We start from the raw sequence: 72,089 nt of genomic DNA on the forward strand, positions 1-72,089 counted from the left end.
GTCATTCTCCAGAGACCCGCTGCGATCTGCATTTATTAACTTAAAAAGCCGGCGGTACATGCGGCTCCACTGCGCTGCCGCCGCCTCCTGTATACAGATGTCACGATTCATAATCCCCGCCTCCGGGAGAGGGGAGCTCTGATTGGTGGAAAGCTATTCACCACTATTAGCCAATCAGAGCTCCTGTCTTCTGGTGGGGATTATGAATTGTGACAGGTCTATACAGGGGAGCGAGTGGAGCCGCTTCTACAGTACAGTATATAATTGTTATGTGTATTGTACCCCCCCCCCCCCTCCCCCCAGACTAATACTGACCCCTTCTATAGTGAGCGCTGGGACCGCTGTGTGATTGACAGGTCCCCAGCGCAAGTGTCCGGCCCCACTGACCTTTATATGTTATAAATCTTTATGATACACACTGCCCGTCCTCCTCTTCATTCTTCTGATACCGGAGACGCGCGGCTTCTGCTTTCACTATAGTCAGAGCGCCCCCTGCCGTTGTCTGGCCCCAGCCCCGTGCAGTGTGGAGGCCGGGAGGGGGCGCTCTGTCTATAGACTATGAAACAGAAGCCGCGCGACTCCGGTATGAGAAGAATGAAGAGGAGGACGGGCAGTGTGTGTCATAAAGATTTATAACATGTAAAGGTCAGTGGGGCCGGACACTTGCGCTGGGGACCTGTCAATCACACAGCGGTCCCAGCGCTCACTATAGAAGGGGTCAGTATTAGTCTGGGGGGGGGGGGGGGGGGGGGGTACAATACACATAACAATTATATACAGTACTGTAGAAGCGGCTCCACTCGCTCCCCTGTATAGACCTGTCACAATTCATAATCCCCACCAGAAGACAGGAGCTCTGATTGGTGTATAGTGGTGAATAGCTTTCCACCAATCAGAGCTCCCCTCTCCCGGTGGCGGGGATTATGAATCGTGACATCTGTATACAGGAGGAGGGGGGAGGGGAGTGCAGCGTTGCCGCTGGCTTTTTAAGTTAATAAATGCAGATCGCAGCGGGTCTCTGGAGAATGACCTGCTGCGATCTGTCCTTCAGCCCGAGGACTACAACTCCCATCATGGACAGAGTCTGTCCATGATGGGAGAAGTTGTCCTAACAGTCACAATACAGTTTCGCAGCTGGGGGATGTGTAAGAGCCATCCCTCAGCACTGCGGTACTACAACTACTCCCATCATGGGACACATAATTTCCCATGATGGGAGTAGTAGTCCAAGGGCAGACTGACGGATCTCAGGGGTCTCACTCTTGAGACCCCTTGCAACTTCTCCGCCCCTGCCCCCTAGTGATGACATCATTAGGGGGCGGAGCTTCACAGTCCAGGGCTGAAGCCAGGGTGGTAAGTATGGCTCTGTTCTCATTATGCGTTTTGCATAATGGGAACAGAGCCTTTTTGGCAGTGTGTTCCCAAACAGGGAGACTCCAGCTGTTGTTTACCTACAGCCTCCATGATGGGAGTTGTAGTTTAGCAACAATTGGAGGCTCCCTCTTTAGGAACACACTGCATTATGTGCGCTCTACCCAGGGGAGAGCGCCAAAAATGTCATTTCAGATAAGTGAATGCAGAGGACTACCTGAGATTCGGTGGAGTGTGACGATGACCAGCATTTTTTTAATGTCAATAAAAGGGTTAACGAGGGCTGTGGGGGAGTGTTTTTTTAAATCCATTTTTTATTTCATGTGTTGTGTTTTTTATAATTGAAATTTCAGGCTTAGTAGTGGAAGCCGTCTTGTAGACGGAATCTATTACTAAGCTGGGCTTAGCGTTAGCCCCGAAAACAGCTAGCGCTAACCCCCAATTATTACCCCGGTACTAACCGCCACAGGGGTGCCGGGAAGAGCCGTTACCAACAGGCCCGGAGCATCAAAAATAGCGCTCCTTGGCCTAGGCGGTAACAGGCTGGGGTTATTTAGGCTGGGGAGGGCCAGTAACAATGGTCCTCGCCCATCCTGGTAATGTCAGGCTGTTGCTGATTGGTTGGTGTCTGATTGACACTGAAAATATGGGGAAGCCTATGTGTTGTTTTTTTTTTGTAATAAAAAAAAGTGTGTGGTTCCCCATATTTTCAGTGTCAGTCAGATACCAACCAATCAGCAACAGCCTGACGTTACCAGGGTGGGCAAGGACCATTGTTACTGGCTCTCCCCAACCTAAATAACCCCAGCCAGGAGCACTATTTTTGACACTCCAGGCCTGTTGGTACTGGCTCTTCCCGGCAACCCTGTGGCGGTGGGTAACGGGGTAATAATTGGGGGTTAGCTCTAGCTGTTTTTGTGGCTAACGCTAAGCCCGGCATTGAAAGAAAAAATGTATTTAAAAAAAAAAAAACACTCCCCACACAGCCCTCATTAAACCTTTTATTGACATTAAAAAAAAGCTGGTCATCATCGCAATACACTGAATCTGACGTTGTCCTCCCCATTCACGTATCTGAAATGAGAAAAAAAAAGGTTAGGACATCATTTGCGATCTCACCTGGTGAGTGCGCCCATACTGCAGTGTGTAACAGGGAGCCTCCAACTGTTCTTGTCTGCCTACTGTATCCTGTATATACAGTCATCTATAGATGGCTGTATATACAGGAGAGCGCACAAAGATTTAACTCAGAGCTGCAGTGTGGGTTAACTCTTTCCTTGCTGGGCTCCTGTATAGTATACATGGATACACTATGCCCCCTGTATACTATACAGTGGGCGGAGGTAAGTAGTGATGCTCTGCACCCTGTATATGTATATGCTATACATCACTCCTTACCTCCTTACACTCCGTGAGGCGGGCGCTCTGCATCCGACCCCTGGAGTAGTACCTGCAGTGAAAAAAATGCACACAGGGTACAAAAATGTTTGTTTCCGCACACCAGCCAAAATGCAAGAAAAAACACAAGGGGAGAACTTGATGGACATATGTCTTTTTTCGACCGTACTAACTATGTAACTATGTAACTATGGAGAGATTAATCAAAACCTATGTAGAGGAAGAGCGGTGCAGTTGCCCATAGCAACCTATCAGATTGCTCCTTTCATTTTTGTAAAGAAGCAATCTGATTGGTTGCCATGGGCAACTGCACTACTCTTCCTCTGTACAGTTTTTGATAAATCTCCCCCAAGAAAAATTACCAAAATGCAGGAAAAGCTGGGACCGTTTTTCAGGCGTTTTTGCTGGTGGACAAAAAAAAAAACCTCAGTGGAATCCTGAAAAACAATAGAACAAAAGCCCAGCATCCAGGATACACCACTATTCCTGTGAGGTGTAGAACAGGTCTACAAATAGAACTTTGTGGAGATTTAGACCATTGCACGAAATTTATCATGGGGCTTGCACAAGTTTGATAAATTTGGAGAAATTGCTCCAAATTTAGACCAAACAAAATGATCTACAAAAAACGTCTACCAACAACAACATTGATACATCTCCCCCTATGTCCACTTTTCCTGTGAGGTGCAGCTCAAGTGACAAATAGAACTGAGTGGAGATTTAGAACTTTGCACAAAATGTATCATGTGACTTGCACAAGTATGATTAATTTGGTGCAATTACTCAAAATTTAGACCAACCAAAATGATCTACAAAAAACACCTACCAACACCAACACTGATACATGTCCCCCACAGTTAACAAACCTGTATCTCTCCAGCCGTGGCAAAACTACAATTCCCATTATGCTGTCTGGGAGTTAGGGAGCTACAAGTGTGGGGGATTACCTTAGAATGCCTGGCCTTCCATATATCTCTAGCAGGTGCTGCACCTCTGGGCTGGAGGCCTTCCATATATCTCTAGCAGGTGCTGCACCTCTGGGCTGGAGGCCTTCCATATATCTCTAGCAGGTGCTGCACCTCTGGGCTGGAGGCCTTCCATATATCTCTAGCAGGTGCTGCACCTCTGGGCTGGAGGCCTTCCATATATCTCTAGCAGGTGCTGTACCTCTGGGCTGGAGAACTTCCATATATCTCTAGCAGGTGCTGCACCCCTGGGCTGGAGGCCTTCCATATATCTCTAGCAGGTGCTGCACCCCTGGGCTGGAGGCCTTCCATATATCTCTAGCAGGTGCTGCACCCCTGGGCTGGAGGCCTTCCACATATCTCTAGCAGGTGCTGCACCCCTGGGCTGGAGGCCTTCCACATATCTCTAGCAGGTGCTGCACCCCTGGGCTGGAGGCCTTCCACAGATCTCTAGCAGGTGCTGCACCCCTGGGCTGGAGGCCTTCCACATATCTCTAGCAGGTGCTGCACCCCTGGGCTGGAGGCCTTCCACAGATCTCTAGCAGGTGCTGCACCCCTGGGCTGGAGGCCTTCCACAGATCTCTAGCAGGTGCTGCACCTCTGGGCTGGAGGCCTTCCATATATCTCTAGCAGGTGCTGTACCTCTGGGCTGGAGGCCTTCCATACATCTCTAGCAGGTGCTGTACCTCTGGGCTGGAGGCCTTCCATATATCCCTAGAAAATGCTGCACTTCTAGGTTGGAGGCCGTCCATATATCCCTAGCAGAGGCTACATTTCTGGGTTGGAGGCCTTCCACATATCTCTAGCAGGTGCTGCACCTCTGGGCTGGAGGCCTTCCATATATCCCTAGAAAATGCTGCACTTCTAGGTTGGAGGCCTTCCATATATCCCTAGCAGATGGTATACCTCTAGGGAGAGGCCTTCCATATATCCCTAGCAGAGGTTTCACTTCTGGGTTGGAGACCTACCACATATTCCTAGCAGATGCTGCACCTCTGGATTGGAGGCCTTCCATATATCCCTAGCAGAGGCTACATTTCTGGGTTGGAGGCCTTCCACATATCTCTAGCAGGTGCTGCACCTCTGGGCTGGAGGCCTTCCATATATCCCTAGAAAATGCTGCACTTCTAGGTTGGAGGCCTTCCATATATCCCTAGCAGATGCTACACTTCAGGGTTGGAGGCCTTCCATATATCCCTAGCAGATGGTATACCTCTAGGGAGAGGCCTTCCATATATCCCTAGCAGAGGCTTCACTTCTGGGTTGGAGTCCTTCCATATATCCCTAGCAGATGCTACACTTCAGGGTTGGAGGCCTTCCATATATCCCTAGCAGATGGTATACCTCTAGGGAGAGGCCTTCCACATATCCCTAGCAGAGGCTTCACTTCTGGGTTGGAGGCCTTCCATATATCCCTAGCAGATGGTATACCTCTAGGGAGAGGCCTTCCACATATCCCTAGCAGAGGCCTCACTTCTGGGTTGGAGACCTACAACATATTCTTAGCATGTGCTGCACCTCTGGGTTGGAGGCCTTCCATATATCCCTAGCAGCGGCTACATTTCTGGGTTGGAGGCCTTCCACATATCTTTCGCAGGTGCTGCACCTCTGGGCTGGAGGCCTTCCATATATCCCTAGAAAATGCTGCACTTCTAGGTTGGAGGCCTTCCATATATCCCAACAGATGCTACACTTCAGGGTTGGAGGCCTTCCATATATTCCTATCAGATGGTATACCTCTAGGGAGAGGCCTCCATATATCCCTAGCAGAGGCTTCACTTCTGGGCTGGAGGCCTTCCATATATCCCTAGCAGATGCTACACTTCAGGGTTGGAGGCCTTCCATATATCCCTAGCAGATGGTATACCTCTAGGGAGAGGCCTCCATATATCCCTAGCAGAGGCTGCACTTCTAGGTTAGAGGCCTTCCATATATCCCTAGCAGATGCTACACTTCAGGGTTTGAGGCCTTCCATATATCCCCTAGCAGATAGTATACCTCTAGGGAGAGGCCTTCCATATATCCCTAGCAGATGCTACACTTCAGGGTTGGTGGCCTTCCATATATCCTTAGCAGATGTTGCACCTATGGGTTGGACGCCTTCCATATATCCCTAGCAGATGCTACAATTCTAGGTGGAGGCCTTCCATATATCCCCTAGCAGATGCTACATTTCTAGGGAGAGGCCTTCCATATATCCCTAGCAGAGGCTTCACTTCTGGGTTGGAGACCTACAACATATTCCTAGCATGTGCTGCACCTCTGGGTTGGAGGCCTTCCATACATCCCTAGCAGAGGCTACATTTCTGGGTTGGTGGCCTTCCATATATCCTTAGCAGATGTTGCACCTATGGGTTGGACGCCTTCCATATATCCCTAGCAGATGCTACAATTCTAGGTGGAGGCCTTCCATATATCCCCTAGCAGTTGCTACAATTCTAGGTGGAGGTCTTCCATATATACCTAGCAGATGCTTCACCTCTGGGTTGAAGGCCTTTCATATATCCCTAGCAGATGCTACATTTCTAGGTGGAGGCCTTCCATATATACCTAGCAGATGCTACAATTCTAGGTGGAGGCCTTCCATATATCCCCTAGCAGATGCTACAATTCTAGGTGGAGGCCTTCCATATATCCCCTAGCAGTTGCTACAATTCTAGGTGGAGGCCTTCCATATATACCTAGCAGATGCTTCACCTCTGGGTTGAAGACCTTCCATATATCGATAGCAGATGCTACAATTCTAGGTGGAGGCCTTCCATATATCCATAGCAGATGCTACAATTCTAGGTGGAGGCCTTCCATATATCCCCTAGCAGTTGCTACAATTCTAGGTGGAGGCCTTCCATACATCCCCTAGCAGATGCTACAATTCTAGGTGGAGGCCTTCCATATATCCATAGCAGATGCTGCACTTCTAGGTGGAGGCCTTCCATATATCCCCTAGCAGTTGCTACAATTCTAGGTGGAGGCCTTCCATACATCCTCTAGCAGATGCTACAATTCTAGGTGGAGGTCTTCCATATATACCTAGCAGATGCTACAATTCTAGGTGGAGGCCTTCCATATATACCTAGCAGATGCTACAATTCTAGGTGGAGGCCTTCCATATATACCTAGCAGATGCTACAATTCTAGGTGGAGGCCTTCCATATATACCTAGCAGATGCTACAATTCTAGGTGGAGGCTTTCCATACATCCCCGAGCAGATGCTACAATTCTAGGTGGAGGCCTTCCATATATACCTAGCAGATGCTACAATTCTAGGTGGAGGCCTTCCATATATACCTAGCAGATGCTACAATTCTAGGTGGAGGCCTTCCACATATCTCTAGCAGATGCTACAATTCTAGGTGGAGGCCTTCCATATATACCTAGCAGATGCTACAATTCTAGGTGGAGGTCTTCCATACATCCCCGAGCAGATGCTACAATTCTAGGTGGAGGCCTTCCATATATACCTAGCAGATGCTACAATTCTAGGTGGAGGCCTTCCATATATACCTAGCAGATGCTATAATTCTAGGTGGAGGCCTTCCATACATCCCCGAGCAGATGCTACAATTCTAGGTGGAGGCCTTCCATATATACCTAGCAGATGCTACAATTCTAGGTGGAGGCCTTCCATATATACCTAGCAGATGCTACAATTCTAGGTGGAGGCCTTCCACATATCTCTAGCAGATGCTACAATTCTAGGTGGAGGCCTTCCATATATACCTAGCAGATGCTACAATTCTAGGTGGAGGCCTTCCATACATCCCCGAGCAGATGCTACAATTCTAGGTGGAGGCCTTCCATATATACCTAGCAGGTGCTACAATTCTAGGTGGAGGCCTTCCATATATCTCTAGCAGATGCTACAATTCTAGGTGGAGGCTTTCCATACATCCCCGAGCAGATGCTACAATTCTAGGTGGAGGCCTTCCATATATACCTAGCAGATGCTACAATTCTAGGTGGAGGCCTTCCATACATCCCCGAGCAGATGCTACAATTCTAGGTGGAGGCCTTCCATATATACCTAGCAGATGCTACAATTCTAGGTGGAGGCCTTCCATACATCCCCGAGCAGATGCTACAATTCTAGGTGGAGGCCTTCCATATATACCTAGCAGATGCTACAATTCTAGGTGGAGGCCTTCCATATATACCTAGCAGATGCTACAATTCTAGGTGGAGGCCTTCCACATATCTCTAGCAGATGCTACAATTCTAGGTGGAGGCCTTCCATATATACCTAGCAGATGCTACAATTCTAGGTGGAGGCCTTCCATATATACCTAGCAGATGCTACAATTCTAGGTGGAGGCCTTCCACATATCTCTAGCAGATGCTACAATTCTAGGTGGAGGCCTTCCATATATACCTAGCAGATGCTATAATTCTAGGTGGAGGCCTTCCATACATCCTCGGGCAGATGCTACAATTCTAGGTGGAGGCCTTCCATATATACCTAGCAGATGCTACAATTCTAGGTGGAGGCCTTCCATATATACCTAGCAGATGCTACAATTCTAGGTGGAGGCCTTCCATATATACCTAGCAGATGCTACAATTCTAGGTGGAGGCCTTCCACATATCTCTAGCAGATGCTACAATTCTAGGTGGAGGCCTTCCATATATACCTAGCAGATGCTACAATTCTAGGTGGAGGCCTTCCATACATCCCCGAGCAGATGCTACAATTCTAGGTGGAGGCCTTCCATATATACCTAGCAGATGCTACAATTCTAGGTGGAGGCCTTCCATATATCTCTAGCAGATGCTACAATTCTAGGTGGAGGCTTTCCATACATCCCCGAGCAGATGCTACAATTCTAGGTGGAGGCCTTCCATATATACCTAGCAGATGCTACAATTCTAGGTGGAGGCCTTCCATACATCCCCGAGCAGATGCTACAATTCTAGGTGGAGGCCTTCCATATATACCTAGCAGATGCTACAATTCTAGGTGGAGGCCTTCCATACATCCCCGAGCAGATGCTACAATTCTAGGTGGAGGCCTTCCATATATACCTAGCAGATGCTACAATTCTAGGTGGAGGCCTTCCATATATACCTAGCAGATGCTACAATTCTAGGTGGAGGCCTTCCACATATCTCTAGCAGATGCTATAATTCTAGGTGGAGGCCTTCCATATATACCTAGCAGATGCTACAATTCTAGGTGGAGGCCTTCCATATATACCTAGCAGATGCTACAATTCTAGGTGGAGGCCTTCCACATATCTCTAGCAGATGCTACAATTCTAGGTGGAGGCCTTCCATATATACCTAGCAGATGCTACAATTCTAGGTGGAGGCCTTCCATACATCCCCGAGCAGATGCTACAATTCTAGGTGGAGGCCTTCCATATATACCTAGCAGATGCTACAATTCTAGGTGGAGGCCTTCCATATATACCTAGCAGATGCTACAATTCTAGGTGGAGGCCTTCCACATATCTCTAGCAGATGCTACAATTCTAGGTGGAGGCCTTCCATATATACCTAGCAGATGCTACAATTCTAGGTGGAGGCCTTCCATACATCCCCGAGCAGATGCTACAATTCTAGGTGGAGGCCTTCCATATATACCTAGCAGATGCTACAATTCTAGGTGGAGGCCTTCCATATATACCTAGCAGATGCTATAATTCTAGGTGGAGGCCTTCCATACATCCCCGAGCAGATGCTACAATTCTAGGTGGAGGCCTTCCATATATACCTAGCAGATGCTACAATTCTAGGTGGAGGCCTTCCACATATCTCTAGCAGATGCTACAATTCTAGGTGGAGGCCTTCCATATATACCTAGCAGATGCTACAATTCTAGGTGGAGGCCTTCCATACATCCCCGAGCAGATGCTACAATTCTAGGTGGAGGCCTTCCATATATACCTAGCAGATGCTACAATTCTAGGTGGAGGCCTTCCATATATCTCTAGCAGATGCTACAATTCTAGGTGGAGGCTTTCCATACATCCCCGAGCAGATGCTACAATTCTAGGTGGAGGCCTTCCATATATACCTAGCAGATGCTACAATTCTAGGTGGAGGCCTTCCATACATCCCCGAGCAGATGCTACAATTCTAGGTGGAGGCCTTCCATATATACCTAGCAGATGCTACAATTCTAGGTGGAGGCCTTCCATACATCCCCGAGCAGATGCTACAATTCTAGGTGGAGGCCTTCCATATATACCTAGCAGATGCTACAATTCTAGGTGGAGGCCTTCCATATATACCTAGCAGATGCTACAATTCTAGGTGGAGGCCTTCCACATATCTCTAGCAGATGCTACAATTCTAGGTGGAGGCCTTCCATATATACCTAGCAGATGCTACAATTCTAGGTGGAGGCCTTCCATATATACCTAGCAGATGCTACAATTCTAGGTGGAGGCCTTCCACATATCTCTAGCAGATGCTACAATTCTAGGTGGAGGCCTTCCATATATACCTAGCAGATGCTACAATTCTAGGTGGAGGCCTTCCATACATCCCCGAGCAGATGCTACAATTCTAGGTGGAGGCCTTCCATACATCCCCGAGCAGATGCTACAATTCTAGGTGGAGGCCTTCCATATATACCTAGCAGATGCTACAATTCTAGGTGGAGGCCTTCCATACATCCCCGAGCAGATGCTACAATTCTAGGTGGAGGCCTTCCATATATACCTAGCAGATGCTACAATTCTAGGTGGAGGCCTTCCATATATACCTAGCAGATGCTACAATTCTAGGTGGAGGCCTTCCACATATCTCTAGCAGATGCTACAATTCTAGGTGGAGGCCTTCCATATATACCTAGCAGATGCTACAATTCTAGGTGGAGGCCTTCCATATATACCTAGCAGATGCTACAATTCTAGGTGGAGGCCTTCCACATATCTCTAGCAGATGCTACAATTCTAGGTGGAGGCCTTCCATATATACCTAGCAGATGCTACAATTCTAGGTGGAGGCCTTCCATACATCCCCGAGCAGATGCTACAATTCTAGGTGGAGGCCTTCCATATATACCTAGCAGATGCTACAATTCTAGGTGGAGGCCTTCCATATATCTCTAGCAGATGCTACAATTCTAGGTGGAGGCTTTCCATACATCCCCGTGCAGATGCTACAATTCTAGGTGGAGGCCTTCCATATATACCTAGCAGATGCTACAATTCTAGGTGGAGGCCTTCCACATATCTCTAGCAGATGCTACAATTCTAGGTGGAGGCCTTCCATATATACCTAGCAGATGCTACAATTCTAGGTGGAGGCCTTCCATACATCCCCGAGCAGATGCTACAATTCTAGGTGGAGGCCTTCCATATATACCTAGCAGATGCTACAATTCTAGGTGGAGGCCTTCCATATATACCTAGCAGATGCTATAATTCTAGGTGGAGGCCTTCCATACATCCCCGAGCAGATGCTACAATTCTAGGTGGAGGCCTTCCATATATACCTAGCAGATGCTACAATTCTAGGTGGAGGCCTTCCACATATCTCTAGCAGATGCTACAATTCTAGGTGGAGGCCTTCCATATATACCTAGCAGATGCTACAATTCTAGGTGGAGGCCTTCCATACATCCCCGAGCAGATGCTACAATTCTAGGTGGAGGCCTTCCATATATACCTAGCAGATGCTACAATTCTAGGTGGAGGCCTTCCATATATCTCTAGCAGATGCTACAATTCTAGGTGGAGGCTTTCCATACATCCCCGAGCAGATGCTACAATTCTAGGTGGAGGCCTTCCATATATACCTAGCAGATGCTACAATTCTAGGTGGAGGCCTTCCATACATCCCCGAGCAGATGCTACAATTCTAGGTGGAGGCCTTCCATATATACCTAGCAGATGCTACAATTCTAGGTGGAGGCCTTCCATATATACCTAGCAGATGCTACAATTCTAGGTGGAGGCCTTCCACATATCTCTAGCAGATGCTACAATTCTAGGTGGAGGCCTTCCATATATACCTAGCAGATGCTACAATTCTAGGTGGAGGCCTTCCATATATACCTAGCAGATGCTACAATTCTAGGTGGAGGCCTTCCACATATCTCTAGCAGATGCTACAATTCTAGGTGGAGGCCTTCCATATATACCTAGCAGATGCTACATTTCTAGGTGGAGGCCTTCCATACATCCCCGAGCAGATGCTACAATTCTAGGTGGAGGCCTTCCATATATACCTAGCAGATGCTACAATTCTAGGTGGAGGCCTTCCATATATCTCTAGCAGATGCTACAATTCTAGGTGGAGGCTTTCCATACATCCCCGAGCAGATGCTACAATTCTAGGTGGAGGCCTTCCATATATACCTAGCAGATGCTACAATTCTAGGTGGAGGCCTTCCATACATCCCCGAGCAGATGCTACAATTCTAGGTGGAGGCCTTCCATATATACCTAGCAGATGCTACAATTCTAGGTGGAGGCCTTCCATACATCCCCGAGCAGATGCTACAATTCTAGGTGGAGGCCTTCCATATATACCTAGCAGATGCTACAATTCTAGGTGAAGGCCTTCCATATATACCTAGCAGATGCTACAATTCTAGGTGGAGGCCTTCCACATATCTCTAGCAGATGCTACAATTCTAGGTGGAGGCCTTCCATATATACCTAGCAGATGCTACAATTCTAGGTGGAGGCCTTCCATATATACCTAGCAGATGCTACAATTCTAGGTGGAGGCCTTCCATATATACCTAGCAGATGCTACAATTCTAGGTGGAGGCCTTCCACATATCTCTAGCAGATGCTACAATTCTAGGTGGAGGCCTTCCATATATACCTAGCAGATGCTACAATTCTAGGTGGAGGCCTTCCATATATACCTAGCAGATGCTACAATTCTAAGTGGAGGCCTTCCATATATACCTAGCAGATGCTACAATTCTAGGTGGAGGCCTTCCATATATCCCCTAGCAGATGCTACAATTCTAGGTGGAGGCCTTCCATATATACCTAGCAGATGCTACAATTCTAGGTGGAGGCCTTCCATATATCCCCTAGCAGATGCTACAATTCTAGGTGGAGGCCTTCCATATATACCTAGCAGATGCTACAATTCTAGGTGGAGGCCTTCCATATATACCTAGCAGATGCTACAATTCTAGGTGGAGGCCTTCCATACATCCCCGAGCAGATGCTACAATTCTAGGTGGAGGCCTTCCATATATACCTAGCAGATGCTACACCTCTGGGTTGAAGGCCTTTCGTAAATCACTAGAATATGCTAAACTTTTGGGTTGGAGGCCTTCCACATATCCCTAGCGGATCCTACACCTCTGAGTTGGAGGCCTCCCACATATCCCTATCAGATCTTACACCAGAGGGGAGTGTTCTAATTCCCCCTTCTCACTTCCTAGCATTTTCCAGTAACAATCATGGCGGACGAGGCGCCCGTAGCCCGGATCTAGTGTGACGTCACGCCGTGAGCCAAGAAGGATAAGGCGGCGGTGAGGAACCAAGAAGGAGTCAGCTGACCGGCGTGTCCAGGCCCGTACACAATAAAACGAAGACGCCATTTTACTTTTTTTTTTTTCCCTTCAGGACGGGCCGAGGTGGGTGAGATGTATCGGGCGGGCAATGTTTTGGTGGGGTGGGGTGGGGTCGGGTGCACTATGGTGGGCTCCTGACATTACTGTGGGGTTCGCGCATTTTCTGTCTCTTCTATGGAGTTCATGTCCGCCTCATGGTGACAGCTCGGGTGAAGGAATTTACATCTTAGTATATTCCACACCCCCCCCCCATCTCCTCTACTTGGTCAAAACCAGCTGGGGACCGCTACTGTGGAGTGGACTGTTCCACTCCTCTCTGGGAGGGTGGGGTCTTTTAAAATGTTAGCTTCTTAAAGTAAAAGCTAAATACAAGTAATTCTTATCTGTCAAGTTCCTGCTTTATAGGGAGATAGAAGTGGCCACAACATGGCTGACACCTACTGGGTTGTCACTTAGCTTTCCAAGTGTATACAGCTGTGGTCTTCAAACTGTGGCCCTCCAGCTGTTGCAAAACTACAACTCCCAGCATGCTGAGATGTCTAATGGCTGTCTGGGCAAGCTGAGAGTTGAAGTTATGCCACAGCTGGGGGGGGGGGGGGGGTCCACAGTTTTGGAGACCATTGCCATAGAGGTCCCATGTTCTGTTTGGGACCATAGACAGTCCTTGTGCTATGTATAATCTTGACTGACTCCCTCCTTGGTGGGTTGTCACCCAACTTTCCTATAAAGCCTGCTGAGTGAGTGCTGCCTGTATGCCACGGTGCCCATGTATGTGGCGGCCTTTACAGGGCCCACAGGGCTGTTGTCAGTTTTCAGCCATGTTTTGTGGAACTTATTTACTACTACAGAGGCGGACATGTTGCTTCCCCCGCCCTTACAAAGCAAATGTAACATTAAAAAGACCATAGAGCAGTGTTTCCCAACCAGGGTGCCTCCAGCTGTTGCAAAACTACAACTCCCAGCATGCCCGGACAGCCAACGGCTGTCCGGGCATGCTGGGAGTTGTAGTTTTGCAACAGCTGGAGGCACCCTGGTTGGGAAACACTGCCTTAGAGCTTTGTATCTCACTGCTACAGCTTTTGACTCAAGGACTCGCGTATATATATATCGGCTATAGATGTTATGTAGCTATATCTGATCTCCTGTAAATTGGTTGTACATCAGATTCCACCAGAAATAAACAACAGCATCGATAAACTTGTGGAGTACAACTCTCATCATCTTGTACTCGTAAGTTTTGTCCGATGTTGCCAAAGACTGAACATGTTCTAACTTCCGGCAAAATAAAGCTCCTTGTCGAAAGTTTTGCAACAGGACTTCTGATTAGAGATGAGCGAACTTACAGTAAATTCGATTCGTCACGAACTGCTCGGCAGTTGATGACTGGTGCCAGAAAGTTAAAGATTTGTAAATTTACTTCTATTTAAAAAAAAAAAATTAATCCTTACAGTACTTATCAGCTGCTGTATGCTCAACAGGAAGTTTTTTTTTTTCTTCTTGAATTTATTTTCTGTCTGACCACAGTGCTCTCTGCTGACACCTCAGGAACTGTCCAGAGTAGAAACAAATCCCCATTGCAAACCTCTCCTGCTCTGGACAGTTTCTGGCATGGACAGAGGTGGCAGCAGAGAGCACTGTGGTCAGACAGAAAGGAAATTCAAAAAGAGAACAACTTCCTGTGGAGCATACAGCAGCTAAGTACTGGAAGGATTAAGATGTTTAGATAGAAGTGATTTACAAATCTGTTTAACTTTCTGGCATCAGTTGATTTATATTCTCCCAAACCCCCCCTTCCCCAATCGGCCGATATTCACGATTTTGGACGTTATCGGCAATTACATTGCCGATAATCCGATAATGCCCCCCACCACCCCGGCCAGAGACCGCCACCACCGCTGCCCCATTGCCTCCCCCATTCCCGGTTTTATAATTACCTGTTCCCGGGGTCCGTGCTACTTCTGGCTCCTGCGGTGTCCTGTGTTACACTGTGTGCTGCGCAATGACGAATGACGTCCTCAACGCGACGTCACCGTCAGTGTTTACAGTGACAGCGCAGGACGCCGCTGGAGCCAGAAGTAGCGCGGACCCCGGGAACAGGTAATTATAAAACCGGGAATGGGGGGGGGGGCAGCGTTAGTGGTTGGACTAAGGACCGGCAGGGGGAGAGAAGCGGGCGGCGGCGGTCTCTGGGCAGAGGATAGGGGGGTAGGACTCAGGACAGGCAGGGGGAGAGAAGCGGGCGGCGGTGGTCTCTGGGCAGAGGATAGGGGGGTAGGACTCAGGACAGGCAGGGGGAGAGAAGCGGGCGGCGGTGGTCTCTGGGCAGAGGATAGGGGGGTAGGACTCAGGACAGGCAGGGGGAGGGAAGCGGGCGGCGGTGGTCTCTGGGCAGAGGATAGGGGGGTAGGACTCAGGACAGGCAGGGGGAGAGAAGCGGGCGGCGGTGGTCTCTGGGCAGAGGATAGGGGGGTAGGACTCAGGACAGGCAGGGGGAGGGAAGCGGGCGGCGGTGGTCTCTGGGCAGAGGATAGGGGGGTAGGACTCAGGACAGGCAGGGGGAGAGAAGCGGGCGGCGGTGGTCTCTGGGCAGAGGATAGGGGGGTAGGACTCAGGACAGGCAGGGGGAGAGAAGCGGGCGGCGGTGGTCTCTGGGCAGAGGATAGGGGGGTAGGACTCAGGACAGGCAGGGGGAGAGAAGCGGGCGGCGGTGGTCTCTGGGCAGAGGATAGGGGGGTAGGACTCAGGACAGGCAGGGGGAGAGAAGCGGGCGGCGGTCTCTGGGCAGAGGATAGGGGGGTAGGACTCAGGACAGGCAGGGGGAGAGAAGCGGGCGGCGGTGGTCTCTGGGCAGAGGATAGGGGGGTAGGACTCAGGACAGGCAGGGGGAGGGAAGCGGGCGGCGGTGGTCTCTGGGCAGAGGATAGGGGGGTAGGACTCAGGACAGGCAGGGGGAGAGAAGCGGGCGGCGGTGGTCTCTGGGCAGAGGATAGGGGGGTAGGACTCAGGACAGGCAGGGGGAGAGAAGCGGGCGGCGGTCTCTGGGCAGAGGATAGGGGGGTAGAACTCAGGACAGGCAGGGGGAGAGAAGCGGGCGGCGGTCTCTGGCACCGCAAAAGCTGCTGCAGTTCATTGATTTAAAGCGCCCGCTGAAGCTGAAGTTATCGGCCTTAACCTCCACAGATTATCGGCATCGACCCAAAAAAAAAAATCGATATTGGTTGATCCCTAATCGATAGGTGTATGGGCAGCACATGGCTTGTGCTGATAAATGACCAAGGTGGAGATGGCACTGAAGTACCCGTGCCCTTGTGTAGTCAGTGTCTGTAGTCGGTCCTTATATCTTGAGAAACTCTTGTGCATTTTGTCCAGCGTTGACTGCGATGGGATAGGAAAAAGCAAAAGAAACGGACAAAGGATCTGTAAAAGTATACGTTTAGAAATAAGGAAAGGGTATGAAAAGGTATTACTCTGTACTCTGACCTAGAAGTGGAAAACTCAGGGGTTCTGTAAAGACCAGGGATGATTTTGTGCACGACGCTCAGAACCTACAAGGAATGTCTAATGTGATCTGGGCTTCTGAGGAGATTTGGTGGTGTCAGCATGAAACTCCAGTGGGGGGGGGGGGAATAAATAAAAAAATAATGTATATATTTCATTATTTATTTATTTTTTAAATATAACCCCTTTACTCAATAGTCTGTTTTGACCTTAACCCCTTAAGGACTCAGCATTTTAGTCTTTTGCACTTTCGTTTTTTCCACCTTACCTTGTAAAAATCACAACCCTTTCAATTTTGCACCTAAAAGTCCATATGATGGCTTTTTTTGCACCACCAATTCTACTTTTTAATGACATTAGTCAGTTTACCCACAAATCTACGGTGAAACGGAAAAATCATTGTGTGACAAAATGGAAGCAAAAATGCCATTTTGTATTTTGGGGGCTTCCGTTTCTACGCAGTACTTATTTCGGTAAAAATGGCACCTTATCTTCTGTAGGTCCATACAATTAAAATGATCCCCTACTTATATAGGTTTGATTTTGTCGTATTTCTGAAAAAAATCATAACTACATGCAGGAAAATTTATACGTTTAAAATTATCATCTTCTGACCCCCTAGAACTCTTATTTTTCCCACGTACATGGTGGTATGAGGGCTAATTTTTTGCACCATAATTTGAAGTTTTTAGCAGTACCATTTTAGCTTTGATCGCTGGTATAAGTGACCAAAAATACGCTATTTTGGACTTTGGAATTTGTGTGCGTACGCCATTGACCGTGCGGTTTAATTAATTATATATTTTTGTAGTTTGGACATTTATGCACGCGGCGATACCACATGTTTTTTTTAATATTTTTTATTTTATGGGCAAAGGTGGGTGTGATTCAAACTCTTATTAGGGAAGGGATTTTTTATTTTTTGCAATGTTATAGCCCCCATAATATGCAGTACATTGATTCAATACACTGATCACTGCCATTGCAATGGATTGATCAGTTTTATCGGAGCAATCAATCGCGATCGGACATGCAGGAGGCAGGTGAGGCACCCTCCTGTTGCATTCTAACTGATAGGGACATTGCGATTTTACCGCGATGCTCCCGATCAGCCCGACCTGAGCTGCCGGGAAGCTTTCACTTTAGATGCGGTGATCAACTTTGATCACCGCGTCTAAAGAGTTAATGCCGGACATGTGCCTGACTGGCGATGTCCGGCATTAGCCACCGGGTAATAGCAGCCGGGACCGTGCGGATATGATGCGAGCTCAGCTCCTGAGCTCTCTTCATAACTCTCCCGTGCCGTTTAGAAACGGTGTTTTACAGCATGGGGGTCATGACCAAGGCAAATTTTCTAAATCTGACATGCGTCCACATGCGTTTGGTAATAACTTTTGAACGCTTTCACTTATGAAAACGATTGAGATTTTTTATTGTAATTTAAATTAGTGGTTCATTTTCCAGTTAGTGTTTTTTGTAAAAAAAAAAAAAAAAAAAACATTTTAAAAAAAGTGGTGGCGCTGTGACAGTTCATTCTCATCTGGTACATGTACCTGACTTTGCGGGAAGGGGTTAAAGCATACCCATCAGATCCAATAAAAACTTTAATATATCACTCAGTACCTAATAGGGATCGACCGATTATCGGTATGGCCAATAATTATTTTGGGCATTATCGGTATTGGCAATTAACTTGCCGATAATGCCCCGCCTCCCCCATCCCCGGTTTTATAATTACCTGTTCCCGGGGCCCACGCTTCTTCTTGCTTCTGCTGCGTTCTGCGTTACGCTGTGTGCAGTGACGTGCGCGACGTGACATCACAGTCAGTACGCACAGTGACAGTTCAGGAGGACGCCACCGGAGTCAAATGTAGAGTGGACCCCAGGAACAGGTAATTATAAAACCGGGGATGGGGGAGGCAATGTGGCGGTGATAGGTCTCAGGACCCCCGGACAGGCAGGGGGAGAGAAGCAGGTGGCGGCGGTCTATGGCACCGCAAAAGCCACTGCAGTGCATTGATATAAAGCGCCCGCTTTAAATCAATGATCTGCAGCAGTGTCGCGGGGGGATAAATAGCCGATAACTTAAACCGATATTCCGTATGAACTAATCGTATGAAACCCTTTCGTCTTTACATAGTTGAATGTGCTGACAACAAAATCACACACAATTTATCAATGGAAATCAAATTGGATATGGAGTCACACTCAAAATCAAAGTGGAAAACCACACTACAGGCTGATCCAACTTTATGTAATGTCCTTAAAACAAGTCACAATGAGGCTCAGTAGTGTGTGTGGCCTCCACGTGCCCGTATGACATCCCTACAATGCCTGGGCATGATCCTGATGAGGTGGCGGATGGTCTCCTGAGGGATGTCCTCCCAGACCTGGACTAAAGCATCCGCCAACTCCTGGACAGTCTGTGGTGGATGGAGTGAGACATGATGTCCCAGATGTGATCAATCTGATTCGGGTCTGGGGAACGGGCGGCCAGTCCATAGTATCAATACCTTCCTCTTGCAGGAACTGCTGACACTCCAGCCACATGAGGTCTACCATTGTCTTGCATTAAGAGGAACCCAGGGCCAACCGCACCAGCATATGGTCTCACAAGGGGTCTAAGGATGTCATCTCAGTACCTAATGGCAGTCAGGCTACCTCTGGCAAGCACATGGTGGGCAGTGCAGCCCCCCAAAAGAAATGCCACCCCACACCATTACTGACCCACCCCCAAACCGGTGATGCTGGAGGATGTTGCAGGCAGCAGAACGTTCTCCACGGCGTCACGTCTGTCACGTGCTCAGTGTGAACCTCCTTTCATCTGTGAAGAGCACAGGGTGCCAGTGGCAAATTTGCCAATCTTGGTGTTCTCTGCCAAATGCCAAACGTCCTGCACGGTGTTGGGCTGTAAGCACAACCCCAACCTGTGGACGTCGGGCCCTCATACCACCCTCATGGAGACAGTTTTGAGTGGACACATGCACATTTGTGGCCTGCTGGAGGTCATTTTGCAGGGCTCTGGCAGTGCTCCTCCTTGCACAAAGGCAGAGGTAGTGGTCCTGCTGCTAGGTTGTTGCCCTCCTACGGCCTCCTCCACGTCTCCTGATGTACTGGCCTGTCTCCTGGTAGCGCCTCCATGCTCTGGACACTACGCTGACAGACACAGCAAACCTTCTTGCCACAGCTCTCATTGATGTGCCATCCTGGATGAGCTGCACTACCTGAGCCACTTGTGTGGGTTGTAGACTCCGTCTCATGCTACCACTAGAGTGAAAGCACCTCCAGCATTCAAAAGTGACCAAAACATCAGCCAGGAAGCACAGGAACTGAGAAGTGGTCTATGGTCACCACCTGCAGAGCCACTCCTTTATTGGGGGAGTGTCTTCCTTATTGCCTATAATTTCCACCTGTTTGTTCCATTTGCACAACAGCATGTGAAATTGATTGTCAATCAGTGTTTCTTCCTGAGAGGACAGTGGGATTTCACAGAAGTGTCATTGACTTGGAGTTACATTGTGTTGTTTAAGTGTCCCCTTTATTTTTGTGAGCAGTATATATTGAACAACAACTTTATGCTAACAACCATTTGTGTGTATGGAAGTCAACAAGGAATGTGAAGTATGAAGCATCGAAGACCTGGCTGGTTCTGTAGCTGCGGGATGGTCATGTGATCGCTGGGGCAGAAGCAGTGAGGGGGCGCATTCACACTATAGAATTTCTGAGCAGAACTTTGCTTGGAAATTCAGGCACAGCAGCCTCCCATTGTTTTCAGTGGGATTCAGCTGCACCATGCACACTGCTGAATTTCCGCTGCAGACAGCTCCACCATGGAAATGCAAATAGCAGACTTTGCCGAAAGCATGAGCAAGTTCATTGTGTTCGTGCATCCGCTCAGATATCGTCAATAGTGATGAAGCATGTCCCAATGGTCCCAGCACCGGCTGACTGACAGCGCAGCTGTGCACAGAATGTTCGCCCAGAACTTCTCCGGTCGGACATTCAGTAGTGTGAATGCTGGCTAAGAGACCTGATTTTGGAAATTGCATATGCTTACAAATGGACCAAATGTATCCCTTTTGGACTACGTTCGGCCTATTAAACACAATGGGGAAATGTTATTATACCTGTCCAGAGGTAAAGTTGCTGTTTCCCATAGCAACCAATCAGATCGCTTCTTTCACTTTTAACGAGGCCTCTGTAAAATGAGTTACTATGGGCAACTTTTCCTCTGGACAGGTTTTGGATAAATCTCCCCCCAATGGATCTAGTGTGGGTACACTGCAGTACATGCCGGAATACAGTTCACTACACCACAATAGTGATGATTTAGGTGTAAACATACTCGTAATTTTCTAGCACTGCATCCCATCACCCACCTGCTTCTATCAGCTTCCTGTGTTTACTTTGTAGAACTACCAATATAGCATCTTTTAAGCTTAAAGGGGTACTCCACCCCTAGACATCTTATCCCCTATCCAAAGGGCCTCCGCGATCCCAATGCTGCACCCGGCGTTCCTTTAGTGTCGGGTACACGCCCCCCACCCATAGACTTGCATGGCCATGACATCACAAGTGAGACAGGACAGTGGCGTCACGAGCCTCCGCCCCCACATCGCCAGTCATCCAGCACGGAGCGAAGTTTACACTCTGCACCGGATGTCTGGGGTGCCTGCGATCAGACATCTTATCCCCTATCCCAACAGCCCGACACATTTCAAACAGATGCTTTATCAGAGCTTTGTAAAGCCCTGATGAAGCATCTGTGCAAAACCTGTCAGAATACTAACAGAATTTCCATAGTGTTAACGCTTATCAGTTCAGGTAGATTTACTTATGTATGACCTTCTATCAGCCATAGTAGTGCAGTGTTTCCCCAACCATTGTACCGCCAGCGGTTGTAAAACTACAACTCCCAGCATGCCCGGACAGCTTTAATTTTTTTTTTGTCACATTTTATTCCCAAAAAATTAATAAAAAATTATCTAAAAGTTTTATATATGCAAATGTGGTATTGATAAAAAGAACAGATGATAGCGCAAAAAATGAGCCCACATACCGCCCTATATACGGAAAAAATGAGTTATATGTGGTCAAAATAGGGCGATTTTTAGATTACTGATTTTGTAAAAAAAAGTTTTAGATTTTAAGCGGTACAAAAAATTAAGTTTTTTTTAACTGTAATCGTATTGACCTACAGAATAAAGAACAGATGTCATTTTTACTGTATATTGTACATTGTGAAAACATAACCCTCCAAAATGTGCAAAATTGTGGTTTTCATTTCATTTCTTTTGGCTTCGCCGTACATTTTATGGTAAAGTGAGAGGTTTCGTTACAAATAACAATTGGTTACGCAAAAAACAAGCCCTTATATGGGTCTGTAGATGGAAATATAAAAGTTATGGATTTTAGAAGGCGAGGAGGAAAAAAATAAAACGCAAAAATAAAATTAGCCTGGTCCTTTAAGGTTAAAATGGGCTTGGTCCTTAAGGGGTTAAAGTGTGTGGGGGGGGGGGGGGGGGGGGGGGGGGAGGGGAAATTTTCAAATCAACTGGTGGCAGAAAGTTAAATGGAAGTAATTCACAAATCTGTTTAATAATCTTAAAGGGGTACTCCGCCCCTAGACATCCCCTATCCAAAGGAGGGGATCAGATGTTAGATCGCCGGGGTCCCGCTACTGGGAACCCCGGGGATCGCCGCTGCGGCACCCCGCTATCATTACTGCACAGAGCGAGATCGCTCTGCACGTAATGACGTGCAATACAGGGGCCGGAGCATCGTTACGTCATGGCTCCACCCCTCGTGACATCACGGCCCGTCCCCGTCAATACAAGTCTATGTGAGGGGGCGTGGCTGTCGTCACGCCCCCTGCCATAGACTTGCATTAAGGGGATGGGCCGTGATGTCATGAGGGGTGGAGCCATGTCGTCACACTGCTCCGGCCCCTGTATCGCCCGTCATTACGCACAGAGCGAACTCGCTCTGCGCAGTAATCATGGCGGGGTGCTGCAGCAGCGATCCCTGGGGTCCCCAGCAGCGGGACCGCGGCGATCTAACATCTTATCCCCTATCCTTTGGATAGGGGATAAGATGCCAGGGGTGGAGTACCCCTTCAATCCTTCCAGTACTTATCAGCTGCTATATGCTCCACAGGAAGTTGTGTAGTTCTTTCCAGTCTGACCACAGTGCTCTCTGCTGACACCTCTGTTTTTATAGGAACTGTCCAGAGCAGGAGAGGTTTGCTATGGGGATTTGCTCCTGCTCTGGACAGTTCCTGACATGGACAGAGGTGGCAGCAGAGAGCACTGTGGTCAGACTGGAAAGAACTACACAACTTCCTTTAAGCAGTACTTCACTTCCCCTCTGGCGCTGTAGAGGAATTGAATGCTTGCTTCCTTCACAGATGGCTGGGGATTGTCTGGACTCTCTTAGCGGTATTGGAGTGTCCAGTCTTGCTACCTTCTTTTTGTGAAGAACATGGAGACTATATTGATGTCAGAATGTTGGCATTTATGTCCCTGATGCTCACTTAGGTCATGCACTCACATTGGGGCGGGGGCAGGTTATACCGTACACAGGCCCGTAATGCCTCTGAAGCCCCATTGTAGTGTATGTTATAGACTCTCCGCAGGGAGGAGAATGAGCTGTTTGTTCTCGGGCTGAGGCTTCTGGTGTGAGAGATCAAATGTCCAGAGGCTGAGCGAGCGCCTGTCCCTACAGGAAGCTGAGCGCTTGCTCATACTGGGAAGCTGTTTATATTTAACTCGCCGCCCCATTCCTCACAATCCTGTCACCCTGCTCCAACAACGCTCGAGAAGACATCTGCTCTGGACTTTATACTGGTAATTTCCAAAACATTATAGATTCTGGGGGGGCTCATGGCTGTGGGGGCCTAGACGGGCTACAAGGGCAAAGCCGTCAACTTGGTTTCCACAAGGAAGCTGCTTGTTTTTCGGTCTCAAACCTGTTTTTTTTGTTGTCGTGTGACAGTAACTTTAGATGGTGTTTTTTTTTCTTTTCTGCGGTGTTAATGCCTTAACTGGAAGTGCAGTGTTAGGGCTCGGTGGGGGGCGCTTCTGTTTTCTGTTCTTGCTTTTACAGAAGTGTTTGTGATGCAAGTATGAAGTTCTTATATGGCCCGTGCTCCATACAGCAAAACCTTGTAAACTAGGGGTTTATGGTTTTTGAGGGGGGTGGGTGGGTTGTTTTTATTATCAAATCTAAAAAGGGTTAGACAAGGGTATGGTGTATTAAAATCTCATACGTTGTCTCTGTTGGGTTAAGCCTGCACTCTTTCCCTCCCCTAATGTCCATAAATATACCGTATTTTTCGTCGTATAAGACGCACCCAATTTATAGGTGCAAAATCTAAAAAAAATAAAGATTTTGAACCCAATAGTGGTCTTCAATCTGCGGACCTCCAGATGTTGCAAAACTACAACTCCCAGCGTGCCCGGACAGCCGTTGGCTGTCCGGGCATGCTGGGAGTTGTAGTTTTGCAACATCTGGAGGTCCGCAGATTGAAGACCACTGCATAGGAGGTAATACTCACGTGTCCCCGCCGCTCCGGACCCGTCACTGCTGCCCTGGATGTCGCTCAATCGCTGTGGCCGTGTCCCCGTCGCTCCGGAACGTCTCTGCTGCCGGCCGGGTATCCTCACTCTCCGTCGCCGTCGTTACGTACGCGACGACGTGATGACGAGGAAGGAGAGCGCCGCCCATACAGGGGATCCCTGAACGGAGAAGACACCGAGGAGGCAGGTAAGGTCCCTCCTGGTGTCCTGTAAGCACTAACCCGGCTATTCAGTCGGGCTGTTCGGGACCGCCGTGGTGAAATTTGATCGCCACGTCTGAAGGGTTAATACAGGGCATCACCGCGATTGGTGATGTCCTGTATTAGCCACGGGTCCCGGCCGTTGATGGCCGCAGGGACCGCCACGATAGGGGTGTATTCGCCGTATAAGACACACCGACTTTTTCCCCCCAGTTCTGGGGAAGAAAAAGTGCGTCTTATACGGCGAAAAATACTGTAGTCAGTAACAGCTGGACACTTGGGGTGTTTTGTTTTTTCCCCATTATAATTATAGGGTTAACCTAGCTGTCCACTTTGAGGGTGCAGACAAATTGTATGGTGCCCCCGTTGACAGATATTATTGCTGCCTATTTTATTTTTTTTCTTGGTGACCTTAATGACCATAGCGCCGTCTCCACTAGAATGTGGATAATACACATTCAGTCAGGTTGTTGTCAGACACCTTGCACCACTTATCTCCAGCAATCAAAACAGGGTTAGACCAGTTGGTTGTTTACTTATTAGTATACTCAAATGTTATTGGCTTATTAGTATACTCCTATATTTTTCTTTTTAGCTTATTATATTACCTAGTGTATTTTACTTATTTTTGATAGAGCCCACAGACAGATATTGGCAGATTATGCTAACTTGATTTAATTAATGCTGGAAGGTCCTAAGTGGCCAAGGGGACACTTAACTTTTACTCACTTCTTGGACTCTTAGGAGCTTTTTGGGGGTCCGATCATGCGATGTCCGCCATTATCAATACAGATCACTGCATCTGCGGCAGTGCGGTACTTTGGATGATCGGATCGCCTGCAACGCTGCCGCGGGGATCCATTCATCCAGCATGGCAGCCGGAGGTCCCCTCACCTGTCTCCGGCTGTCTCCCGGGGTCTGAGATCGAGCAGAGCAGAAGATCACCGATAATACTGATCAGTGCTATGTCCTATGCATAGCACTGAACAGTATTAGCAATCAACTGATTGCTATATTAAAGTGTTAAAAAAAAAAAGAGAAATCCCCCTCCCCCAATAAAAAATAAAACGTCCATTTTTCCCATTCTCCCCCCCCCCCCCCCCCCAAAAAAAAGCATAAAAAAAATGTATACACATTTGGTATCGCCATGTGCGCAAGTCTGAACTGTTAAAATATATTGTTAATAATCCCGTTCAGTGAATGGCGTAAATGTAAGAAAGCTGCTTTTTTGTCACATTTTATTCCCAAAAAAATTATAAATTTTATAAAAAGTAAAACCTAAGTAAAAGTGGTACTGATAAAAACTACAAATCATGGCACAAAAAATAAGCCCTCATATTGCCCCATATATGGAAAAATTTGAAAGTTTTCGAATGATCAAAATAGGGCAATTTCAAACATACTATTTTTGTTAAAATGGTTTGATATTTTATATATAATTTTTTTATTTTTTTGGCGATACAATTATAGAAAAGCATATAACCATGGGTATAATTTTAATCGTATTGACCCACAGAATAAAGAAAACATGTAATTTTTACCGAAAAGTGTACAGAGTGAAAATAAAACCTTCCAAAATTTGCTAAATTACGGTTTTTCTTTACAATTTTTCCACAAATATTTGGTTGCACCGTAAATTTTATGGTAAAATAAGTGATGTCATTACAAAGTACAATTGGTGACTCAAAAAACAAGCCCTCATATGGGTCTGTGGATGGAAATATAAGAGTTATGATTTTTAGAAGGTGAGGAGGAAAACGAAAATGCATAAATAAAATTGGTCTGGTCCTTAAGGAGTTAAATAGTTGAAAAGAGAGATACAGATGTGTAACTGTTGGATGTTGGCAAAAAGAATGATCTCTTGGCTGTCAGCACAGGCCTAAGGATTCTGATGTATGCTGCCTGGCAGGGTCACATGGGGCGCATCTGCAGCGTTTTTGAGATTGTGGATGCGCCGACAGCAGTCAAAGGGATTGCAGGGTGAGCCCTTTGCCAGGGGTACACTCTGGTAGGGATCGACCGATATGGTTTTTTAGGGCCAATACCGCTAATCGGTGGAGGTTAGGGCCGATAGCCGATATCTTATACCGATATTCCGGTAAAGTTATCTGCTATTTATCCCCCCTCGACACCGCTGCAGGTCATTGATTTAAAGCGGGCACTTTAAATCAATGCACTGCAGTGGCTTTTGCGGGGCCATAGGCCGCCACCACCACCCGCTTCTCTCCCCCTACCTGTCAGGGTGGTCCGGGCCATCCATCCTTCATTCCGGGTGGAGGGTTAACCGGTCCGGCCTGTCGTTCTCCGGGGGTCCTCTTCTCCACTCCGGGCAGGCTCCGGCCTAGTAGCGCAGCATAGACGCTGCTGCGCAGTGACGCCCGTGCGCAGCGACGCACCTGACGTCACGGCGTAGCGGTGTCTATGCAGCGTACTAGGCCGGAGCCTGCCCGGAGTGGAGAATAGGACCCCCGGAGAAGGACAGCCCGTACCGGTGCACCCTCCACCCGGAATGGCGCCGGACACTACAGGAAGGATGGATGGCCCGGACCTCCCCCATTACGGGTAAGTTTATTTTTTATTGACTCGGAGGGTGGGGGAGGGGCCCGACCGGTATAGCGGTATGGGCAAAAATCCATACCGGTATGCCGCCCACCACTACGCTGGGGGGTGCAACGTGGTGGGTCGGGGGGCGGGCGCGGTGTGACGGGTCGGGGGGGGGGGGGCGTTCGCGTGCGGGGGGCGGGGCATTATCGGCAAGGTAATTGCCGATAATGGCCAAAATCGTGATTGTCGGCCGATAATATCGGCCATACCGATAATCGGTCGATCCCTACACTCTGGTTCTGCGGATGCGCAGACTGCAGTCACAGAGGGACTGTAGAGTGAGCCCCCGGCCATCCGCAGCGTCTCATACCCTGCGGATGCACCTCGTATAACCCTAAAGCAAAGTTAATGAAAATCTTTCCCAATGGACCCTTTAGGGGCAGTGGTTTAGAGGTAGTCATACACATAAGATGCTATCTTAGCCTAACGCTATCCTCTGCTGACTCCTGTGGAGTTTTAGTTATCCGAGAACAAAAAGATTTGGATAGTCAAAATTTAACTTCCTTCATCCTTCTCTTCTCCGATCCTGAAAATCGAGAGTCCCCCATGTATTAGATGGTTGGCTGGTCCCACTTAAATTGGTGGATTCCAACACAACTAATGGATATTAGGGATCTGAAAGTTCATTCCTGGACAGGTCTACCTTCCTCATCTATTTAATGACACTTTTTTATTTTTTCCCATCCTACTTTTTGAGCCAAATTAACTTCTAGAGTTTGTTTACTCTGAAGTATTTATAAAATGTATTACCTGGTTGGCAAGGAGTGTGCGATAGGGATGACTGGCAAGTGACATTTAACCCCTTCTATCTAAGCCTACTGTATATACAAGAAAAGGTATGCAAGTTCTGTTCACACTATGGCATTTCTGTGAGGATTCCACTAATGCGACGTTCATACTGTAAAAGTTTCATAGCAGATTTTGTGACCAAAATTGCATACTGTGGTATATGTTGGTGCTACATAAGCAAGGAAAGGAGTTAGACTTTTATGACTGAGCTTTGTAAGCTATATTGTAATCCATGCTGCACAATACTCGTCATGACACTTTCCTCAGTGTATACTGATCCTGCATTTTGCTCTGCGGATCAGCACATGACCAGGTGAGCGGAGCAGATAGGGGGTGATGCAATGTGTTCTGTACGGAGCAACCTGAAACTGACACGGCCTTGTCAGGATCTGTCCTAGATAAAATGGCCTAGGTCGGCTAAGTTTAGAACTTGGATGGTGGCACGTATGTTTCAAGAATATATTTGTAAGCGTATTAATAATTTGAGATGCTTTTCAGTATATGAAGGCGCTTTCTAACTGGCTACTGATCCCTTCCACACTTTCCTCTATGGCAGGCCTGCAAAACTTGGCAGTAGATGGGGATGGGGGGGGGGGGGGGGCGGAGGGGTGGCACATTTTAAAAACTGGCTGCACTTCTTGGGGGACGCACATAGGTTTTAGGTAGGGTATTCCCATCTCAGCTCGTTTAGTTCACACTGTAGGGCACCTTGAGATAAGGTGGTACCAGTACTACACACTCTGCAGATCAGTGATTACAGTGCGGGTTTTTAAATCTGACTCACAGGTGACGTCATCTTTGACTTGTCCACTTTTCCTGTCTTTTCCATCTGGCCCAGAACGCGATAAAGTTTTCTTACAGCAAAGACCCTTCTCTGCCTGAAAAAACACTTTTTCACATATACTTCCCATATATTGGGCCCCAAATGGTAATGCCTTGTAATTAGCCCCGGTTTCCAAAAATGTTTACCCTACATTCTAGCCCCCACAGTCTGTGACCCCTGTTATTCCTCCTTCTGGGTCCCTACAACTAGTATTGCACGTTCTGTACCCAAACTGTTTATACTGCCTCCTTCCATGCCCTGATAATTATCCCCCCCCCCCCCCTATTGAAAATGTCTGTGTGTTCCCACTTCATTAATAGTGGCCAAAAAAACCTTACTGCTCCCCTCATGGGATGGACTGCTTGATGATCTACTGATGCAGCCTGTGCCAAGCAGACATCACTAGCTGCCTCACCTATTTGTAGGCTTAGGAGCCTGCAGCCTTGACAGGGCGAGACACTGGTTTTCGGTTCTGTGGTAGATTTGACTGTCTGCATCCTAAAGACTCAGACACAGTTGAAGTGGCGTTCACATGTGCCCAAGATCCTGGTTTTAATCACGGCACTGATCATTAGACGCATTGTCCCAGGCTCGCTCTATGTTGATGCTGCCACTGGTATTGGGTTGTTACGTCTATGAATAGCTAGTCAGAAAATGTGGGAATATCGTGATGAATTTCCCCCCTGCTGCATGTATTCCCTATTGGGGGAGAGGCCTTTATTTTATTATAAATAAATGTGCAGGCATCACCTCCCTTTTATAGCACGTTCTCCTGCTATGCTCTAAATGTTGGGAGGCAGATTGGACCCAATGTTCTGAGTGTCTGTGGGGTCCCAGTAGTCTGGTTTACACCAACAAACACAAACCACACTATTATAGCATCTTTTGCCATAAATGTTTATTGGGGACGGTTTTCTCTAATGCAAGTGTATACCCAAGGGTCCAGTTTGCAGTGTTCTTACCACATTGATTCCCCTAGAGATCACAAAGTGGCAGGAAGGCTTGGAAAAAGACAAAGCATCTCAGTGGTCATCCAGTACTGATGCAATTTTTATTTTTTTTCATATGGATAGACCAAGGTAGGTATGTAACGTGACAGCATATGATCAGCCAGTGACAGCATATGATCAGCCATTGGTGTCTCCCTCGTCAGTCATTAGTGTCCGCCCATTTTTAAACACAAAATAGACCAATTTTCACTTGCCTCTGCCTCCACGCTGATATACTGTCTAGCCTCATGTAGTCGGCGCTTTGTGCCACAGCCATTCAGTAGCCTGGCAGTGACTCTCCATACTTGGGAAGTCTGATGCCCATGTAACGAGTGCTGAATGCAGGCAGAACGTGGAATCGCCACAGGGACATGGGAGCAAAGTAAAAGATGGACAGCCCTATTGGAAAGGTCTGACAAAATCCTAGGCGCCATGTCAACCTGGGGCCTGGGATTTGTCCAGCCCTTACATAACCCATTCTAGTATCAAGAATGTGGCACATGACAAGCAGCTCTGCCACCTATGTATTTGTAAATCATTGAAGATTATCTGCATGATATTAGTAGGGAATGTTTTTTTAAATTATTATTTTTTTTGTCTTTTAGGCACAAAAATGGATCCCAAGCCATCAAGGTTGCCCCGGCGGATAACTGTTCAGCCTTCCCCTTCCTCTCCCATAAGTGCTCAGTTGCTGAGAAGCAGCAGATTAGGCGGCCATAGCGAAACCTATCGTGTGAGGGACAGTTCGCTGAGACATGAATCTGTCTTTGAGGTAAACCTACAAACCAATTTTCCTACTTCACTCTGGGGATAATGGTCACCATTGCAGAATCGGACTCCCTAGACGGGCGGTCTGATAACCATGGCTTGGCAAGGGAATCCAGGGACATTGTTAACTTTATTAGGAATTCTTCAGACTCCTACCCTGGTGATGCCACCAGACAGATGACATTGCATTGCTACTAGGCTATAATATTGTGTTGCTCATCTACTATTTATGGTAGTGCTCTAGTTGCGGTTGCCATGCTGATAGGATCTGGGGTTTCTCTCTTAGAGTTACTGTCATTTGAAAAGAACGAAAAAAAATTTAAACTTTTTGACATGTCAAAAGTTTAGATTGCCTTTGTCTCCATCCTAGGACTTATAAGCCAGTGAAGTGCTCAGCAGCACTCTTCACTTACCAGCCACTCTGTCCAATGGTTTCCCTGCATAGCCTTCCACCCAGGGTGCCTCCAGCTGTTGCAAAACTACAACTCAAAGAATCACAATGCCCAGGCAACCAATGACCCTTTATAGATGCCTGCACCCAGTTCACTTTTGCATTATTTTCTTTTGCTTTTTTTTCCTGTTAGTGTAGATCAGGGTTTCCCAACCAGGGTGCTCCCAGTTTTTGCAAAACTACAACTCCCAGCATGCCCAGGAAACCACAATTCCCTGCACAGCTGGTGAATGGGCTGCACCGTGCAGGTAAAAGGTTTAAGCACTGAGTCAGTGCTGGATTGGTGGACGGTGCGACTCAAACATCAGCCAGTGTGCCTCCAGCTGTTGCAAAACTACAACTCCCAGCATGCCCGGACAGCCTTTGGCTGTCCGGGCATGCTGGCAGTTGTAGTTTTGCAACAGCTCGAGGCACTCTGGTTGGGAAACAGTTAAAATCACATTTGATTGACAGCTGGAGAGTGAAGCCGCACAATGCTGCACATTTTACTCTAGAAGTAGGGATTGCAGCAAATATATTTTATTTATTTTTTATTTATTTTTTAATTTTATTAAATTTTTTTTTTTTACATTTTTTTATATAAATAACAGTGACTCTCTAGTCTGAAAATAAAATGTCTGACTTGTCAGAGACCGGTCGGTAGGTTTGGTTAGTAATGGTCAATCCAGTGATCAAAACTAACATTATTATTATTATTTTTTTTTATCCATTTATTTGGCATCCGGACAAATATTCGCTCTCTCGTTGGCTTGGTGAAAGTTTAAGTATCTCCTGTTCTGTTGACCTTTTACACCTGGGGCCAGAATACACACACAGGATTGGTTTCTCTTTTTATTGTGTTCTTGGAACAAACAGGTCAGGTAATTGAAACTGCGACTCTTTCGACTTGGATGCAGTAATACAGCCCTAAGTTTTATGGCGCTCCCAAAAGGATGAATTGGTCTCTCCATCAGTGTGGAAAGTTTGTAAAAAGCCGAGCGCTGTACTGAAAGAAACCAATTCATGTCTCATAGTCAATATCAGGATTGGCCATCGTGTCTGTGACTGACAAGGTAAGGCTTATGGAAACCGGTTTTATTCATCCTCTTGACATTGCTGACTTTTCTCTACAAATCTTTTTTGTATGAGAATGTTTAGATTTGCAGTGTATGTTGGGCACAACCACCCCCTTCTCATCCAAAAACCTTTTGGGGGTGGTTTGTCAAAAAATGTAAAAAAAAAAAAAAAAATTATAACATTATAATAAATTATAAAATGTGTAATTAAAAAAAAAAAAAAGCTGCAAATCATAAAATGTTGCAGTATCTTGTAATACCTTTATTGGACTAACAGCATTTTGGAGAGAAGCTTTCGGGATTCCTCCCTTTATCAAGTCCAAAGCAAATCTAAGCTCACAAGTAGAAGACACAGGTTACATCTCACAAATATGCAGGGGTTAAATGGGCACTGTCACCAACTTTATTTTTTGATATGTTGTAGTACTTATGTACTACAACATCTCTAATATACTTTTATTATTTTTTTTTTTTTCATTAAAAAGGTTTAATTTACATTTAAAAACCGGCCGCTGAAAAAGGACTGATTTTGGAGTGGCAATCAGTCCTTTTTCAGTTAGGCTGCACGCCCGCTGCCGGACTCTGCCGTAACTGCAAGTGAACGGGCTAGCAAAAAAAAATAGGATGGTGGGAGCTACCCTTTAAGACAATAGATGTGGAGAATTCACACTAAGATGGGCCATAAATTGTCCTGTTATGGGAACATAGACTAAATAGATAAGAATGAGAAAAAGGGGGGAGGGAGGAGGGAGCAGGGGAGAGACTGGTAATTAGCAGGACAAAGTGAGATGTAAAAGAGAACACTGTGCAGGTTATAAGAAATTTTGATAATGAGATAAGAAGCTCAAATCCACATTAAGTCCCCTTTTTTTCGAGTCAAAAAAACAGTATCATTTTGGCTTCAAATGTCTTTCTTGTGTGTTTTTAAGTTCCCTCTCAGTATCTTGATTGTAAGGTCATGTATGGAGGGGCCTGTTTGGGTAAAATGGTGTCCAGCTGGGGTGCAGTAGTCATTACATCTCACTATGTCCTGCTAATTCCCAGTCTCTCCCCTGCTCCCCCCTCCCTCCCCCCTTTTTCTCATTCTTATCTATTTAGTCTATGTTCCTATAGCAGGACAATTTATGGCCCATCTTAGTGTAAATTCGCCACATCTATTGTGTTATTTCCTGCATATTTGTGAGATGGAACCTGTGTCTTCTACTTGTGAGCTTAGATTTGCTTTGGACTTAATAAAGGGAGGAATCCAGAAAGCTTCTCTACAAAATTCTGTTAGTCCAATAAAAAAAAAAAGGTATTAAAAGATACTGCAACATTTTATGATTTTCATCTGCATCACTAGACTAATACGGCTACTCAAATTTATATAAATTTTATTTTATTCTGCATAAAAGCTTATGCTCTGAATAGTTTCACAAGTTTTCTTCTAATGCTGCATGTAGATACAGGAGCAGAGTGTCATGCTTCTCATTCCTCTGACAAGGGGAACATTTATTTTTGTCAGCTCTGAACGGCAGAACCTAGCATGCTATGAATAGTCCTATAGATCATGTCAGTAGTTTATTTTTTTCATATTTTGCACAAAAAAAAAACTAAATTTGACAGATCTTGCCATCTTTATCCCTCCTAATCCTTTCCTTTTACATCAGGTTTTTTGTAAATATGCAAAGGCTGATAGGTTTTATTTTTTTATTAATATTTTTTTTGTTTCTGTTTCTCGGATAATATGTAACTTGTCTCTCTTGTTTTAGGATTCCAGCTCATTGCGGACTTCAAGCAGAGACTGGACATCAATTAGAGACAGGGATAGCCTGGAGCATTCCTGGAAGACTCCTTCATCCTCATCTTCATCTACTTACCAGCGCTGCTCAGGAACGTACGACCTCCCTCTATCTGGTGGTTACAGGAGCCGAATTGTAAGTTTACAGTGACTTGCGTGTTTCTAAGGGTATGTTCTGATGCTGATTAAGTCAGTGGGCAGCAAAATCTGCAGCAGCTCATCTGAGGGAAAAATACGAATGTAGAACGTTCCCTAAAGTTATACATTTTATCCCGAATATGTGATTGTACGTCACAAATCATGCATTGTTTAGGATATGTCCTAGTTCTGCTTTTCAAAATGTGTATAAGATCAAGGTTCCCCAAAGAGATGTTCTCCAGCTGTTGCAAGAATACAACTCCCATCATGACAGGATGACATTTGGCTGAAGGGGCTTTCCAGTGGTCTCCAAACTGTGGCCCTCCAAGGGTTTCAAATCTGGTGTTTCAGGCCACTGCTTTAGGCTTTGTTGTAAATTTTTAAATTCCACACAAATTCTGCCAATTGACTTCAATGGTATGCTGCTGTCCCATTCACACAGCAACATTTCTGCAACTCCACAAAGACCTGTGTCTTTTTTTATTTTGTGTAATTCTGTGGCAGAATCCCATTGAGGTTAATGGGGCTCTGAATTTTAGCAGAATTGTGTTTTGAGAACAAGGGAATTTCGCTGAGTAAACATAACCTTCAATTGACATCGTTACATGGTGGTTTAGCGCTAATCTAGCTGGTGCTTGTATAGTTACTGAAATGTTACTTCAAGTCAGTCAAAATATTTACAAAGGTTTTAACAATGTTCTGGAAATACAATTAAAGTATTATAAAATCCGTTTAGGGCATAGAGTTAGGCATAGTGTAACACATACAATTATACATTACCATACCAATCGTATTACACCAGCAGAAGAAAATTGTCTGTAATTCTTAATACTAACAATTAAAACCTAATATAGGACATATTGTACTTTTTTGGATTTAATGTTTAAATGCAAGGCTTCCAGCAAGTCAAACAGCAACATTCTTGCTATTAGGCTCTGCATTTTTACAGCGCCCGGGTACGTCAGAGGGTTCACCAATGTGTACCTCCAAAATGTGCCTTCGCCTTTACACTTCCAGGGTTAAAAATAAAAACACATGCTGCATGGGATGGTTTATTATTATTAATATTAATATTATTATTATTATTATTATTATTATTATTTAACCTCTTAAGGACGCAGGGCGTATCCATATGCCCGTGGGAATTCCGGTCCCCACCGCTAGCCGGTTGGGGACCGGAGCCGGATGCCTGCTGAAATCTTTCAGCAGGCATCCCGGCATATCGCCCAGGGAGGTCATTATGCCCCCCCATGTCGGCGATCGCCGCAGATCGCTGGACAATTCAGTCCAGCGATCTGCGGCGATTCCGGGTCAATCGGGTCTCCAGTGACCCGGTGACCCGGAATTACTGGCTGTTCGGGGCCGTCTCTGACGGCCCCGAACAGCCAGAGCCTGCAGGGGTGAGGCGGCACTGGTGCCACCTCACGATCGCCCTGATTCGTCGGCCGGATTACCGGCCGACCAATCAGGGCGCCTGCTGCGGGTGTCACTCCCGCACCCGCTCCGCCCCTCTTCCGGAGGGCGTGAGCGGGTGCGGGAAGACGACCCCGGGTGCTGGGGACCCCGATCCCCGGCGTTAATGTTGGGATCGGGGCCCCAGGAGCGACGGCGGCGGCGTGGGACAGCCTGCGATGGAGCAGCAGCAGGAGGTGAGTTACAGCCTCCTGCTGTTGCTTAGCAACAGCTCCCAGCATGCAAAAGGGCATGCTGGGAGCTGTAGTTATGCAACAGCAGGAGGCAGACCACCACAACTCCCAGCATTCCCTTATGGGCATGCTGGGACTTATGATTTTGCAACAGCTGGAGGCACATTTTTTCTATGGAAAAGTGTACCTTCAGCTGTTGTATAACTACAACTCCCAGCTTGCACAAACAGCTAAAGTGCATGCTGGGAGTTGTAGTGGTGCATCTGCTGGTTGCATAACTACAACTCCCAGCATGCCCGTTGGCTGTCGGTGACTGCAGAGTTGTAGTTTTGCAACAGCTGAAGGCACACTGGTTGTGAAACTTAGTTTTTTTTTTACCTAACTCATTGTTTCACGACCGGTGTGCCTCCAGCTGTTGCAAACTACAACTCCCAGCAGTCACCTTACACGATGCACCGTACATGCTGGGAGTTGTAGTTTTGCAACAGCTGGAGGCACACTGGTTTTGAAACACTGAGTAAGGTCACAAACTCCGTGATACATAACCAGTGTGCCTACAGCTGTTGCAAAACTAAAACTCTCAGCATGTACAGTCTCTCAGCGCATGCTGGGAGTTGTAGTTTTGCAACAGCTGGATGTCCCCCCCCCCCCAATGTGAATGTACAGGGTACACTCACATGGGCGGAGGATTACAGTAGGTATCGGGCTGCAAGTTTGAGCTGCAGCAAATTTTCTGCAACAGCTCAAACTGCCAGCGAGAAACTACTGTGAACCCCCGCCCGTGTGACTGTACCCTAAAAACACTACACTACACTAACACAAAAAATAAAATAAAAAGTAAAAAACACCTCTATACAGCCCCCCTCCCCAATAAAAATGAAAAACGTCTGGTACGCCACGGTTTCCAAAACGGAGCCTCCAGCTGTTGCAAAACAACAACTCCCAGTATTGTCGGACAGCCGTTGACTGTCCAGGAATGCTGGGAGTTTTGCAACAGCTGGAGGCACCCTGTTAGGGGTATTCTACGCCAGTGATTCCCAATGTCCACCCCTATGCAATCCCTAATTTAGGCCTCAAATGCGCATGGCGCTCTCACTTTGGAGCCCTGTCGTATTTCAAGGCAACAGTTAAGGGTCACATATGGGGTATCGCCGTACTCGGGAGAAATTGGGCTTCAAATTTTGGGGGGTATTTTCTGCTTTAACCCTTTGTATAAATGTAAATTTTTTGGGAAACCAAGCATTTTAGGTAAATTTTTTTATTTTTTTTTACATATGCAAAAGTCGTGAAACACCTGTAGGGTATTAAGGTTCACTTTACCCCTTGTTACGTTCCCCGAGGGGTCTGGTTTCCAAAATGGTATGCCATGTGGGTTTTTTTTGCTGTCCTGGCACCATAGGGGCTTCCTAAATGCGGCATGCCCCCAGAGCAAAATTTCCTTCAAAAAAGCCAAAATGTGACTCCTTCTCTTCTGAGACCTGTAGTGCGCCAGCAGAGCACTTTTCACCCCCATATGGGGTGTTTTCTGAATCGGGAGAAATTGGGCTTCAAATTTTGGGGGGTATTTTCTGCTATTACCCTTTTTAAAAATGTAAAACTTTAGAGAAACCAAGCATTTTAGGTAAAAAAAATATATATTTTTTTTACATATGCAAAAGTCGTGAATCACCTGTGGGGTATTAAGGTTCACATTACCCCTTGTTACGTTCCCCGAGGGGTCTAGTTTCCAAAATGGTATGCCATGTGTTTTTTTTTTTTTTTGCTGTTCTGGCACCATAGGGGCTTCCTAAAGGTGACATGCCCCCCAAAAACCATTTGTCGCTCCTTCCCTTCTGAGTCCTCTACTGCGCCCGCCGAACAATTAACATAGACATATGAGGTATGTCCTTACTCGAGAGAAATTGGGTTTCAAATACAAGTAAAAATTTTCTCCTTTTTATCCCTTGCAAAAATTCTAAAATTGGGTCTACAAGAACATGCGAGTGTAAAAAATGAAGATTGTGAATTTTCTCCTTCACTTTGCTGCTATTCCTGTGAAACCCGTAAAGGGTTAAAACGCTTACTGAATGTAATTTTGAATACTTTCGGGGGTGCAGTTTTTATAATGGGGTAACTTATGGGGTATTTCTAATATGAAGACCCTTCAAATCCACTTCAAACCTGAACTGGTCCCTGAAAAAAAGCGAGTTTCAAAATTTTGTGAAAAATTGGAAAATTGCTGCGGAACTTTGAAGCCCTCTGGTGTCTTCCAAAAGTAAAAACTCATCAATTTTATGATGCAAATATAAAGTAGACCTATTGTATATGTGAATAAAAAAATCAATTATTTTGAATATCCATTTCCCTTACAAGCAGAGAGCTTCAAAGTTAGAAAAATGCAAAATTTTCAAATTTTTCATCAAGTTTTGGGATTTTTCACCAAGAAAGGGTGCAAGTTACCAAAAAATTTTACCATTACGTTAAAGTAGAATATGTCACGAAAAAACAATCTCGCAATCAGAATGATAACTAAAAGCATTCCAGAGTTATTAATGTTTAAAGTGACAGTGGTCAGATTTGCAAAAAATGGCCGAGTCCTTAAGGTGAAAAAGGGCTCAGTCCTTAAGGGGTTAATTTATATTATTATTTTATTTTTATTTAATTATTTATATTATTATTATAATATTTTTATTTAATTATATTATTATAATTATTATTATAATATTATTTTTATTTTACTTTTATTCTGCTCTATAGACTAGAGCAGAGGTATGTGGTGGTCCATCCTGTAGTTCAGTGGTCTCAAAACTGTGGACCTTCAGGTATTGGAGAACTACAACTCCCAGCATGCCCAGACAGCTGGGGGTCCACTTTAGAGATCCCTGCTGTAGTTATACGAGAACGACCTGATCGGAGGCCAAAATGATGACCTTTTTGCCTCAGTCAGCTTATAATGCAGTTTTCAAACTTGGCCAAATCTGCACTATAGTTTTGATGTGGAAAGAGCCCAAGGCTGTGTTCACACATAGGGGGGGGAGATTTATGAAAACCTGTGCAGAATAAAAGTTGAACAGTTTCCCATAGCAGCCAGATTGCTGCTTTCATTTTTGAAGACTTCTGAAAAGTGAGTGATCTTGTTGCTATGGGCAACTGGTCGTCGCTTACTCTGCACAGGTTTTAATAAAGATCTCCCATAGTGTGTTGGTCAGGAATGGAACCAACTAGAACTAAGCGGTCTTCAAACTGGACCTCCAACTGTTGCAAGACTACAACTCCCAGGATGCCCGGGCAACAGCTGAAGGTCCGTAGTTTTCCCCCTTCTCCTCCAGCACCCAGTTTTGCCTACACATGCTGACTAAAGTAGTACATGTGAACCTAGTTTAACCTATTGCAGGGGTAGCCTCTCCAGCTAGTAGTGAAAAGACAAAGTAGAGGAGCAAAGACCATGCTCAATGGGGGAGATTTATCAAAACCTGCGTAGAGGAAGAGCGGTGCAGTTGCCCATACCAACCAATAAGATCGCTGCTTTCATTTTTCAGTGTGATAGATATGTGTGTGTGTGCGCGCGTGCGCGCAGAAGTCTTCAAACTGTGGCCCTCCAGATGTTGCAGCTTTGACAGCGGCAATCTAAAGGGTTAATAGCCAGCCGCGGCAATCGCGGCCTGTGAAAAATGAAAGAAGCAATCTGGTTGCTATGGGTTACTATGCACTGCTCATTCTCTGCACAGGCTTTCATAGATCTCCCCAAAATGTACCACCAATACCACTAAGTCTAGGTTCACCTGCAGTGGAGATTAAGGGGTACTTATTGGATCATTTTGTCAAAATGACAGAACTTGCTGGTCAGCTAGTACATTAGGGTTTCCCAACCAGTGTGCCTCCAGCTGTTGCAAAATTACAACTTCCAGCATGACCGGACAGCCTTCGGCTTTCCGGTCATGCTGGGAGTTGTAGTTTTGCAACAGCTGGAGGCTCACTGGTTGGGAATCGCTGCATTAGTAGTTGCAGTCCGCACTAGACTGGAAAGAGCATTGCTGTCATTTGTTTGACCAATTAGTGGTCGGCACAGGTCTTCACATCCTATGTCTAGACTTTAAGACGTCAGACGTCGTGTGATGTCGGTGAACAAGGTGTTCACGTAGATTTCACAAAACCAATCTGCCTTCCTCCATGTAAAATGGTCGTCTTGCATATTTTCTAATTCCGACTGAAATGACTAATGTACCTGACCTGTTGTTCAGTCCACAGCGTCCACATCTTCTTCTCAGCCTTCTTGGTATGATCCATTGGAGAGGTCTCAAAGCACTTACTCAGGATTGCATAGTCAGCAGCAAGACTGGGATTCTAAGAGACCAAAGCTGTCTTATTCTGGACGTACCCCTCTGTCTGGTGTAAGAACTACCAGTTCAAGCTACACTTCAAGTCCAGGTAGTATACCGAAATAACTAGTGCAAATTCTATTGTGTTCTTTATTTTATTTTTTGTTTGTTTTGACTTTATTTTTTTTACCTGTCCCTTTAATTTAAAACAACTTCTCTCTGATTCCTACATTTTTGTAAGTCTTAATTTACCAAAAATGACTAATTTCCCCAGGGGCGAGAAAAGCCCTAAATTCCTGGCCACTAGGTGTATCACTACTTTGCAGTCTGCAGTCCACTGCTTGTTAGATGAGTTTCTTTTCAAGTAAGGCTGAGTTCACATCTGTGTCGGAATCCATTCGCTACAAAAAAAACATGTGTAGGCCCTTTGCAGTGGACACCTATGGGGCTCATTGTCTGTGAATGGGGTTAATCTGGTGTTGTGTTTGCGGCATTTCAGCAAAGTATAAATTTTTCTCCAACTAGGTCCCTCTATTTTAACAGATTCTGTGGACAGCTCCCTGAATAGAGCTCTGATGCAGATGTGAAGCCCTAAGGCTGTTTCCACGTGTGTGGGTTTATTTTTTTTGTTTTACACCCCAAAAAAATTCCAGCTTTTCCTGCATTTTGGCAGATTTTCTGGCGTTTTTTCAAGTGTGTGGAAACAGCCAATTTTGTACCCTGCGGCAGTTTTCTCACGGTCTTCAGGGTACCACTTGTCCGGTCCACAGAGTGTAAGGAGATGAGGAGTGATGTACAGCATCACTACTCACCTCCCCCGGCCGTATAGTATACAGAGGTGCATAGTGTACCAGTGAATACTATACTGACAGGACTCCCTGCTCCAAAGCCCCTTTTAGGCAGTGTACAGAATATACAGCTATCTGTATAGATAGCTGTATAGAGAAGACTAGGTCCAATTACCTCCCTCACTCCCTGTCCTTGCTGGGTCCATGTAGCTCCGCCCCTAATGATATCAACAGACGAAAGGCAGAGTGGTAAGTATGAGGCTCTGTTCACATTGTACGTTATAATGTGAACAGACCCTTCTGCCAGGGTCTTCTCAGACAGGTAGACTACAGATTTTGCTAAACTACAACTCCCAGCATGCCCAGACAGCCAAAGGCTGGTTTTGCAACAATTGGAGGCCCTTTGCGAAGACATTGCATTATGAGCACTCTCCCCAGCAGAGCACCAAAAATGTCTTAGCCTGAAAATTCTAATTTAGGAAAAAATAAAAGGGGTTTAGTAATGGATTCCGTCAATATGACAGCTTCCACTACTAAGTCAGGGCTTAGAATTGGCCCCAAAAAACAGCTAGTGCACAGGGGAGCCAGTACCAACAGGCCCACAGCGTCAAATGGTGTGCCTAGGCGGTAACATGCTGACGTTATATAGGCTGTGGAGGGCCAGTAACAATGGTCCTTGCCCCCACCCTGGTAACATCAGGCTGTTACTGCTTAGTTGGTATCTGGCTGAGAATGAAAATATGGGGAACCCTATGCAGGATTTATTTATTTTTTTATGAAAAAATTGCATAGGACTCCCCATATTTTTATTCTCGGATACCAACCAAGCAGCAATAGCCTGACGTTACCAGGGTGGGCAAGGACCATTGTTACTGGCCCTCCACAGCCTAAATAACGCCAGCCTGTTACCAAGGCCCAGGAGCGCCATATTTGACGCTCCTGGCCTGTTGGTACCGGCTCTTCCCGGTACCCCTGTGGCAGTGGGTACCGGGGTAATAATTAGGGGTTAGTGCTAGGTGTTTTTGCTAGCCTCATACTTACCACTCTGGCTCCTGTCTGTAGCTCTGCCCCTAATTACATCATTAGGGGGAGGAGCTACACAGACCCATTGGTTAAAGGAGCTAGGGAGGTAAGGGATCTCTTCTCCTGTATAACCCAAAGGTTTAACATACACTGTCAAACAGTGTAAGTTAATGCTTTTCTTGCTGGGCTAGCGCATAGCGCACAGCTCGGCAAAGGGTTAAGTGAGCCAGCAATGTGTATACTGTGTAAACATTGCAGGCTCACGAAGTTCTTGCTGGGCAGTAGATATGATATATATATTGCTCAGCATCAGCTGTTCTCCCGGCTCTGTAGCCGCAGCACAGCTGTAGTCCCGATCTGTGCAGGGACATTTTTCCAGCGCATGTATGGCTGCAGAGGAAAGTAGGGATGCTATGGATTAAAAACGCCAGTCTCTGCATTGCTGCGATTTGGAAAAACTGCCAGATTGCAGCAAAACGCCAGGGTCGGGGGAGAACGCCAAACCCCAAAAAAATGCAAAGTGGGTTTGGCATTTTGTGTTTCCCCATTGAATCCCTGCTAACATCTGGCTGGTTGCGACAGTTTTTTATTTATTTGCCAAAACGCCCAAAAAAACAAAGTAGAAACTTAGCCTAAGAGACAACAAGACAGAACAAAGGGAGTGGTGGCTTAGCTATTGCTGTGTGCTGGAGTGAGGCGGGGGGCAGTGTATGTGCAGTCTGAGAGTCTGGCTTCACATTATTACTCCGAAGGCAAATAAAGGCTTCCCTCTCACAGTTCTGTGCTTAGTGTAACCCTTTTCTTGCTTTGCTTCTGTGGTTTCATTTCTGCCCACAACACCTTGCAAAGTCAATGTCATTACTCCCCCCCCCCCCCCCCCCCCCCCACCACCAAATGCCCTCTATAGAACTGTGTAAACCATCTCCCAGCACAGTGACACTGTTCAGTCGTGTGCACTTTTACAAGCACTATGCCCTAGCAAAGCAATGAGGAGTTTGTGTCTTGCTGTTATTGACCAGTGAAGTAAGGTAAAGGAAGTCCATGGTTTTTTTTTTTTTTTTTAGTATTGGCAAACTGCTCTGTTGCTGTCCCCTGAAACTGAGTGAATGTGAAATAGTTGTGCACCATGTATTTCATTGCATAGAAGAAATATGATGGGTTACTATAGCACATTCCAATTGCACAAGGGGGAAGGTGGGGACAGATTAAGGTGGGGTTTCCTAACCAGTGTGCCTCCAGCTGTTGCAGAACTACAACTTCCAGCATGCCATCAGCTGTCCAGGCATGCTGGGGGTTGTAGTTTTGAAACAGCTGAATGCAAACTGGCTGGGAAACAGTGTCAGGGGTGTATATCCAACATTTACTGTTCTCTAAGATAATGACCATGAAATCCTTGGCTGCTGCTGTACTCTTATGACTCTTCATTGTGTTCATGTAGCGTTTTCCGTTTTCTCTTTTATCTAAGAAGTTTGGGGGAAAAAATAAAAGCTACTAAAGCAAAGCTGGCTGACAGACTTATGAGAACAGGAGAACTACGCCTTTTTAAGTTGGCTCATCTCCTTGGTATTGTCTGGTACTGTAATTGCGATGTACTCAGAAAGTGTGTCATGTATGTGTGATGTATAGTTTTTAATGGGCAGCATCCTTAAGGGTTAATTCTCATTTTCAGACACGTCAAGCAGGTACGTGCGCTTTCCTAGGACAACTTCTGTGATGTTTAATTCTGATCTAACAAGTGAGAGAGAAAGGAGAACAGACGCTACTACTCATGGGCTGATGGATTACAGAGACAGAAATGGCGATTCAACACCTTCATGTAAGTGCTTTGATGGTTTGAAGGCAAACACACATGCAGGATCCTGGGCAGGTTTGATGCGCAGGATTTGTAACTGCAGATTAGAAGTTGCGCTCAGTCATGTAGTTTTTATTGAAATCTGCAGCTGAAAATCCTGCGCATCAAATCCGGCACATCAAATGTGTATGTGTGAACGTACCCTTAGGCTAGTGCCATAGTGAAACAAAGTGAACTTTAGCAGAGTAAATCTTCTGAATTTAGATGTCTTTTTTTTACATGTGAATACATAAGTAAAATCTGTTTTTAGAAGTCCACCCCCAGGGCTCGCAAGCATTTTACCCATTGTCTAGGAAAAATATTTTAAAACCCAAAAGCTTTTTACTTCAATGAGGAAGGAAAGAGGAATTATTATCACCATATACATAACCATTATACTGTTACTGACCAAATCCTGTATACTGATAACCCCCCCCCCCCCCCCCCCCCCCAAAGTACAAGGCACATATCGTAGTGACCCAGCCTCTACACAAGTGTTGCAGACCTTATAAGTCATTACAGTGCAGTTACATCTATTGACTCATAGGAGCAACATCTTGGAGTTGTTCTTTCTTTTCTGGATTGCACAGATTGTCGTCTTTTTCCAATCATGAGTTGTCTCCAGAAAATAAGCCAGAGAACAAACATATTATGCTTCTTCCCCCCCCCCCCACCCCCCAATGGCAGCCCTGTATGATTAGAGGGAATCATGCCCTCGACTTCTGTTAAAGGAAAACTGTCATCCTGTTCGCCCACACTAAACCCAATACACTTGGTTATAGTGTGGGTGAACAGATCGATAATGGGTTAAATACATACCTGCACTCCAGAGATCTGTCCCTCTGAAGATCGGCATCCATCTTATCTTCAGTGAATTGCGTGCTGGAGGAGGGCCCGCCGGCTCATTGTGAATATTCAGCCAACTGCGCGCTCACATGACCCTCTACAATGAATATTCATATTGAGCTGGCGGGCCCATCTCCAGTGTGCAATTCACTAAAGATGGATGCCGATCTTCGGAGGGACAGATCTCTGGAGTGCAGGTATTTATTTAACCCATTATCGATCTGTTCACCCACACTATAACCCAGTGTATTGGGATTAGTGTGGGTGAACAGATGACTGTTTTCCTTCAATGTGGTCATGCGATTGATTTTAAAATTGGATAATTGTTCAGTAAAAAGTAAAGAAACCATTTTCTTCTGTTTTAATGTAGATCTTCAGGATAGAGTTTCTTCTTATGCACAAGGCGCAAGACCAAAAGAGAACTCTCTAAGCACAGTACGACTTAACACGTCTATCAACCGCCAGATGCCTTCTCAGAGTTCCTCATTGCTAAGAGATTCCAGCAGAAGTTCAAGATCCGTGACGCCCAGAGACCTACGATCTCCACAGAGAGACAGTTCACTGGACTTCCGCCATACACCTAGTAGAAATGAAGGAACAGCAAAGACTACATCAGGACGAGTATCACCTGCTCCTCAAAGGTCTACAAGTGAACAGAACACAGAAGGCAGACGTACAACAAGGCACTTGCTTTCCCGCCTTGCTTCTAGTATGTCTTCCACCTTCTTCTCTAGGCGATCTAGCCAGGATTCCCTGAGTGGAAGATCAGCAGAGGCAGAAGAAGCACAGTCAAGTTTACATAATGCTTCTCCTCAGCCAGTAACTACTACACCTGCCAATACGGACCCGCCAGAAGCCAGGCCTTCAGAACAATCTCAGGGATTTGCATTTCTTAGACGGCGGCGATGGGGCTTGTCATCAGTGTCTCCAAATCAAAGCTCTGATTCCGATGCTGAAAGCTACAGGTCAGAAGATTCAGAGTCCAGGACTTCAGGCTCATGGCTGCCTTCATCTATAAGGAATCGCTGCACTCCTCTCTTTTCCAGGAGAAGACGGGAAACAGTTAGAGCATCCTCTACCTCTGATTCTAGCCTATTTAGAAGGGCATCTCAAGAAGATTTTTCATTAGATGATGTGCACCCAGTCCAAGGAGCGGGCGCCACCACTGACAGCCCTTCGCTGCTGTCATCGGACTCTCTGAGTGGCTCGTCACAGGCGGCATCTCTAGCAGAATCCCTTTTCAGTAGGAGAAATTCAGGAATATCAGGCATGCTTCCAAACTCTTTTTTACATTTCTCTGTGCCCGCCGCACTTGGGAATTCCTTATCAGACAATGTCATGATAACCGTAGACATTGTTCCCTCAGGTAGGACAAGTGATGGACAAGAAAGTGAAAAGTCTGAGAACTCCAGGGATCCTGAGAAGCTTAAGAAAATTCAAGAAAGGTGAGTGTGAAATGGTGGCTGACCACCGTAGCACGAGCGCACACAGCATTTGGGAACTAAATATTCCGAATGCAGCCGGCACACTGGCCAGGGGAGTACCCCTTTTAAATTAACCCAGCCAACAGGCTTCCTCCTTCTGGTTCTCCCTGAAGTCCTACTTGCAGACTCTCCTGCAGCAGCCTGGCAGAGGTCAGAAAATGCAAGTGGGACTTCAGCTCAGCACAGTATATGGAGTGTATAGAGCCATATATTTCAGCTCCCTTTCCCTTTTGAGAGGAGGGAAGAAGTGAACTGGCAGGATTTTAAAAAAAGTGTATCAAGCTCCTGACAGGTACTCTTTACAATAAATGTGTATGGGAAGTATTATACAGACAGACTGCTAACAAATGCAGGCACTTATCCCAGTGTTTCCCACCCAGGGTGACTCCAGCTGTTGTAGTTTTGCAACAGCTGGAGGCACCCTGGTTGGGAAATGCAGGCTTAGCTAGTAGATCGGCGCTTATTTTATGGAGGCTATTACATGGCTCAACTATGGTGCGGACAGAAACACACAAACGTTGGCTGGATTGTTTGTGGCTTATTACCTTCCTCGTTGTCAGCTGGAATTTGGTTGCTATAAGCAAAAACAATCCATTATGGTTTAAGGCAGATTTCATAAATTTGGGCCAATGAATTTAATGAACCAATGTAGTCAGCTGACAACACCACTATGGAGTCCTGTAAAATGTATATGCTTGTAAAATGGGGCAACCTAAGTTATAAGTTAAGAAAAGGTGCAGATGCTCCAGCTCCCAAAAAGAAATATTATTTAAAAGTCCAAAATTTAATTAATCCATATTTAAAAATAGGGAACAACAAAAATCCACGTGAGGTTAAAAACAAAGCTGAAACGCGTTTGGTCCATAGCAACCAATCTGATTGCTTCTTTCATTTTTAACAAGGCTACTGCAAAATGAAAGTGATCTGGTTGGTTCCTATGGGTGACTTTTCCTTTGCACAGGTTTTGATGAATCCATAAATTCAAATGCTTTAATACTTCTGGTTCTTGCCACGATTTTTCAGTTCTCCTGTGCCCCATGTCTAAAAGCAACATAGAATAATGAATATATATATATATATATGTCCTCATTGTCTCCTTTCAAGAGTCAACTGATGCCCAGAAACCCCTTAAATGCTGCAAAATGTGACCATGGCATCTAAGGGTTAGACTACAAGGAACACAGGTTTTTCTACTCCTGTTAGTAAGATCAGGAGCCCTGCTGTCATGGAACAGACAAGTTCTTGCACTGACACCTAGGTGTTCATTTTGGGGTCAAACAGTCCTTTAGGGTTCATTGAGTATTTCTCATGTAAAAATCTATTTCCCCAAACTATGATCTCCCTTTAGGAGATCTAGCATCTAATTTTAGTGTCTTATTGAATGATCAGCTGCCTGACATAAGCAATTACCTGTAGTCTGCACTTGTTGACCGATCTCTGCTCATTCACGCAGTGGAATCCAGTGGAAAAATTCCACAGTGAATTTCTGCGGCAGAATTTTCCAAATTCTAGACTCTGCTGAAAGAATGAACATGTTAAACGTTTTCAACAGGATCCACTCGGATATGCATTGCCGACAATGTGGACACTGCATGTCTGGTCCTAGTGCTGACTTTGTTTCTGCCTCTCACAGAATAACTTTTCTGTCTGAATGGGCCCTTAACATTGTATCACTCACGTGGTCCTTCACTTAAAGGGGTATACTGCCCCTAGACCTGCCTCTGGGACCACTGAACTCTGTGCAGTACCCAGTATTCGTTTAGAACGGTGGGGTCATGACATTACTGCCATGCCCCCCAATGAAAGTGTATGGGAGGGGCGTGGTGGCTGTCATGCTTCCTCCCATAGACTTGCATTGAGTGGATGTGGCGCAACATCACAAGGAGTGTGGGTGTGATGTCACGACTCCAGTCACCCGCTCTAAGAGTTCAGAGTACCCCTTTAAATCATTGTTTACTGCACATGCCCTGTTTAACACGGAGATTTGTGGCTGACTAATGGTTTTTGGACCATGTGATCCTACTGATGAGACATGTTTACATAAGGGGTGAGAAGTAGGGATCGACCAATTATCGGTTTGGCCAATATTCACGATTTTAGACTTGATCGGTATCGGCAATTACCTTCCGGATAATCTGATATTGCACCTCCCTGGCCAGAGACTGCGGCCACTGCTGCCCCATTGCCTCCCCCATCCCCGGTTTTATAATTGCCTGTGCCCGGGGTCTGCTTCTTCTGGCTCCTGCGGTGTCCTGTGTTGCGCTCTGCGCAATGACGAGTGACGTCCTCAATGCGACGTCAGTCAGTGCGCACAGTGACAGCTCAGGACGCCGCAGGAGCCAGAAGTAGCGCGGACCCCGACAACTGGTCACTATAAAACCGGGGATGGGGGGGCAATGGCAGTGGTTGGACTAAGGACCGGCAGGGGGAGAGAAGCGGGCGGCAGCAGTCTCTGGGCAGAGGATAGGTGGGGCCAGCGGCGGTGGTAGGACTCAGGAGGACCCCAGGACCGGCAGGGGGAGAGAAGCGGTCAGTGGTCTCTGGCACAGCAAAAGCTGCTGCAGTTCATTGATTTAAAGTGCCCGCTTTAAATAAATGATCTTCAGTGGTGTCGCCGGGGGGGGGGGGGGGGGGGGGAATAAATAGCTGATAGCTTATAGCGATATTCAGGTATAAGTTATCGGCCTTAACCTCCACAGAGTATCGGTATTGGTCGATCCCTAGTGAGAAGGCTGAGTGCCAGTGGTCTCACTGCCATCTTATTCTGTACATTTAGGTGGCTCAGCACAAGAGTAAGCAATGTTAACCTTCTCTTAACCTTCTGTTTTTTAGCCTTCTTCTGGAGGACTCTGAAGAGGAGGAGGGAGACTTGTGTAGAATTTGCCAGACTGGTGTCACTACCCCAACCAATCCCTTCATTGAGCCATGTAAATGTTCTGGAAGTCTGCAGTATGTTCACCAGGACTGTATGAAGAAATGGCTTCATGCTAAAATCAAGTCTGGTGAGTCCTCTTAGATTATGTAAACATGGGTAACTTTGTGGCTGATGTACACGATTCCTCAGTAGTTGGTAAGATGTTACTAACCATACAAGAACAGACAACCCTGCCCCTTTTACCCCTCTCAATCTGATTGGCAGCCAATCCCATGAAGGCACTGTTCATCCAGGTTGTGGCGCAGCTCCATTGGCCCCGCTACAGTCCGGATGCACAGTGCCTGCACAGGATTTCGGCAGGGCTTGGGAGTCTGCCCTAGATTGGGGGGGGGGGGGGGGATAGAGAGGCGATGCAGCCCATGGCACTGCACTTCCTTTTTGGGGGGGAGACAAAACCTGTCAAGCGATCTGATTGGTTGCGATGTGCAACTCAGCAACTTTTCCTCTGCTTTCATTTTTGAAAAGACCCCTGAAAAATGAAAGCAGCAATCAGATTGGTTGTTATGGGCAACTCTGCAACTTTTGATCTTCCCCGAAATGTTGGTTCCAGGGCGACCATTGTAAGTTGAAAAGATATGTAACTTGAGGGATCACCATAGGTCTTTGTATTTTAAATGCAAATGAAGGAATGGAGTCTCCTGCTTTGTGGTTAGACTGCCAGGGACCTTAAGGGTGGGTTCACACTACGTTGGTTTTGACATGGTATACTGCGGCTTTGGGTCCGGTCAGAAAACCGGATACGGGGCAAAAAGTGAGCCGACTAGAGTCACAATCTGACGGTTGGCTCATTCAAATGAAGTAGATCGGGGCCGGGATATGGGAGCGCCGGGTCCCCCCCAGCCGGATCCGGTCCCTGTATGTCAAAACTTAGTGTGAACCCAGTCTTAGAGAAAAGACTAACATTTTTATGGCAATACTGCATATTTAAAAAAAAGATCAATGTGCTTTTCAGTCTATTCGACGTTGGTGTAATGATCCCATCTCTACAGGTACATATGTTGTAAAACTATAATCCCTGGCATACTGGGAGTTGTAGTTTTACAACATCTGGAGGTCCATTTTGGAGACCACTTTAGTATTTGTTATACAGGCTGATTGACTTGATTTCCAGCAACCATACAAGGGGAGGACATTCCTTATCTTCCACACGTGGAGCACGTTGCGATGGCTTTGTGTGATGACAGAATTTATGGGATGTTGCATTTGTTCTGTTCTAGAAGTACAGATGATCCTAAACTTTGGTTGAAGTTTGTATAACTTCTGTATTTTAGGCTCCAGTCTAGAAACAATAACTACATGTGAATTATGTAAAGAGAAGCTGGATTTGGACCTGGAAGACTTTGACTTACAAGAACTTTATCGGGCACATGCAAACGAGAGGGTGAGTAATAGTTCAGCATAATGCAGTGTCTCCCAACCAGAGTGCCATGACAAAGGCATGCTGGGACTTGTAGTTTGTAACAGCTGGAGGCACCCTAGTTAGGAAACACTGAATAACTCTCTATACCAGGACAGGAGTATGAAGGCCAGCAGCAGCCTGTTACTTCTAGATCACAATACAGTGATGCCTGTCATTACAGTACAGCAGTATGTAAGTCTTTTATAAATAGAATCCACTAAGGAAATGTGAACAAAGTAGTGCATATTCCACCAGTTAATGATGGACCTCATATTAGGTAAATTGCGGCCATTGGACCTTATTTTCCCTCATTTTGATGGAATAATAGGGCCACATGACAGGACTTTATTCGAGACAAATGTGCCAAGGCTGGCGTCTGAGCCTCTCGACTGCCTTAGACAGTGTTCAGACAAGGCAGATGTGTAGTGCAGAGCTGCAGCAGTTCACAGTACAATGCACGTGAATAAGGTTTTAAAAACGCAATCTTCATGTGGGGGAATCAAGTGGAAATTGAAGCATGCGCAGATTTTCGGCTTTGCAGTCTTGTATAACCCCTTAAGGGCTCGTTCACACTGCCGAATCTCCGCTCGCTGAATTCAGCGAGCGGAGATTCCGCCTGGCCGAATATTTCGGCGCTAGGCCCGTGGGGCACTGAGCCGCCCCCATTGATGGTCCGCTCGCGGATTCCGCACAAAGAATAAACATGTTCTTTCTTTGCGCGGAACACTTTCAGCGGCGGAAATGTCCACTGCTGAAATTCCTTAGTGTGAACATACCCTAAGGCCTAAGCCCATTTGGGCTCTAAGGACTTAATTTTTGCATATTTTTGTTTTCACTTTTCTTTTTTTTTTAAACAAACTTTGTATGTTTTTAGGTCTCCCTATTATGACTCCTATAGCTTTCTAATATATCGTTAAACTGCACGGTCAATGGCGTATGCGTAAAAAAAGAGAATTTCAAAAGTCCAAAATAGCGTATTTTTTTGTCACTTTTTATACTATAAAAAATGAATAAAAAGCGATCAGTCTGATCAAAGCAAAAATGGTACAGTAAAAACTTCAGATCCCGGTGCAAAAATATTAGCCCTCATACCACCCCTTATACAGAAAAATAAGTTATAGGGGTCAGAAGATGACTATTTTAAACGTATAAATTTTCCTGCATGTAGTTATGGATTTTTTTTTTTTTAGAAGTATGACAAAATTAAACCTATATAAGTAGGGTATCGTTTTAACCGTATGGACCTACAGAATAAAGAGAAGGTGGAATTTTTACCGGAAAATGCACTGCGTAGAAACGGAAGCCCCCAAAAGTTACAAAATGTCATTTTTATTCCTCAGTTTTGGCGCACAATGATTTTTTTATTTTTCAGTTTCGCCGGGAATTTTTGCGTAAAGTGACTAATGTCTCAGCGAAGTAGAATTGGTGGCGCAAAAAATAAGCCATAATATGGATTTTTAGGTGCAAAATTTAAAGCGTTAGGATTTTTAGAAGGTGATGAGGAAAAAATGAAAATGCAAAAAACTGAAAATACCCTGCGTCATTAAGGGGTTAACTTACAGGAAATGTATCCTCAGAAAATTACCTATTTAAATGAGGTTTTATGATAAACCTATTTTATAAGAATTTTTTTTGGGGGGGGGGAAGGGGTTGTAGGTAGACTTTCTAATTTTCTCATAATACGGATAGAAAACTTGAAAGTAAAAAAAAAAAGAAAAACTTAGCTTAAAGGGGTACTCTGCCCCTAGACATCTTATCCCCTATCCAAAGGATAGGAGATAAGATGTCAGAACGCCGGGGACCCCCGGGATCGCTGCTGTGGCGAGTTCGCGCTGCGCGTAATGAGAGGCAATACGAGGGCTGGAGCATCGTTACGTCATGGCTCTGCCCCTCGTGACGTCTTGGCCCGCCCCTTCAATACAAGTGTATGGGAGGGGGCGTGGTCATGGAGGCGGAGCCATGACATCACGTTGCTCCGTCCCCGATATCGCCCGTCATTACGCACAGAGCGAACTCTCTGTGCAGTAATGATAGCGGGGTGCCGCAGTGGCGATCCCGGGGGTCCCCAGCAGCGGGACCCCAGCAATCTGACATCTTATCCCCTATGCAAAGGATGGGGGATAAGATGGCTAGGGGCGGAGTACCCCTTTAATTTTAGAACTAGTGGCTAGAATGCAGAGACTTCCTGTTCTGTAGAGATTTCCCAATAATGCCTTTCTTCTCATACTAGTGTCACCTTTCACTGTACTTCTGTCTATAGCACTGGACCCACCACCATTCACAGTAGAGCTAAGCCCCCTCAAGCAAGATGGCTGTGACTATAAAGTACCAAAAAAACTAAAATTGCAATCAGAAAAAGAGCCTGTTTCAGTATCAAGCTCTAGTCAGGAAAAAATCTAGATAAACTCCCTTCAACCTAATGTGTAAAATTACCCACAGAGAACTTTGGTCTTTTCTGAAGAAGCTGAGAGAATACAATTTTTTGTTTGGTGAAAATCATGTCCGATTATATAAATACCAATGAAAAGGCTAAAAGTTGGAAACCGTTTTTGAAGACCCTTTCCAGCCCATGTCCTATCAATATGACTTGTATATTCTGATTCATAATTCATCCAACTTTAGGGAAATCCTGTCTGTTTATAATTTAATTAAGCTGAAGAGTGCTCGTTTTAACCCTTGCACTTCGTTGTTCTCACTCCTTTTAGGCTGAATATGAATTTATAAGCTCCGGTCTCTACTTGGTTGTCCTACTGCATCTATGTGAACAGCGCTTTTCTGACATGTTGGGAGCTGCAAATGAAGCAAACACTCGGGTTAGAGTGAGTTCATGTAATTTACAACATTACCTCTGGTTTATTCGGTGATGCTTGTTTGAAACCTTAAACGCAGGAATTAAGGTTCCAAAAATGTTTTGACTTTATGCAGTACGTGTTTATTACTGTTTGCTATGCTGCGTTGCCATTTGGGCATTTTGCACCAGTATATGTTCTGCTGTGTTTTGAATAAATTTAAGTGGTTACAGCTGGAGGAACAGTCATTAAAATGAGTTGTGGGTGTTACACTGGGGTGTTTCATATGGTTCTACCTAAAGAGCTGATAAACTATTGAACATTAGGTGTAATCTCTGGATAGTTGGGTGGATTTGCTTTTGTCTGAAGGTTGGATATCAGGTTGTTAAAGGGGTTTTCCTGCAAAAGAAAATGTATGGTGTCAAAGTATAATAAAGCAACTTACGAAGGCTGCTGGACATAATGCAGAGATCTTCATATCAGCTGTACTTTGTCCTTTTGTAGCTGTGATGTCACATCACGAACTCTGAAAGCAGAGCTCCTGTCCCTTCTCACTGCTCCCCTCCTATCCGCACGGGACAAGACCAGTGAGATCAGTGAGGGAGCTGGTATTACTACTCATTAGATAAGGCAGCAGGGAGCCCATTCTGGTTGCAACTGTGGACAAGGACTGTTTCCCTGCTGCCTTATTACTAATTAGGTTTGACTTAATAAATACCAACTTCACATCACCGGTCTTGTCCTGTGCTGACAGGAGGGGAGCAGGGTCCGGGACTTTGCTGTCAGCCTGTGACATGACATGACAGCTACAAGTGAGCAGGCAGAGCTGGTAATGGAGATACTGTACACTATGGCTAATAACACTGTTAGTAAGATGCTTTACTATACACGTTAACACCATACAGAGGTTTTCCTTTACAGAATATACACAGTTAAAATTGTCTGGCAGAGAGCTGTAGTCAGACCTCCTCTACAATAGTGTTCAGTTATGGAGCCCTTGCCAAGAGATTGATAATTTAAAACTGGTCTAAAGACTGGTTTAAAATCAGTGGAAGGTTAAGTTTTATGCTCATCAGGAAAGACTTGGGGTATTCCTGTGTTACGGAATAAGTATTGGATCTTGGGGGGAGGGGGAGGGAGGGGCTAACACACAATTAGAAGAATGGGAACCTGACTCTCCCCTATGAATTTAGCAACTGGGCAGCATGTGCTCCAATTAAAGGGGTTCTCTGGTGCTTACACATCTTTTCCCCTATCCAAAGGATAGGGGATAAGATGCCTGATCGCAGGAGTCCTGCCGCTGGGGACCCCCGGGATCTTGCACGCAGCACTCCGTTTGTAATCATTACTCAGAGCGTGTTCCCTCCGCTCTGGGTAATGGCGACCACCGGGCCGGCGGCGTGTGACGTCACGCCTCCGCCCACGTGTGACGTCACGCTCCGACCCTCAATGCAAGCCTACGGGAGGGGGTGTGATAGCGGTGGTGACGGTGGTCGCCTGTAATCAGTCCCGGAGCGAACGCGCTCCGGGTACTGATTACAAACGGGGTGCCGCGTGCATGATCCCGGGGGTCCCCAGCGGCGGGACTCCCGCGATCAGGAATCTTATCCCCTATCCTTTGGATAGGGGAAAAGATGTGCAAGCACCGGAGAACCCCTTTAATCTCTATGCAGATACCTGAGCTCTTGCACTTGCCGGCTCCATAGAGAACGCATGCAGGGGCTGCAGTCGCATGCCGACCATGCCGCTCAATTCAGTGGGGAGAGTTATGGCCTATTCACACGGCAGAACGTCCATTTGAACTTCCATGTCAGGAGAGGTATGCTATGCAGATTTGTTCCTGACATGGACAGGTGTCAGCAGAGAGCACTATGGTCAGACTGGAAAGAACTACACAACTTCCTCTGCAGTATACAGCTGCTTAGTACTGAAGGAATTAAGATTTTTAATAGAAGTAATTTACAAATCTGTTTAACTTTCTGGCATCAGTTTGTTTAAAAAAAAAAAAAAAAATCCATTGGAGTACCCCTTTTGAATTGTTGCCACAATACAACCATTTTGTATTCAAATGCCCATGATCAGAAGAAATACTTCACCGAAAAGAGAACATAATATAATTAATCTTTTTGTCTTTTCAGTTCATCAACCTCGCTAGGACCCTTCAAGCACACATGGAAGATCTTGAAAGTAAGTTTTGTCACTAATGTGACTATATATATATATATATATATATATATATATATATATATATATATATATATATATATATATATATATATATATATATATATATATATATATATATATATATATATATATATATATATATATATATATATATATATATATATATATATATATATATATTTCCTAACCTGGTATAGAATAATTTAGAATTAGGTTATTCTTGTTCAGAAGGGATGGGTGATCTAAAATTTTTAAATTTCAATTCTAAATACCAATTCTATCGTCTTACTTACAATCTATTTTATTTATCTTTTTTTTAAGCGTCAGAAGATGATTCAGAGGATGAAAGGGTGTAAAGAACGGCCAACCTACTGGACTTTCAACACCTTCAAAATTTAAAGTCCATTTTCTTTTTTTCTTTGAACATGCCAATGCTCAGCCTTCCTTGTTGAATCACTCTCACACTTTTTTTTTTTTACCTCTGTTCACTTGTTGCACTTGAGCAATTTTCTAATACCGAATCGCTAAAAAAACCCTCATTGGCTTTTCTGCCTTTTTTTTCTTTGTATGCTGGAGCTGTGACTGTATACTGCAGTATGTCTTGTTTCTTTTTTTCCCTTGTGTTGTATAACCTGAACTTCTGCTCCGACCATCTGAGATTCAGCCATGTTACCTGCACATAGTGAAGGGGGGGTGCTCTTTTAACTACTAAGGGCAGGGTTTCCCAGCCAGGGTGCCTCCAGCTGTTGCATAACCACCACTCCTAGTATGCCCGGACAGCCAAAGGCTGTCCGGGCATGCTAGGAGTGGTGGTTATGCAACAGCCGGAGTCACCCTGGCTGGGAAACCCTGTGATGGACGATAAGAATCTGATTGCAGGGGGTCTGTCCTCTGGCCATGGTGCAATGGGTCAGCATGCACTCCATACATTGATACAGAGGGCTCCCATAGACATTACAGCGCTCGGGTATCTCTAGCGCTTCCATAGGCAATACATGGAGCATATGCCGATCCACCACCCACATGCAGGGGGAGATTTGGGACTCTGTTCTAGAGATCCCCCTCCCACCCCTGTGATCAGATCCTTACCACCTATCATTTTTGAGAGGCTGGAATACCCCTTTAATGTGTTTGTCTGATCTCCTAACATGAATGGCCTCACTGATACCACTGAGGCTTCAATATCATGGCGCCTCGTGTATTGGAAATATTAGTAGGCCATTCCAATATGCAGCCTACCAAAACTGCCTCTGCTCTGGGAACTCTGAACAAAAAGCAGCAACCTTGTGTGTAATGGGGGAGGGTATGATATATTGTAACCAATAATAATGTGATCCTTAAGGGGTGAAGCCCCCCCACGCCTTATCTTGCAGGCTCTTGTTTTATATAATGTCTTTCCTCCAGTGTTGATGGTTTAATAATAATATAAAAGGTTTTGTACAGCTGTCTTTTTTTTTTTTTTTTTTTTTTTTTATGTTCCGATCTGCCTTCTACTGACTTAGTATGGGGCTGTTAGTTCGAGGTTGTGACTTGATGATGACCCTTTAGTTCTTTTTTTTTTTTTTTTTTTTTTTTTTTTTTCCAGATTCAGTATATAGCACATTTTACAATTAAAAAAAGACTTTGCAAAAAATATAAATGCTAAAAATTTTAAACACTTGTAATTGCTAAAAAAAAAAATTAAAAAATTGTAGATCCCCCTGTATATTCACGATAAATGCACATTGATGTTTTAGCTGTATGATAGAAACAATAAAGACATTGTATGAATCTGGTGACTCAATTTATTTGCTTACTTGCACATCACTGAATTGAACCTTAGAGGTTATCCAGGATTGGAAAAATAGCTATTCTTTATTTAAAAAGAAAAATAAATGCCTCTCGCCTCTGGCCTCAGATTGTGTGTGGTATTGCAACTCTGTACTGCATTGTATTATGCTTATGTCAGAGTTACACTGACAGGCATAGTACAGCTGACCACACTTTGCCTGAGGTCTAATCAGCTGCTGTAGCCAAGACAACAGCTTTCATGAATGCCTGGCGATTGCTTTTCATTGGTGCCCCGCAAAGCAGAGGGAGCCCCCTCCCTGTCACGCTAAAAATGCTGCAGTCACATTGGCAGCAGCATCTATAGCACCTGCTCTTAGTACTAGGATGGGATGGGCAGAGTGGGCATGTTACCTCCTGGAAGCAGTGATTGATCAGTCATTGCAGACCAATCATGGCTCCCGATGGGGAATATGAAATCATGGCACTCTAATCAAATGCATAACAGAAGCAAATGTATCCCATAAAAAAAAATTATCTGCATGCTATGCGCTCTTCAGGAGAACCATAACAAAATCTCACAATAGCTGTAGACTGTTGAATCAAACTGGCCAGGGGTGCAATAGCTTAATCCAAATGTAACTGACTGAGTTGCAGAGAGGCACACTAACAGGTCAGACAACTAGCCACTTACTCTGTTCAATTGTTGTATAAGAACCGGTTGACTTGGATTAGAGGACAAATTTAGGCCTTGTCAGGGTCAAGTGAAAAAATGGACCTTGCCCTTGTGGAACATTCACAAATTATTATTGAAGGGGTATGCCGGCCCTAAGACATCTTACCCCCTATCCTCGTCATGCCCCCTCCCATATACTTGCATTGAGGGGGGCAGGGCATGTCACAAGGGGGCAGAGTCGTGACTCCGGCAATAGTACAAGAGGTTGTAGAAGTGTAGGGGTCTGTATAAAAAGCCCAACTTCACTCGCAAAGTCCTATCCTAATTGGTCACTTCTTGTGCTATAGATATTGCCTGATATGAGCAGGCAATAGAGGCAAGCGATCTCACCACATTCAAATTACATTTGCATGTATATAGGAGCAATTTCCAAATATTGTTTATACTCAGATTGAACCCTGACCCATTTTTCTCTGGTTAAATCAGTTGGATCCACTTTTTGCACCCACAAGAGCCTGCTCCAGATGGGCCTATTAAAGGAGTACTCCAGTGCTAAGACATCTTATCCCCTATCAAAAGGATCGGGGATAAGATGCCTGATCGTCCTGCTGCTGGGGACCCCTGTGATCTTTCACACAGCACCCTGTTACAATCAGTCCCCAGAGCATATTCGCTCTGACTGCTGATCAAAGGGCCGGAGTATTGTGATGTTACGGCTCCGCCCCCATGATCGGCCGTCATCAGACCCGGACTGAACATGCTTCGGGGGGCTGATGGTAACGGGTTTCTGCGTGAAAGATCACGGGAGTCCCCAGCGGTAGGATTCCCTGCGATCAGGCATCTTATCCCCTATCCTTTTGGATAGGGGATAAGATGTCTCAGAGCCAGAGTACCCCTTTTAATGTCCATAATAAATGGGCCTCTCAGAAAAGCTTTAAGAGGTACTTGTCATTATGATCTGGTGCAAACAAGGGTCAAGTCCTGAGGGGAAAAGTGTGGGAACTCTCCTAAGATTTCCACTAAAGGGCTGACTGGTCCTGCAGGATTCTTGCTAATTGATAGTGTTCTTCTGTGGATAAAGTGCAGGAACTCGGTTCCCATGCGTTCCTGTATGAAAACATAGAACAAATTGTTTACATGTAAGATTAACCAGGAATAAAGACATACAACAAATTTGTGGTGAAAAAGGCCATGATGTTTGTTTAAAGGGTACCTTTCATAAAAAAACAACTTGATATATTATAGATTAATGTATGCAGAATAACTTTCCAATTCATGTTATTAAAAAATATGCTTCTTTCTATTTCATTTTCCACTTTGAAAAAAATGACCTCTAAGGGTCCTTTTTAGAGATTTCAGACTCATGCTGGAGTCCTAAATCTTAGACTGCAGCCGGGACGCAGACAAACTCAGCACTGCTCCCTGCCAAAGAGTTTCTGTCTCCCGGCTGCAGTCTGAGATTGTCATTTTTTTATAGATTTCAGACTCATGCTGGAGTACTAAAGGACTGAAAAAATGACCACTACGGGTCTCTCTACCAAAGTGGAAAATAGAAAGAAGCATATTTTTTAATAACATGCTATTGGAAAGTTATTCTGCATGCATTAATCTATATCAAAAGTTTTGATGAAAGGTACCCTTTAAAATAACTATAATTAAATATATAAAATAAGAATAAGTATGAATACATTTATATCCACCTGCTGAATAAACATTTCGACTAACCCCCTCTGAACATTGTGACAAAATTGTAAAATAAGAAAAAGAGAAAATAGGGGAGGGTGGGTTATATAAGGGGAAAAACTGCCAGCAGCACAGGCACTGCGGCCAATCCTAGAAGGGAGTAAGTAATTGCCAGATAGCCACCAGAGATGTCTGCCGTTAAGGTCTAACTGAAATCCCAGATGACAAATGCAAAATAAAGGGGCAGCAACACCCAACCATATAACATGGTTCATGTTTTCATGCGGCCCCCCTTTTGCATTTGTCCTGGGGGTTCTTACAGGACTTGAGCCCTGGGTGCCAGGATATGTGTAAACGGACTGGCATTCTTGTAGCCTGCCTAGGTGTGATACCAAGATCAAATGCTGAGACTTTGCATGGGACCAGCATTTGGTTGCGGTATCCTGTCATGGCGGGCCAAGTCTCAGGCTACAAGAATGCTGGTCGGTTTATATATATCCTGCCACCGGATCATCATGACGGGTATCTTTTAAACAAATCCCAGACCATGAAGGCAGAAGCCATAGCTGTATTTAGCATAATTTCTGTGGAGTTGTCGGAGTTCCTCTCCGATCTAGATAAAAGTGAAACCAAGAACAGGGTCAATATCTATGAAGGCTGTCTCTATTGTCCTCACCCTAGTTTGAACTGTGTCCAAAACTGTTTGCAAAATTCACATGCCGATCGGACAGAAGTTTGCACCAGAAAGTGTATGGGACTTTGTCATTGAGATGCGTTTTAACTGAGGCGCTTGTTTTGAAAACTGATAGTCGCAAAAACTATGTGCAAAATTAGAACAGAAGCCATTTTACATTATTCAGCATTGCATGTACCTGAACGGGTTAAAGATGCACCAGAGAAGCGCGTGAAAATGTCCCACGCTGGTCAACATCCCTCCCCTTGGCGTGGAAATCATGATGATGTCTCTATGCCAAAGTGGAACTGTGAAGATCCGCCCCTTGTTGCCGGGGGAGCAGAAGTCAGCGCTGCACCGCTGACGTTCTAGCCGGCGGCCATTTTCTTGGTCCCTTTTATATTGGGCTCCACGTGGCCAGAGGTACACAGTATACTGGAAGACGCAGAGAGGAGTAACATGGTGGAACAAGTGAGCGCACGCGTGGAGAGTCCCAGGATGGTGCCGGAGGACCGACAAGTTGCCGCAGTGCAGCTATTCCAAGAACTGGCTGACTGCTTGCAACATCTTTCTCTGGAGGCCTGCCACCTAGTCCCACTGTCGAAGGACAACAGGGACTGGCCAGTAACCCCAGAGGAGGAAACATCCAAGTCATCAGGTGCATCATCGCCGATGAGGCTGTCCCCTCACCACCAGACCTGGTATTGTAGCGGGTGGACAATGTGCGGCGCGGGTGGGTGGAAAACAAGGGGGGGGTGGGGGTATGTACAGCAGTGTCCCCATCATTATCTTAGGGTAGCGGGGATAGAATCAGAGGAGCGCGGGCTAGCCACACTTCAGTCGCCAGGGCTCCTCATATATCCTGCGGCGCCGTGGTAAGGAGCCCGGGCTAGCCACACTTCAGCTGCCCTGGCTCTGTCAACTATTATCTCAGCAGCGCCTGGTAAGGAGCCTGGGCTGACATAACTCAGCAGGCTTGTCACCCGCCCCCCTACAACTCCCAGCATGTCCTTACAGTGGGGATATGCTGGGAGTTGTAGTCATGTGGTGTGGGAGATTGTTTCCCCCCCCCCCCCCCACACTACAACTCCCAGCATATCCTTACTGTAAGGGCATGCTGGGAGTTGTAGTCATGGGCGGGTGACAATAAATGTATTAACCTATTTTTATTTTTTTTTATTTCTCATTTCAGATCCGTGTATCCTGTGGACTACTTCGGATTCAGTGGACTGCTCCGATGACCAGCGTTTTTTTTATAAATCTGTTTAATGTTAATAAAATGGTTAACGAGGGCTAGTGGGGGAGTGTTTTTTTGAATAAATTTTTTTGCAACGTGTTTTTTATTTTATTTACTTGACTGTCTATAAGACAGCTTCCACTACTAAGCCTGAGTCCATTAGTAATCTGAGGCTTAGGGTTAGGCAAAAAAAACAGCTAGTGCTAAACCCCAATTATTACCCTGGTACTCACCGCCACAGGGGTGCAGGGAAGAGCCAGTACCAACAGGCCTGGAGCATCAAATATGGCGCTCCTGGGCCTAGGCGGTAACAGGCTGGCGTTATTTAGGTTGGGAACAATGGTCCTCGCCCACCCTGGTAATGTCTTGGTTGGTATTTGGCTGAAAATAAAAATAGGGTGAACCCTATGCGTTTTTTTTTTTTTTTAAAATAATTAATTATTTATGCAAAAAAAAAAGATTCCCCCTATTTTTATTTTTAGCCAAATACCAACCAAGCAGCAACAGCCTGACGTTACCAGGGTGGGCGAGGACCATTGTTACTTGCCCTCCCCAGCCTGTTACCGCCTAGGCCCAGGAGCGCCATATTTGACGCTCCGGGCCTGTTGGTACCGGCTCCTCCCGGCCCCCCTGTGGTGGTGGGTACCGGGGTAATAATTGGGGGTTAGCGCTAGCTGTCTTGGGGCAAACGCTAAGCCCCGGCTTAGTAATGGATTCTGTCTACAATACAGCTTCCAATACTAAGCCGGTTAAGTCAATAAAATAAAAAAACAACACGTTTAAAAAAAAAGTTATTCCAAAAAAACACTCCCCCAAAAGTCCTCATTGACAATTTTATTAACATTAAACCAAAAAAATGCTGATCACTGTACTCCCCTGAATCTAAAGTAATCCACAAGATACACAGATCTGAAATGAGAAGAAAAACTAAATGTGTTAGTACATTTAGGGGGGAAAAAGCGGTAAGAAATTGAAAAAAATGTGTGATATATATATATATATATATATATATATATATATGTTTTTTTTTTTACAAGCTTCAAATTTGTGTTCTGAAGTCATCTATTGGTTTTTGCTTATGTGTGCTAAAAAAAAATGGTATTCAAAAGTGATTTATTGGTTTTTGCTTATGTAAGCCAAATTTATCAACCCACCATGATAGTATAATAAATGTGTCACACATAAGCAAAACCAAAAGCAAGAAAAAAATGCCTACAGAACTTGCTTACCAAAGCAACGATGATAAATATCCCCCATAAAGATTAAAATACCACATAAAGTCCTGTGCTACACATAGTCCACTGACACCACGTTAAGTCATGCACATATGTCTATAATCACAATAGGGCTGTAGCATTTACCATAGTACCAGTCCACAAAATGTTTTTAATGTATAATATTTTCTTGTGTCCACGTGCTCAGGATACTTTACTGGCCAGAAGGTATATCTGTTTACCCAGTACGCACGTACAAAAATAAGGTAACAAATGTCTAATGTTGTCTAGCAATGCATAGAGTTCTAGGGAGAAGTGTTTCCACCGAGGGACCCCAGTAGCCAAGGCATTGGGTAAAAAGCCACCGGCAGCCCAGTCCATTCAAGTTGTGTCTATTGTCATGTATAATGTATTAGTCATACCCTTAAAACCGTTATAAGGTTAACAAGTCTTCATATAGTTCAGAGCGTGTATGGACATTTTATGCTACAAGGACTCTTTATATGCATCCAACTACTAATTTCAGACCTGGATATAGACGTTGTTTGAAATGCCCCAGGAACTGTCTGTTGCCCCTGTGGTCATTCTGGTCCACCGCCCTCCAGGACTGGGCGTCAAGGGCGTCTTCATTAAAGAGGGGGAGTTTGTGGTGGCCCAGTACGGGAGGGTGTGTCCCTGTACATTTCTCCCTCCATGTCCCCCAGGGGCCCCCCTACAGTGACCCCTGTTGTATATATGTTTGTGTTACTAGTGTACTGTTACTTTAAATATTATACTATGTGCTTGTTACCCAGGAGGCACTAGTGACCGGGTGATCCCCAAGTGACCTATGGGATCCTTGCTAAGCTCCCCTATAAAAACCAGGGGAGGGGCTGCAATCTCTCTCTCTCTCTCTCTCCCCCTCTCCCCCTCGCTCTCTCTCTCTCCCTCCCTCCCCCCGAGGTCCCCCTGTGTCACTGGTCACCTCCTTGGGATATTGGCTGTACTGCATAGACTGTATCACCTGTCTACTCTCAGTAATGCTACCAATTGTCCGTAACTTGGGTCGGTGTCTCCTGTGCCCAGCCCAGGACACGCGGTATTACCTTCGGTATGCTCCGGAGGAAGTTCTTTTCTATTTCATTTTATCTTCTGTCTGACCACAGTGCTCTCTGTTGACACCTCTGTCCATGTCAGGAACTGTCCATAGGAGCAAATCCCTCTAGCAAACCTCTCCTGCTCTGGACAGTTCCTGACATGGACAGAGGTGTCAGCAGGGAGAAATTCAAAAAGAAAAGAACTTCCTGTGGAGCATACAGCAGCTGATAAGTACTGGAAGGATTAAGATTTTATTAATAGAAGTCATTTACAAATCTGTTTATCTTTCTGCCACCAGTTGATTTAAAGAAAATATCTTTTTTCAGCGGAGTACTCCAACCAGTTGTGCCTCCAGCTGTTGCAAGACTACAACTCCCAGCATGCCCGGACAGCCAAAGGCTGTCCGGGCATGCTGGGAGTTGTAGTCTTGCAACAGCCGGAGGCACACTGGTTGGGAACAACTGTCATAGAGCTTACTTGGTACAATACCATTGTCTTTCCGATCAGACACCATACAGTGAGGCCTTCAAAACTTGTGAATGTCATTTCGATTTGGTGCAAATTAGGTAAAGCAAAAGAAAACAAATTCACTCAAATTTTTTTAGGTTGTTTATTTTACGTACCTATGAGTACGCAGCATTGCGCATGTCACTTTTATAATCTAATGAATCAAATCAGTCCAAGAGCTCCTCCTGGTCATAGAGAACTATTCCGATTCCAGTTTAATTTTGCATTGGAGAAAAATTGGGCAAAAAAACCCGAAAAATGGGCTTTTCTGGTTGTGGGTGACACATCTGCTGCATCAGGCATAGTCTTCACTCTCCAATGTGTCTACCAGGACAGCATCATCCCTGTATGGGGGAACGTGAACCCTATGGAGTCTATTGGACCAGTTCTTCTTGTTGAGGAGTAATAGGACTATTGTGGGTACTCCTAGTGTAATTAGGACAAATATCAGGATTAAAGCAATTTTAATGGCTTTTTTATCTGCAAAAAAAAAAACGATGAGAACAAGGTGTGTACAAAGGGAAGGCTATAAAAGGAAAAACACAGCGTTAGGTAGTTAGTATCTGAATAGAAATATAAAATCTTCCGTCGCCACTAACGGACGTTATTAGTGACGGAATAAAAAGGATAAATACGGATGATCGTTAAATCCCATAGACTTGAATGGGATTTTATAACGGACGTTTTAAATTAGTTTGGAAATATTTTGCAACGCACGAAGGTAACGGAAATTTAAACGGAAGAATATGATAGTGTGAAAGGGGCCTAACATTGAATTTTTTCTGGATGTCGGCACACAATGGGTTAACCAGAATAGGACGGAGAGGAAAGTATCTCATCTATGGTTCTGTATTTCTCATCGGATACTCCGGCTGCTTGAGAGGAGAAAGAGGGACAGAAGAGAAAAATGTTCTAATGATCAGTGGGGTCTCAGCAGCCGGACTCCCACTGATCCCAGCTAAAGATTGAATAAACTTTGAAGTACATTTAAAGTGGCAGATCCAAATTAAAATAGAAGTTCCTTGGACTATTGATTTTGGTAAAGGGGGAAGGGGGTTTCCAGCCGCTAAGGCTGTACTGGGGGGGGGGTGAGGTCTGTAGTAAAGGTGGTTAGGGGATTCTGTATGTAGGGGGGGGGGGGGCGGTTTCTGTAGTAAAGGTGGTTAGGGGGTTCTGTATGGGGGGGGGGTGTCTGTAGTAAAGGGGGTTCTGTATGGGGGGGCGGTGTCTGTAGTAAAGGTGGTTAGGGGGTTCTGTATGGGGGGGGTGTCTGTAGTAAAGGTGGTTAGGGGTTCTGTATGGGGGAAGTGTCTGTAGTAAAGGTGATTAGGGGGTTCTGTATGGTGGGCGGTGTCTGTAGTAACGGTGGTTAGGGGGTTCTGTGTGGGGGAAGTGTCTGTAGTAAAGGTGATTAGGGGGTTCTGTATGGGGGGCGGTGTCTGTAGTTAAGGGTGGTTAGAGGTTTCTGTATATAGAAGGTGGGTTCAGCTTGGAGGAAGAGGTGAGAGGGTGGTCTGTATTGTTGGGAGTCTACAGCACATGGGCGAGTGCTGCGGCCCCTTTCCGTGTTTACACGGTACACCAGTTTCTACATGTTCAAGTGTATAGTGGTGAAACCAATGAAGAGGCTGCAGCACTCACCCCTATGTATATATAGCGTTTTATAATTGCCCCTCCTAATTTTGTTTTGGCAAAAGAAGAAGAAATACATCATATCTATGAAGGAGACGAAAACAGAATGCAATGTTTTTATTTTTATTTTTTATCCTTTATGGTGATAATGCTATTGGTTAATTATTATTATTACTGCTACTAACCTGTCTTCTATTCTGGGAAGTAGTTAAAGAAGTTAACTCATTGTACGCTGATATAGGACGTTCACAAAATGCCATATTAATTGCACATCATGGTCCAATACTTGACTGGGCCCAATGTTATATTTTGCCTTCCCCCCCCCATTAAAGTCATTTGGAAAAGAAATCGGAATAAATCTGCAGCATTTTCGGCACCAAAACTGACCTGCTAAGGATTTGAAATCCACCACAAGTCCATTTCTTCACAGATTCAAATACATTTTTTTACTCTTATCCGCTTTGCTGCTTCTGTAAATGATCTGGATTTCCCAGCACAAAAATTACATGTGGAAAATCTTCATAATTTCCATTACACATGACTGTAGCCTAACAATGTGTTGGCGATTATTGGTCAAGCATTATAATAAACAAAATGTTACAAAAGCAGGAAGAGAAACTGTGTAGTCTTACCATATGTGTGTTTTTCTTTTGCAATATCTAATTAAAAAAAGGAAATATTTTCTGTTAAAATAGTCTTCAAACTGTTAATATAGAGATATAAGAATATATATATATATTTTTTTTTTTTTTTGGGGGGGGGGGGAACTTTAATATAAACAATATGGCCACCCAGGGTCGATGCTAGCACTAGGCATCCAGAATGTGGGTCCATGATTTTCAGCCTGGTGCCCCAGATCTCAAGGCAACTGCAACCCTGTGTCCTCTAGATGTAGATCCAGTGATGTAGAATGGCAGATCCGGAGCTGTCAGCTCCCAGCTCCACAATTCACTCATAGGATGCAGGCATTTCACTCCAGTGTGTGGTGCAAATCATTAATTTAGCAAAACGTGTGTCCTATTGCTTCAGGAAAGTGTTTTCTCAGCGGAGAGCAGAATCTAGTCACAGCTAAGACTCCTAGCCAATAAATGCAGGTGTTGTCCCAACTCTTACACCACCAGTCGCCCCCTTTCCCTGCCTATAAATAAAGGTGGTACTTTTTCACTTTTAGCCAGAGTAGTCTAGGCCAGGAGAGCATGTTAGTTCTTTAGCTCCTCTCACACCTCACATTACTGATGAGACTAAGCTCTGTGAGCCTAGATATAACTAAAGTCAGGCATACCTCTAACAAATAGGCCACAATTTTACTAGTCCCGTCTATAATCAAAGTCAAGCCTGTTGCCTAGTAAGTGAAGTTCTGCAGCAAGGATTAATCAGTTCTTCAGCATCTTTTCCAAGGAGTATAATGAAATAAAGTTGCACAAGGACTTTGTTTGATCCACTTCACACTGAATCTAGTTTTCCCTATGGTCTGACCAATGCCCACCTGTTAAGTCAGGGGAACGTCGCCTGGATACACTTCTCTGAGTGTTGTGTAAGAGTTTGCCACAAAAGTAAATGGAGTTGGGTTCTACAGTCTCTTTAGCCGCAGTTTATTTCCCCTCCCCTTAATGAGAAGCCTTGTTCAGATCGCTCAATTATTTAGTACACAAAGCTAGTGCAACAGAGAGTCACATCTATCTGTGTTCAACATATGTGCAAAGGCTACATCTACTTAAAGAGTACCTGTCACCAAACTATACATTTAACCCCTTAAGGACTCAGGGTTTTTCCGTTTTTGCACTTACGTTTTTTCCTCCTTACCTTTTAAAAATCATAACCCTTTCAATTTTCCACCTAAAAATCCATATTATGGCTTATTTTTTGCGTCGCCAATTCTATTTTGCAGTGACATTAGTCATTTTACCCAAAAATGCACGGCGAAACAGAAAAAAAAATCATTGTGCGACAAAATCGAAGAAAAAACGCCATTTTGTAACTTTTGGGGGCTTCCGTTTCTACGCAGTGCATATTTCGGTAAAAATGACACCTTATCATTATTCTGTAGGTCCATATGGTTAAAATGATACCCTACTTATATAGGTTTGATTTTGTCACACTTCTGGAAAAAATCATAACTACATGCAGGAAAATGTATACGTTTAAAAATGTCATCTTCTGACCCCTATAACTTTTTTATTTTTCCACGTACAGGGCGGTATGAGGACTCATTTTTTGCGCCGTGATCTGAAGTTTTTATCGGTATGATTTTTGTTTTGATCGGACTTTTTGATCACTTTTTATTAATTTTTTAATGGTATAAAAAGTAACCAAAATACGCTTTTCTGGACTTTGGAATTTTTTTGCGCGTACGCCATTGACCGTGCGGTTTAATTAATGATATATTTTTATAGTTTGGACATTTACGCACGCGGCGATACCACATATGTTTATTTATTTATTTTTTTTACACTTATTTTTTTTATGGGAAAAGGGGGGTGATTCAAACTTTTATTAGGGAAGGGGTTAAATGACCTTTATTAACACTTTTTTTTAACATTTTTTTTGCAGTGTTATAGGTCCCATAGGGACCTATAACACTGCACACACTGATCTCCTATGCTGATCACTGGCGTGTATTAACACGCCTGTGATCAGCATTATCGGCGCTTGACTGCTCCTGCCTGGATCTCAGGCACGGAGCAGTCATTCACCGATCGGACACCGAGGAGGCAGGTAAGGGCCCTCCCGGTGTCCGGTCAGCTGTTCGGGACGCCGCGATTTCACCGCGGCTATCCCGAACAGCCCGACTGAGCAGCCGGGTCACTTTCACTTTCACCGCTTTCGCCGCTTCTAAAGGGTTAATACCGCACATCGCCGCGATCGGCGATGTGTGGTATTAGCCGCGGGTCCCGGCCGTTGATGAGCGTCGTTAAGGGGTTAATATATTGTTTCTTATGTTATTATAAAACACTTTGCTATTTACTCTCAACCTTTATATGTTTTTAATGTGATTGAAAAAATGGCCACTAGGTGGCTCTGTTCTGTTCCCTGCACAAGTCAAACAGTTAGTTTAGTCTCCTCCCGGCCTAGTACGAGACCAAACTCAAGAAGTGCATGCGGGGTATGGAGAGACACAGCTCTCACGGGCTTCAGTGACGTCGCCCCTGCTGGGGAACGCCCACTTTCTCCTGCCGGGAACTCACACAATGTGAGCAAGAGGAAAGGTATGATACATAGCTTTTTAGGAGTAGTTAGGGAATTTAATCTTAGTTTAGAAAATATGGTTTGAGGACAGGTACTCTTTAAATTTTTACTCCTTCTGAAACTAAATTCATGCATGCCCTCAGTTCATACAGATACTCACATTTGCACAGGACTGCCGATTCACTAAAGATATCACAGTCGGTGACGTCCCACAGTCCGCTCTGTGTGTTCATTTTAACACAAGTGTCTAGGTCATTGTGGTCGGGTTGTCCTTGTCCCCAGTTTAAGAAAGTTACATTAGACTTGTCAAACCATTTCAGGGAGTTGTCTGTGAGAAGATAAAATATTAGGTTTATATCCATACAGGTAAGGACTCATGGCCATGTTCTATATATATATATATATATATATATATATATATATATATATATATATATATCTAGTGCCTCCATGGAAGGGATTGGACATTGGCCTGGGAGTACTGAAGAGAATGACTTGACCTCCCAGGACTATGACCATTTTTTGTCCCTGGCACTTGATATAATATAAACAGGTCATAAACATAGGGGGCAGTGGCCATAAGTCTAATGTATCGGTATCTTACCGTCGCTGTCATAGAACATGCCCAGTAAGACTTCTGCAGGACCTTTCCATTTTGTTTTAAACATTTTAACCAAGAATGAATTCTCCTCCTTTGATCTGATGCTGATAATGTCAGCGCCAAATTCTAAAGGGACACATAACATAAAGAGAAGTACATCAATGCTGAAATTTGGTGACTATTCTATTCTTCACAGTTGGGTTTGGAAAAGGCTCATGTCATGCACATAGTACAGAAAGCACCGCATGGTAGATATTTTTTTAACTTCCCTGAGGGCGGCCATATTAGAAGCATACGCACCTCCTTCCTGTATTGTCTATGTAGATAGGACGGGTGTGTATGATCAATGACAGTTGCAATAAATGGAATTAATGGTCAGAAAAATGTCCATAGACTATTACTGTCTCCTGGAAATACTAGAAGGTTATTCTAATGGAATTGCTTTCCAGTAAAACTAGTAGCTGCAAATACAGTAAAGGATGGGATAGGCCTAAGGTTATCCTTCATATAAGAGAGGGATATGTATAAGGCCATTCTTCATATAAGATAGTGATAGGTATAAGGCTATTCTTCATATAAGATAGGGATAGGCATAAGGCTATACTTCATATAAGATAGGGATAGGCATAAGGCTATCCTTCATATAAGATAGGGATAAGCATAAGGCTATCCTTCATATAAGATAGGAATAGGGATAAGGCTATCCTTCATATAAGATAGGGATAGGCATAAGGCTATCCTTCATATAAGATAGGGATAGGCATAAGGTTATCCTTCATATAAGATAGGGATAGGTATAAGGCCATTCTTCATATAAGATAGTGATAGGCATAAGGTTATCCTTCATATAAGATAGGGATAGGTATAAGGCTATCCTTCATATAAGATAGGGATAGGCATAAGGTTATCCTTCATATAAGATAGGGATAGGCATAAGGTTATCCTTCATATAAGATAGAGATAGGTATAAGGCTATGCTTCATATAAGATAGAGATAGGCATAAGGCTATCCTTCATATAAGATAGGGATAGGCATAAGACTATTCTTCATATAAGATAGGAATAGGCATAAGGCTATTCTTCATATAAGATAGGGATAGGTATAAGGCTATCCTTCATATAAGATAAGGATAGGCATAAGTCTATTCTTCATATAAGATAGGGATAGGTATAAGGCTATCCTTCATATAAGATAGAGATAGGTATAAGGCTATCCTTTATATAAGATAGAGAGAGGCATAAGGCTATCCTTCATATAAGATAGGGATAGGTATAAGGCTATCCTTCATATAGGGATAGGCATAAGGCTATCCTTCATATAAGATTGGGGTAGGCATAAGGCTATCCTTCATATAGGATAGGACCATAGTATTCAGAATATTTGGCAGACTAGATGGGCCGAATGGGTCTTAACTGCCGGCACATTCTATGTTTCTATGAAGTACTGCCCCACCCCCAGAGAGCAGTTATGGGTAGAGGAGCTGAATGCAGAATCTGTGAGAGAGATTTATCAAAACCTGTGTAGAGGAGGAGCGGTGCGGTTGCCCATAGCAACCAATCAGGTTCTGTCTTGTTTAAAGGCGTCTCTGAAAAATTTAATTAGCAATCAGATTGTTTGCGATTTCGCTTCTCCTCTACACAGGCTTTGATAAACCTCCCCAGTCAGGGGGCATGGATGTTGTACATTAAGGGGCGTGTATGCCCAAATTTCACCCCCTGACTGTATAATCCCACCCATCACCTGTCACTTCCATTAATAAAATGAAGTTCACGCCCATCTGACTGATTCCCCGAATAGTCAGACAAACTATAAAGCCTCATATCTCAGGAACAGGAGGGCGTATCACTATACTGTAAAAGGGTGTATGATCGGCGCATCCAAAGATATTTAATGAAAATGCATTCTCATTTTTGTGGATTCATTACGTCCTTTTTAAAATTCTAATTTACCATTTAAAAGGTTATTATTTTTTTTTTTATTTTAGGCCATGATTTGTGACTGATGCATCTTCTCTATTGGTCCATCTCCAATGTAAAATTCTTCTTTTGCCAACAACAATTCCCACAACTCCCACCGTGTTTTGGTCATGTGCAAAAATACTGGATCACCAGATTTGTTACCTTTGCAAATGTGTCGAGCAGGTTCAATGCTTAGTGAATTTTTCTCTGTTAGAAATATATAACAACTGCTTTCAAACTGGACCCATGATGGAGAAGGACAGACTGCGTAAAAAATAAAGGTACAATTTACGAAAAAACTAAAACAGTGATCAATAGTAGTAATAATTTCTAGCAAGACATTTCTATCAATTGGTGCAAAGGGGAAATCAACTGTGGGATCATTATTGGGCAGTAAGTACTGTGTGGGGGCAGTATTGGGGGGGGGGGGTAACTACTGTGTCCTCATTTGTGCCCTAGTTACCCTGTATAGTACCCCTACAAAGTAGTTACCCCCAATAGTGCCCCCACACAGTAGTTACCCCCAATAGTGCCCCTACACAGTAGTTACCCCCAATAGTGCCCCTACACAGTAGTTACCCCCAATAGTGCCCCTACACAGTAGTTACCCCCAATAGTGCCCCTACACAGTAGTTACCCTCATGTCCTCAGACAGTATGGGCCATTATTACCGTTTGTACCTATGAATGAGAAGTTCATGTAGAGATGTGTATGGGTGGGCTGTGTCTTGGGGGGTTGTAAAAGTGGCACTAAG

At 45.0% G+C, this 72,089-nt stretch overlaps 2 protein-coding genes across 6 annotated transcripts in view; one reads left to right on the forward strand and one right to left on the reverse strand.

Moving 5' to 3' along the window:
- Nucleotides 1–13,166: 13,166 nt before the first annotated feature.
- MARCHF7 (membrane associated ring-CH-type finger 7) lies at nt 13,167–56,894 on the forward strand. Of its 4 annotated transcripts, XM_056536448.1 has the most exons (12): nt 13,167–13,288; nt 30,311–30,477; nt 33,731–33,895; nt 39,764–39,950; nt 43,322–43,468; nt 44,700–45,596; nt 45,696–45,774; nt 48,646–48,815; nt 50,020–50,129; nt 52,853–52,966; nt 55,075–55,123; nt 55,445–56,894. In XM_056536448.1, the coding sequence occupies exons 2-12, from the start codon at nt 30,319–30,321 to the stop codon at nt 55,477–55,479; spliced, it is 2,112 nt and encodes a 703-aa protein (XP_056392423.1). In that variant the 5' UTR covers nt 13,167–13,288; nt 30,311–30,318; the 3' UTR covers nt 55,480–56,894. The 4 variants fall into 4 exon arrangements, with proteins under 4 accessions (XP_056392423.1, XP_056392420.1, XP_056392422.1 ...); XM_056536445.1 differs by having other exon boundaries at nt 44,700–45,774; XM_056536447.1 differs by having other exon boundaries at nt 44,700–45,774; nt 52,853–52,960.
- A 7,164-nt stretch (nt 56,895–64,058) lies between these two features.
- Nucleotides 64,059–72,089, reverse strand: part of CD302 (CD302 molecule) — a 17,244-nt gene continuing 9,213 nt past the window's right edge. The window contains exons 2-6 of one of the 2 annotated variants that reach the window (XM_056536450.1): nt 71,498–71,599; nt 69,380–69,502; nt 68,936–69,103; nt 66,222–66,248; nt 64,059–64,437 (exon numbers count right to left, since the gene is read on the reverse strand). In XM_056536450.1, coding sequence (XP_056392425.1) covers nt 64,253–64,437; nt 66,222–66,248; nt 68,936–69,103; nt 69,380–69,502; nt 71,498–71,599 — 605 coding nt within the window. In that variant the 3' untranslated portion in view covers nt 64,059–64,252. The remainder of the gene's footprint in view (nt 64,438–66,221; nt 66,249–68,935; nt 69,104–69,379; nt 69,503–71,497; nt 71,600–72,089) is intronic. The other variant, XM_056536451.1, reaches the window with a different exon arrangement.

Source organism: Hyla sarda, chromosome 8 (genome assembly GCF_029499605.1).
Source record: "Hyla sarda isolate aHylSar1 chromosome 8, aHylSar1.hap1, whole genome shotgun sequence".
Taxonomy (NCBI): Eukaryota; Metazoa; Chordata; class Amphibia; order Anura; family Hylidae; genus Hyla; species Hyla sarda.

What these genes read in the sequence shown, in the direction of transcription:
- MARCHF7 (XM_056536445.1), top strand. Translation starts at nt 30,319, where the DNA reads ATGGATCCCAAGCCATCAAGGTTGCCCCGGCGGATAACTGTTCAGCCT. An exon ending in CTTAAGAAAATTCAAGAAAG is followed by an intron (nt 45,775 to 48,645) that starts GTGAGTGTGAAA and finishes TCTGTTTTTTAG; the next exon opens with CCTTCTTCTGGAGGACTCTG. An exon ending in AAGCAAACACTCGGGTTAGA is followed by an intron (nt 52,967 to 55,074) that starts GTGAGTTCATGT and finishes TTGTCTTTTCAG; the next exon opens with TTCATCAACCTCGCTAGGAC.